At 46.3% G+C, this 67,077-nt stretch overlaps 1 protein-coding gene across 1 annotated transcript; it reads left to right on the top strand.

Annotated features, from left to right (window-relative positions):
* The first annotated feature begins 9,689 nt into the window (after positions 1 to 9,689).
* drg2 (developmentally regulated GTP binding protein 2) lies at positions 9,690 to 43,359 on the top strand. Its single transcript, XM_070901489.1, has 13 exons — positions 9,690 to 9,848; positions 11,767 to 11,927; positions 13,630 to 13,719; positions 17,474 to 17,534; positions 18,433 to 18,523; positions 19,192 to 19,264; positions 23,039 to 23,129; positions 25,391 to 25,488; positions 27,013 to 27,089; positions 31,316 to 31,404; positions 31,493 to 31,551; positions 42,970 to 43,023; positions 43,141 to 43,359. The coding sequence occupies exons 1-13, from the start codon at positions 9,785 to 9,787 to the stop codon at positions 43,225 to 43,227; spliced, it is 1,095 nt and encodes a 364-aa protein (XP_070757590.1). The 5' UTR covers positions 9,690 to 9,784; the 3' UTR covers positions 43,228 to 43,359.
* The last annotated feature ends 23,718 nt before the right edge of the window (positions 43,360 to 67,077 follow it).

The following is a 67,077-nucleotide window of genomic DNA, read 5'->3' as shown; positions in this document are numbered from 1 at the left end:
TAGTGCCATGGGATCTTTTACGTTCACCTGAGAGGGCAGATGGGGCCTCGGTTTAACATCTCATACGAAAGATGTCACCTCTGACAGTACAACACTGCCTCAGCACTGCACTGGCGTGTCAACTTAGATTTATGTGCTCAAGTCCCTGAAGTGGGACTTGAACCCACAACCGACTGACTCAGTATGCTGTTACGTACAGCTACAACACTGACATCTACCCGAAAAAGTAGAATATAGTCCTGGTATGTCCTGTCCACAAAAAGCAGGACAAATTCAACCTGACCAATTACCATCCCATCAGCCTACTCTCAATCATAAGCACAGCGATGGAAGGTTTCGTTAACAGTGCCATCAAGCGGCATTTACCAATAACGTGCTCACCGATGCTCAGTTTGAGTTCTAGCAGGACCACTCGGCTCCAGACCTCGTTACAGCTTTGGTCCCTACATGGACAAAGGAGCTGAATTCCAGAGGTAAGGTGAGAGTGACTGCCCTTGATATCAAGGCAGTATTTGACTGAGTGTGGCATGAAGGAGCCCTAGTAAAACTGAAGTCAATGGAAATCAGGGGGAAAACTCTCCACTGGCTGGAATCATACCGAGCACAAGGGGAGATGGTTGTGGTGGTCGGTGGTCAATCATCCCAGCCCCAGGGCATCGCTGCAGGAGTTCCTCGGCACTATCCTAGGCCCAACCAGCTTCAGATTCTTCATCTATGACCTTCCCCCATCCTTGGACTCACCATTGACCAGAAACTTAACTGAACCAGCTATATAAATACTGTGGCAACAAGAGCAGGTCAGAGCCTAGGTATTCCAGGTGGTGGTGAGCCGCCTTCTTGAACTGCTGCAGTGTGGTGAAGGTGCTCCCACAGTGCTGTTAGGGAGGGAGTTCCAGGATTGTGACCCAGAGACGATGAAGGAACGGCCGATATATTTCTCAGTCAAGATGGTGTGTAACTTGGAGGGGAACTTGCAGGTGATGGTGCTCAAATGCGCCTGCTGCCCTTGTCCTTCTAGGCGGTAGCAGTCACGGGTTTGGGAGGTGCTGCTGAAGAAGCCTTGGCAAGTTGCTGCAGTGCATCTTGTAGATGGTACACACTACAGCCACGGTGCGCCGATGGTGGAGGGAGTGAATGTTGAAGGTGGTGGATGGGGTGCCAAAGGGCTGCTTTGTCCTGGATGGTGTCGAGCTTCCCAAGTGTTGGAGCTGAAACTCATCCAGGCAAGTGGGGAGTATTCCATCACGCTCCTGACTTGTGCCTTGTAGATGGTGGAAAGGCTTTGGGGAGTCAAGAGATGGGACACTTGCCGCAGAATACCCAGTCTCTGAACCAGGGTTGGTCCCCTGGCTTGATGGTAGAGTGAGGGATATGCCGGGCCATGAGGTTACAGATTTTGGTGGAATACAATTCTGCTGGAGGGTGTCCTCAATGTGTAGATGGGACTTCGTCCGAAAGGCAGCACCTCCGACAGTGCAGTGCTCCCTCAGCACTGCACTGGAGTGTCAGCCGAGATTTATGTGCTCAGTTTCCTGGAGTGGGACTTGAACCCACAACTTTCTGACTCAGAGGCGAATGTCTTAGCCTCTGAGCAACAGCTGAGGGAGGGCAGTAGGTGGTAATCAGCAGGTTTCCTTGCCCATGCTTGACCTGAAGTCAGGAGACTTCATGGGGTCCGGAGTCAATGTTGAGGACTCCCACCGACTGTATACCACTGACCCGCCATTCCCTGGTGGGTCTGTCCTGCCGGTGGGCCAGGACATTCCCAGGGTTGATGCTGGAAACATAGAAATTTACAGCGCAGAAAGAGGCCATTTCGGCCCATCAAACAGCGAGTTCGATTGCTGGTTGGGTGTGTGTTGACGGATCGCCGATGATGATGTCCTCTTCAAGTTGCAATTTGGTCTGATCTAAATGCTTTCTGCACGTTTGGCCATTTAACCATATCATAGGCAGTCCCTCGGAATCGAGGAAGACTTGCTTCCACTCCCAAAGTGAGTTCTCTGATGGCTGAACAGTCCGATACGAGAACCACAGACCCTGTCACAGGTGGGACAGACATTTGTCGAGGGAAGGGGTGGGTGGGGCTGGTTTGCCGCGTGCTCCTTCTGCTGCCTGCGCCTGTCCTCTTCATGCTCACGGCATTGAGACTTGAAGAACTCAACGCCCTCCCGGATGCACTTTCTCCACCTTGGGCAGTCTTCGGCCAGGGTCTCCCAGGTGGCAGTGGTTATGTCACATTTTACTAGGGAGGCTTTGAGGGTATCCTTGTCACGCTTCCACTGCCCACCTTTGGCTCGTTTACCATGAAAGAGCTCCGCATAAAGCATTTGCTTACGGAGTCTCTTATCTGGCACGTGAACTATGTGGCCCCCTCAGCGAAGCTGATAGAGTGTGGTCAGTGTTTCAATACTGGGGATGTTGGTGCGCCTGTCCTCCCAGGAGATTTGCAGGATCTTGCGGAGACATAGTTGGTGATATATCTCCAGCGACGTGAGGTGCCTTCTATACATCGTCCATGCCTCAGATCTATACAGGAGGGCGGGAATTAATACAGCCCTGTAGTCCATGAGCTTGGTGGTAGATTTGAGGGCCTGGTCTTCAAACACTCTTTTCCTCAGACGGCCGAAGGCTGCATTGGCGCATTGGAGGCGATGTTGAATCTCCGCATCAATGTCTGCCTTTGTTGAGAGGCTCCCGACATATGGGAAATGGTCCACGTTGTCGAGGGCCTCGCCATGAATCTTGATGAGTTTAACAGTTTAATTATGAACATCCTATTCCCTTCCTTGGCCGAAACAGTGCCAGTAACCCACTTGGGACCATGACTGTAATTCAGGTCAAACACAGGGTCGTTAACATCAATGTCACGTGAAACAGCCTCGCGATCGTGGTACATGTTCTGTGGTGTTGCGGGTTTCCACATGATCATTGAGATCCGGGTGGACTAGGGAGAGCCTGGTTTTGAGTGCTCTCTTCATTAACAATTCTGCCGGGGGAACCCTGGTAAGCGAGTGGGGTCGCGCCTGGTAACTGAGCAGAATGCGAGACATGCGGGTCTGCAGGGAGCCGTCCGTCACGTGTTTCATGCTCTGTTTGATTGTTTGGACTGCCCGCTCTGTTAGACGCGGGCTTAAACGGAGCAGACCTGACATGCTTGATGCCATTGTGGCTCATAAACTCGTTGAATTACGAGCTGGTAAAACACGGTCCATTGTCGCTGACAAGGACGTCGGGCAAGCCATGGGTGGCGAACATGGCCCGGAGGTGGCTGTGGATGTGCTGGATGACATGATTACACATTCAATCCATTTGGAGTAAGTGTCCACTACTACTAAAAGCATCTTTCCTGGACCAGGGTTTGGAGGGCCATGACCACAGACTCAGTGGAGCCTCCCTTGGTGCATTGCTTAGTTGCGAGCAAATGTTGCACTGATGCACGCATGACTCCAAGTCCGAGTCAATGCCGGGTCACCAAACATGCGACCTGGCAATTACCTTCACCATGACAATGCTTGGGTAGGTACTGTGTAGGACACGTATAAACGTTTCCCTGCCTTTTTTTGGCAAAACCACGCGATTACCCCATAAGAGACAATCCGATATTTGCGTCGGTGAAACGGCTTAATTTCATCTTGAATTTCCTCGGGAACAGCCGACCAGTTTCCATTTAGGACGTAACTCTTTACGAATGATGGCACAGGATCCTGGCTGGTCCAGGTTCTGATCTGGCGAGCTGTGACGGGTGACCCCTCGCTCTCAAAAGCATCCATGACCAGTAGCAATTCTGCGGGCTGCGCCATTTCAACCCCATTGGTTGTTAATGGTAGCCGGCTGAGAGCATCGGCACAGTTTTCAGTGCCTGGTCTGTGGTGGATAACATAATCATCATCATAGGCAGTCCCTCGAAGCGAGGATGACTTGCTTCCACGCCAAAAAGGATGAGTTCACAGGTGTTTCAATGAAGGACCAAATATTCCAGATCCCGAACTACATCTTGGAGGGTGGAAGATGCCTGTGCGTGGATTTTTGTAACGTGTGGTGGCCGTTGCACATCAGCCACGACACGGGCTTGACAGAGCTAGGTCTTGGTCCAGTGGCAAGGATTACCCAAGACTATTGGAGACCACCTCTGTGTACCTATGTGTGCACGGACCGAACACGCACACATATCGCAGTGTGGGCTGGCTCGTGCTGCCCTTGCTTCTCCTGGGCCCCGGTCACTTCCTTCTACAAACTCTTGCCGCTCCTTCGCTCCTCCTGCTGTGCCTGCCCGCACTGCAATCAGCGACCGGACTTCGCAGCCGTCACCCTCCTGCAGTGGTATGCTGCCGCATGCTGCTCCCTCCAATGGCCCCGGCCTGCTGATGGTCTTGTAGGCCGGGACCGTGCCGATTTCCAGGCTGGGCCGCCGCAGGCTGCTCCCTCTATAGTCTATAGTCATAAGCGGATAATGTCAGTGCCCATCTTTGGATGCGGGATGAAGCATTGGTATTTATACCTTTGCTTTCTGAAAACAGCGAAATGAGCGGCTTGTGGTCTGTTTCAAGCTCCAACCGAAGTCCAAACAGGTATTGTTGCATTTTCTTAACCCCGCATACACATGCTAACGCCTCTTTCTCGACCATACTATAGGCTCTCTCAGCCTTAGACAGACTTCTAGGTGCGTATGCAACCGGCTGGAGGTTGCCCGATACATTGGCTTGCTGTAACACACAGCCGACCCCGTACGATGAGGCATCACAAGCTAGCACTAAACGTTTACATGGGTCATAGTGTACAAGTAACTTATTTGAACATAGCAGATTCCTGGCCTTCTCAAAGGCTGTGTCTTGAGATTTGCCTCAAATCCAGTCGTCACCCTTACGTAGCAACATGTGCAAAGGCTCTAGCAACGTGCTCAACCCGGGTAGAAAGTTACCGAAATAGTTGAGGAGTCCCAGGAACGAACGCAGCTCCATCACATTCTGTGGTCTGGGTGCATTCTTAATGGCCTCTGTCTTTGAGTCCGTCTGCTGCGATCCTCCTCCCCAAAAACTTGACTTCTGGCGCCAGGAAAACACACTTGGAGCATTTCAGCCTGAATCCCACTCTGTCTAGGTGACTTAGGACCTCTTCCAGGTTGTGTAGATGTTCGATGGTGTCACGACCGGTGATCAGGATGTCGTCTTGAAACACAACGGTGCGCGGAACAGATTTCAGCAAACTCTCCATGTTTCTCTGGAAAATGGCTGCAGCCGATCGAATCCCGAAAGGGCACCTGTGGAATATAAACAGTCCTTTGTGTGTGTTGATGCACATCAGTCTTTTTGAAGATTCAGCCAGCTCCTGTGTCATGTAGGTGGAGGTTAGATCCAACTTGGTGAACGACTCCCCCCCACTAACATTGTGAACAGGTCATCCGCCTTGGGCAGCGGATACTGGTCCTGTAGTGAGACTCGGTTAATCGTTACCTTGTAGCCTCCGCAGATTCTGACCGTGCCATCGCTTTTCAACACCGGAACAATTGAACTGACCCACTCGTTGAACTCGACTGCCGATATGATTACTTCGCATTGGAGTCTGTCCAGTTCGATCTCGACTTTCTCCTTCATCATGTACGGAACTGTCCGAGCCTTGTGATGGACGGGCCGTGCATCGGAGCCTAGATGGATCTGTACCTTGGCGCCTGTGAAGTTGCCGATGCCTGGTTCGAATAGCGAGGGAAACTTGCTCAGCACTTGGGCACATGGGGCTTCATCCACTGAAGACAGTGCTTTAATGTCGTTCCAATTCCACCCAATCTTTTCTAGCCAGGTTCTGCCGAACAGCATTAGGCCATTGCCTGGAACAATCTACAATGATAGGTCATGCACAGCTCCATCATACGATACCTTCACTGCCACACTTCCAATGACTGGTATGAGCTCTTTGGTGTGGGTACGCAGCTTTGCATTAATCGGGCTCAGTTTGGGCCTTTGTGCTTTATTGCCCCACAGTTTCTTGAAAGCCTTCTGGCTCATTGTTGATTGACTCGCACCCGTGTCCAACTCCATGGATACTGAAACTCCATTTAATTTGACTTTCAGCATTATAGGAGGGTTCTTGGTGGTGAATGTACCCCATACACTTCTTCCTCGGGTTGAGTTGCCTGTGCTGCGTGATCCACACCGGATCGATCATCCTCTGCCATGTGGTGAGTCACAGCACCTTTGCACATTCGCTGGAGGTGCCCGATCGTTTTGCAGCCTTTGCACACGTAGTGCTTGAATCGATATTGATGGGCCCGATGATTACCCCCGCAGCGCCAACACGGTGCTAATAGATTCACATTCACCCCCGATGGCGGACTCTGAGTCATCACGGGTCTTGCAGCCGCAGGCGCATAGGCCCTGCCATATGCAGTTCGGCCTGCTCGCGATGTCGTTTTATGCACAGTACTTGCCGGTGAGCTTCGATGTTGAGAAGATATCTGTTTGGTGTTATCGCCCGTGGCCATGCATGCCTGGGCGATCGCGATGGCCCTGCTCAGGTCTAGGGTTTCGGTAGTCAGCAGCTTTCGAAGAATGACCTCGTGGCTGATGCCCAGCACGAAAAAGCCCGCAGCATTTGTCCCAATGCAGCTCCAAAATTGCAAGGTCCCGTGAGGCGTCTCAGGTCGGCGACATAATCCGCCAGGTCCTGCCCCCGGAGCGATGGTGCGTGTAAAAACGATATCTGGCCATGAGGATACTCTCCTTCGGCTTGAGGTGATCCCGAACCAGCGTGCACAACTCTGTATATTCCTTCTCCATTGGTTTTGTCAGTGCGAGCAGATTCTTGATGAGGCCCACAGACGGTGAGGAGAACAGCCCTGGGCTTGGCCGCGTTAGTGTCTCCTTCCAGCTCATTGGCCATGAAGTACTGGTCGAGATGCTCGACGAAGGCTTCCCAATCATTACCCTCTACGAATCTCCAATATTCCAACGGCAGCCATGGTTGCGTGAAGATTCGTATTCTGTTACTTGTCGCCAGTTGTTGTGTATAGAAGAACTCCATGAGGCAGAGTACTGTGAGCTAGTGTAATAGTCTTCTTTATTACAACTCCAGAGTGTCTAAACAACATGGCAGCCAACCTTTTATACTGGCTCTGCACGTGTGTGAAGGTGATTATTAGGACTTCACCAGTCGCACCCTCCAGTGGCAAGTATTACATAGTTACATACATAATACACCCCTTATTCTGAAACATTCTACACTCCACCCCAACCGGAGCCATATGATCTCCTGGGAGAGGCAAAAACCAGATAAAAACCCAGGCCAATTTAGGGAGAAAAAAATCTGGGAAAATTCCTCTCCGACCCATCCAGGCGATCGACACTAGTCCAGGAGATCACCCTGGCTGTATTCTATTCCCTGCAGTACTTACCATTATATCTGCACCGTCCAACAAAAGGTCATCTAGTCTAATCCCAATTACCAGCTCTAGGTCCGTAACCCTGCAGGTTACTGCACTTTAAGTGCCCATCCAACCATCTCTTAAAAGTAGTGAGGTTTCTGCATCCACCACTCTTCCAGGCAGCGAGTTCCAGATCCCCACAACCCTCTGCGTAAAGAAGCCCCCCCTCAAATCCCCTCTAAACCTTCCACCAACTACCTTAGAACTATGCCCCCTCGTAATAGACCCCTCCACCAATGGAAATAGACCCTTACTATCCACTATGTCCAGGCCCCTCAATATTTTGTACACCTCAATGAGGTCTCCTCTCAACCTCCTCTGTTCCAATGAGAACAAACCCAGCCTATCCAGTCTGTCCTCATAGCTAAGATTCTCCATTCCAGGCAGCATCCTAGTAAATCTCCTCTGCACCCTCTCCAGTGCAATCACATCCTTCCTATAATACGGCGACCAGAACTGCACGCAATACTGTGGCCTAACTAATGTATTATACAATTTAAGCATAACCTTCCTGCTCTTATATTCTATGCCCCGGCCAATAAAGGCAAGCATTCCGTATGCCTTCTTAACCACCTTATCCACCTGGCCTGCTACTTTCAGGGATCTGTGGCCAAGCACTCCAAGGTCTCTTTGTTCATCTACATTATTAAGTGGCCTACTGTTTAATGTGTACACCCTTTCCTTATTAGCCCTCCCAAAGTGCATCACCTCACACTTCTCTGAATTAAATTCCATTTGCCACTGCTCTGCCCATCTGACCAGTAGATTGATATCCTCCTGCAGCCCATGACTTTCCTCTTCATTATCACCACACAGCTAATTTTAGTGTCATCTGCAAACTTCTTAATCATACTCCCTGTATTCAAATCTAAATCGTTGATACATACCACAAAAAGCAAGGGTCCCAGTACTGAGCCCTGCGGAACCCCACTGGAAACATCCTTCCAGTCACAAACACACCCATCAACCATTACCCTTTGCTTCCAGCCTCTGAGCCAATTTTGGATCCAACTTGCCACTTTGCCCTGGATCCCATGGGCTTTTACCTTCGTGACCAGTCTGCCATGTGGGACCTTATCGAAAGCCTTGCTAAAATCCATATACACTACATCATACGTATGTGATGGAGGAGTCTGGGACATTGGTGGAAAGGTATGATTCTGTGAGCATGACGATGTCAGGTTGTGGTTTGACTAGTCTGTGGGACAGCTCTCCCAATGTTGGCACAAGTGCCCGCTGTTGGTGAGGAGGGTTTGCCAGACCCTCTGGGCGGGCTGTGACGTTTCAACCGTTTTATTCTTATTGTTAGTTTCAGCGGACCAGCACTACCCCTCCCCCAGCCCCGCACCGGCCCCTCCCCCTGCCCCCAGCCCCGCCCTGGCCCTTCCCTTGCCCCGTCCTGACCCCTCCCCCAGCCCCACCCTGCCCCCAGCCCCGCACCGGCCCCTCCCCCAGCCCCACCCTGGCCCTTCCCCTGCCCCGTCCTGGCCCCTCCCCCAGCCCCACCCTGGCCCTTCCCCTGCCCCGTCCTGGCCCCTCCCCCAGCCCCGCCCTGGCCCTGCCCTTCCCCCAGCCCCGCCCTGGCCCTCCCCCAGCCCCGCCCTGGCCCCTCCCCAAGCCCCGCCCTGGTCCTGCCCTTCCCCCAGCCCCGCCGCCCCTCCCCCAGCCCCGCCCTGGCCCTTCCCCAGCCCCGTCCTGGCCCCTCCCCCAGCCCCGTCCTGGCCCCTCCCCCAGCCCCGTCCTGGCCCCTCCCGCAGCCCCGTCCTTGCCCCTCCCCCAGCCCCGCCCTGGCCCTGCCCTTCCCCCAGCCCCGCCCTGGCCCTGCCCTTCCCCCAGCCCCGCCGCCCCTCCCCCAGCCCCGCCCTGGCCCTACCCCTCCCCCAGCCCCGCAACGGCCCCTCCCCCAGCCCCACCCTGGCCCTTCCCCTGCCCTGTCCTGGCCCCTCCCCCAGCCTGGCCCTGCCCTTCCCCCAGCCCCGCTCTGGCCCTGCCCCACGCCCCGGCCCCTCCCCCAGCACCGCCCCGGCCCCTCCCCCAGCCCTGCCCCTCCCCCAGCCCCGCCCTGGCCCCTCTCCCGCCCTGGCCCCTCTCCCAGCCCCACTCTGGCCCCGGCCCCTCCCCCAGCCCCACCCTGCCCCCTCCCCCAGCCCTGGTCCCTCCCCCAGCCCCGCCCTCGGCCCCTCCCCCAGCCCCGGCCCATCTGGCCACGCCCCCTCAGTCGGAGCTCCGGAACCAAAGTCCTCATCTCGGGCCTGGGAACCTTCCCAGGTTGCACCGCCGGCTCAGGTTGTGTTTCCGTTTCCGGTCGGCCAGGCGCGAAGTTTCCAGAAGCTCCGAGAAGATTCCGCCACAGAAGCCGCGGCCGCCATGGGGATCCTGGAGAAAATCTCGGAAATCGAGAAAGAAATCTCGCGGACCCAGAAAAACAAAGGTCGGAATCCGGGAATTAAACACAGGCCGCGGTAAACACCCGACACATTGTATAGACCCGCCCTATAGACTGAGTACAGTGAGCCCACCCTATAGACTGAGTACAGTGAGCCCACCCTATAGATTGTGTACAGTGAGCCCACCCTATAGCCTGTGTACAGTGAGCCCACCCTATAGCCTGTGTGCAGTGAGCCCACCCTATAGACTGTGTGCAGTCAGCCCACCCCCTATAGCCTGTGTACAGTGAGCCCACCCTATAGCCCGTGTACAGTGAGCCCACCCTATAGATTGTGTACAGTGAGCCCACCCTATAGATTGTGTAGTGAGCCCACCCTATAGCCTGTGTACAGTGAGCCCACCCTATAGACTGTACAGTGAGCCCACACCCTATAGACTGTGTACAGTGAGCCCGGCGTATAGATTGTGTACAGTGAGCCCGCCCTATAGATTGTGTACAGTGAGCCTGCCCTATAGTTTGTGTACAGTGAGCCCACGCCCTATAGATTGTGTACAGTGAGCCCACCCTATAGATTGTGTACAGTGAGCCCACCCTATAGATTGTGTACAGTGAGTCCACACCCTATAGCCTGTGTACAGTGAGCCCACCCTAGACTGTGTACAGTGAGCCCACACCCTATAGCCTGTGTACAATGAGCCCACCCTATAGCCTGTGTACAGTGAGCCCACCCTATAGACTGTGTGCAGTGAGCCCACCCTATAGACTGTGTGCAGTGAGCCCACCTCCTATAGACTGTACAGTGAGCCCACCCTATAGATTGTGTACAGTGAGCCCACCTCCTATAGACTGTACAGTGAGCCCACCCTATAGACTGTGTGCAGTGAGCCCACCTCCTATAGACTGTACAGTGAGCCCACCCTATAGATTGTGTACAGTGAGCCCACCCTATAGATTGTGTACAGTGAGCCCACCCTATAGACTGTGTACAGTGAGCCCGCCCTATAGACTGTGTACAGTGAGCCCGCCCTATAGACTGTGTACAGTGAGCCCACACCCTATAGACTATGTACAGTGAGCCTGCCCTATAGCCTGTGTACAGTGAGCCCACACCCTATAGATTGTGTACAGTGAGCCCACACCCTATAGATTGTGTACAGTGAGCCCACACCCTATAGATTGTGTACAGTGAGCCCACCCTATAGACTGTACAGTGAGTCCACCCTATAGATTGTGTATATTGAGCCCACATCCTATAGATTGTGTACAGTGAGCCTGCCCTATAGCCTGTGTGCAGTGAGCCCACACCCTATAGATTGTATACAGTGAGCCCACACCCTATAGATTGTGTACAGTGAGCCCGCACCTATAGACTGTGTACAGTGAGCCCACCCTATAGACTGTACAGTGAGCCCACCCTATAGATTATATACAGTGACCCATGGCCTATAGAGTGTTTACAATAACCCACACTCTATTCGCTGTATAGTACACAGCACATACACGGTTTATACACAGTATATAAAATGCTCTACATATAATACTTTCCACACATCATGTAAACTATATATAATGCACTCCATATGCTATATCCACCTTTTACATAAGAACAGGCTGTACACTTTATATTACACTATGTAGATACTGTATATCTAACAGAATTATATGTCCAAGCCATGGCGTGTGTGTGACATGGAGGTAAATGGTATAGTCTTTGGGTTTCTTCATTCTAAACTTGGGTTGCATCTGGAGAGAGCCTTTTGAGCAGTCGAATGTTGGGGTGAAGTACAGTAGTTACAGGTCTGTCGCTGGTACTGACAGTTGCCATTTGAGAGGGAGAGTTAAGAGTATTATACACAACACATATTATCTTGGCTTTAAGTATTTTTATTCTCTTGTGTATTGGTACCAAATCTGCTAAATACAACTGATGACTGACCATAATGTGATTGGTGTTTTACAGCCACTGAATACCATCTGGGCTTGTTAAAGGCCAAGCTAGCTAAGTACAGAGCACAGCTGTTAGAACCCCCAAAGTCGGCAGGATCCAAAGGGGAAGGCTTTGATGTGATGAAATCAGGAGATGCTAGGGTAGCATTGATAGGATTCCCTTCTGTGGGTAAGGTAAGAACAAGTTAAGCTGCCACGTTCTTATTAGTTCTCATTCTTCACATAATAATATTGTCCTCTTGGATAAACATGAGCTGTTCAGGGTTAGTGGGACAAACTAGAATAAATGGCGAAAATGCACAGCTGTTCAGCCAACACCTGAAATACAGAGAGAGCGGTCGTATTACTTTTGGAAAGCAATTCATGAATGATCACACCCAAGACATGAACCTGCCGCACTTGCTGACTATGTTGCTATGCATTTCCTATTTTGGGAGCAGATTTTTTTATCCAGTGTGAGTAAACTTTAACATAGGAACAGGAGGGGACCATTGAGCCCCTCGAGCCTGTTCTGCCATTCAGTGAGATCATGGCTGATCTGTGACCGAACTCCAAACACCCACCTTTGGTCCATATCCCTTAACACGTTCAGTTAACAAAATGCTATCAATCTCAGATTTACAATTAACAATTGAGCTAACATCAATTGCCGTTTGCGAAAGAGAGTTCCAAACTTCTACCACCCATTGGGCCCAAGTTTGCTCCCAGGGTTAGAATGGCGCATTTCCGTGTGGTGTGCTGACTTTTTAGATCAGAAACGCGCCTATTATTTACCTTGGTATTCTCGCCTCCGTCCGGTCGATCCAGGCCCTTGGCGTAGCGCAGAAGAACGCGTGGAGGGCGGAGCCAGGTTCCTGAGCTGAAAACAGTACCTGGACCTCGGCACATGCGCGCTAGAGTGTGCACACAAGTGCAGCAGCTCCTCGCCCTCGAGGCTGTGTGGGAGGGACCCCCGAGGCTGCGAGGGAGGGGCCCGAAGCACCCCACCCCTAGCCCTGGCCGAATGGGCTACCAGAGCGAAGATCGGACTCGGGCCTCCCTCACGTTTAGCGCCCGCCGGAAGTCTTGAGCGCGGCCCGTTCACTCTCCCTCTCCCCGCCCCCTCCCCTTCTTCCCCCTTGCCCCTCCCCTTCTTCCCCCTTGCCCCTCCCCTTCTTCCCCCTTGCCCCTCCTCTTCCTCTCTCGACCCCTCCCTCTCGCCACCCGTCCCCCTCGCCACCCCTCCCCCTCGCTGCCAGTGACTATGAAATTGAAAAACAGAGCAAGAAAGGAGGGCGGAGAGTCACCCATTATAATATATAAGATTCTGTGATAACTTGGTGGCAGCATGTGTTTTAGCCTTTGACGATGTAAACTTTGAACCCCATTGAACTTGCTTATCCTTAGTCACAATGAAATGTGTTATATATACCTGATAACTTGGCACATTTGGGAGCAGTATTGCCTCTAGGTCAGATGTTTGCCTTATCATTCGGATAAAATGTTACATTGAAACGCGACTGTTTCCAATGGTTCAGGTGGACATTAAAGATCCCGTGATATTTAAAGAATTTTCAAAATAATTCCTATATATGAAGTGCTTTGAAACATTTAAGAGATTAATAAGGTGCTATATAAACACGGATCGCCTGATATATGGAAGGATCTTGGGTCATCTTTGCTCGAAAGCAGCACCCAACTCCAGACTCGGGAAACGGGAGTGTGAGGAGAAAAATCAAACATTTATTTATGAAAAAAATAAGCTTCCTAATAACCTAGAAAACTAACTTAAACTGTTGCTAATTAGCCAATATTAAATTGAAGCTTTGTACCTTTCTCTTATGATGAGCTCACACTTTAAATTTTTCTTAAGTTGTGCCAAATACTTGTCTTTCAGTCTACGTTCTTGAGTTTGATGACTTCCACTGCAAGTGAAGCAGCTTCGTATGAATTCACAACCCTTACCTGTATCCCAGGTGTTATAGAGGTCAGCAATTCTCTAATCTGGTTATTTATCCTGATCTTAGTAAGATTAAACTATACTGGATCTTTGTATGTGCACCGGGTGGATGGTAGTTGGTGTTGTGCTTTGATCCTGACATCTCCTCAGCAGAAGAATGCACACTATTCATCGTGATTGAATTCTAACTAGATGTGGTTGTGTTTTTTAAGCTTCAAACCTCGGTTATTTGTGGAACTCATCGGCTTGTGATTAAATTCATATTCATTCCTGAAGCAACTAGACTGGAGTCATTGTCGTTTACAGCATTATGGAGTACCTCGGAACATTCCCTTTCAGCTCCCTTGCAGTTATTTCCAATTTATATTACTGTTTTTATTAGATCTCCTTTCCTCCATTACAAAACATTAACATTGAAGTAATTTGCTCCAAGTTATGGGGTAGCAAGAGGTTTCTTTCATGTTTCACCAATCTTCTCCAAGGTACAGAGGGTGCAGACCTAAAATGCATTCAGGAGAACTTTTTTAGCCAATACGTAGCAAGCCCTACAAGGGAGCGGGCGGTTCTGGACTGAAGCTAGGCAAGTGGAAGGGGCATCAGTGGGAGAGCATTTTGGTGCTAGTGATTATAATTCAGTTAGATTTAGGGTAGTTATGGAAAAGGATAAAGTTAGAACAGGAATAAAAGTTCTCAATTGGGGGAAAAGCCAATTTTCCTAAGCTGAGATGTGATTTAGCCAAAGTGGACTGGAAACAGCTACTGGAAGGTAAATCAGTGTCAGAGCAGTGAGAGGCATTCAAGGGGGAGATCGGAGGGTTCAGAGCAAGTACGTTCCCTTAAAGAAAAAGGGTGGGACTAACAAACCTAGAGCCCTTGGATGTCAAGGGGCATACAGGGTAGGGTAAAGAAAAAAAGGGAGGCTGATGATACTGAGGGCTCAATACTGCAGAAACCCGAGAGGAGTACAGAAAGGGCAGGGGTGCAATTAAAAAAGAAATTAAGAAAGCAAAGAGAGAGCATGAACATTTTTTGGCAAGTAAACTCAAGAAAAACCCAATGATGTTTTATAAATACATTAAGAGCAAGAAGATAATTAGAGAAAGAATAGGGCCGATTAGAGACCACAAAGGTAATCTGTGTGTGGAGGCAGAAGACGTGGATATGGTTCTTAATTAATACTTTGCGTCTGTTTTCACAAAAGAAAGGGGCGATGCAGATACTGCTATCGGGGAGGAGGACTGTGGAATATTAGATGAAATAAACATAGTGAGAGGAAGTATTAAGGGGTTTAGCAGCTTTGAAAGTGAATAAATCCTCAGGCCCGGATGAAATGTATCCTAGGCTGTTAAGAGAAGCAAAAGAGGAAATAGCAGAGGCTCTGACCATCATTTTCCAATCCTCTCTGGCTACAAGTGTGGTGCTGGAGGACTGCTAACATTATATCTTTGTTTAAAAAGGGAGAAAGGGATTGACCGAGTAATTACAGGCCAGTCAGCCTAACCTCAGCGGTGGGAAAATTATTGTAAAAAATCCTGAGGGACAGGATAAATCTTCATTTAGAAAGACACGGATTAATCAAGGACAGTCAGCGTGGATTTGTTAAGGGAAGGTCGTGTCTGACTAATTTGATTGAATTTTTTGAGGAGGTAACCAGGAGGGTCGATGAGGGCAGTGCGTATGATGTATATATGGATTTTAACAAGGCTTTTGATAAGGTCCCACATGGCAGACTGGTCATGAAAGTAAAAGCCCATGGGATCCAGGGCAAAGTGGTAAGTTGGATCCAAAATTGGCTCAGAGGCAGGAAGCAAAGGGTAATGGTTGATGGTGTGTTTGTGACTGGAAGGATGTTTCCAGTGGGGTTCCGCAGGGCTCAGTACTGGGTCCCTTGCTTTTTGTGGTATATATCAATGATTTAGACTGGAATGTTAAGGATATAATTAAGAAGTTATGAGATGATACTAAAATCGGCTGTGTGGTTGATAATGAAGAAGAAAACTGGGCTGCAGGAAGATATCAATCAACTAGTCAGGTGGGCAGAACAGTGGCAAATGGAATTCAATCCAGAGAAGTGTGAGGTAATGCATTTGGAGAGGGCTAACAACGCAAGGAAAATACACATTAAATGGTAGGACACTGACAGGTATAGAGGAACAAAGAGACCTGGGAGTGCAGGTCCACAGATCCCTGAAGGTAGCAGGCCAGGTAGATAAGGTGGTTAAGAAGGCATACAGAATATTTGACTTTATTAGCCGAGGCATAGAATATAAGAGCAGGGAGGTTATGCTTGAACTGTATAAAACACTAGTTAGGCCACAGCGAGAGTACTGTGTAAAGCTCTGGTCACCACATTATAGGAAAGATGTGATTGCATTAGAGAGGGTACAGAGGGGATTTACGAGGATGTTGCCTGGACTGGAAAATTTTGGCTATGAGGAAAGATTGAATAGGCTGGGTTTGCTTTCTGTGGAACAGAGGAGGCTGAGGGGAGACTTTAGTGAGATGTATAAAATTATGAGGGGCCTAGATATAGTGGCTAGAAAGGATCTCAAAAAACCCAGAACACACAATGGTCTATTTTTACACAAAATGGGGTACTTTAATAATTCTTGTATTATACGCAAGCAAAGGCACTCAACTGCAGGAGACCCATTTATAAGAGTATGAAGACATTTGCAAAGGTTGTTTGGCAGTAATTATGACTTGCCATGCTGTTAAAAGGGTATTTAGACTGGAATAGCAAACCCTAACTTTTTCTGGCCAGTTTAGTTTGTATATATCAGCTGCTAAGTACAGCACATTTGCCCCATTCAGTGTGCTTCAATGGTGAGTTTCTTGCGAGATACTGTTATGGCAAAGCCTCTAGAGGAACAGGGATTTTCCCATTTAACTGCGCATGTGCGGTCACTGGAAGTTGCTGTTTGATATCCACATAAATAATGGTGAGTGCTGTTCCCTTCACCATTATTTTTACAGTAAAACCTGGCCGAATGTTTTAATGGGCACTTTGCAAACCATTGCAGTTCTTCACATTTCCTACTGGTGGTGCTGCTGAGGCATTAGTAATCACCGCCCTCCACAGCACAGCCCCAACACGCAGGAATTAAAACAATATTATAAAACTATTGATTTTGTTTGTGTGCCCATAATTTCTGTATTAAGTTCTTAAAGAATTATATCTATTCAATGGAAAATGGATTAACGGGTTAGAATAAAAGCCTCATGTTCAGTGTAAATGTTTTTTAAAATTTTGTTTAGTTATTTTTTTTCTTTTCTCAGTGCGATTTTCACACGACATGATCAGCCAAGAGGATTTAAGAAAAAGTTGTCATAGTACTTGTTGGGTTGGGGGAAGTAGGGGGATTCGTGAGGACGAATGCTTTTGAGTTCCAATGTGCTGTGCCACAGGGGGTAGGATACCAGTACACAGTTAAGCTTTTCCTACACAACTTCCTGATTTCAGCAATATTGGTCAGAGAGGTGCAGATGAAAGTTGTGACCTACCTTATTGGTGGTAGAGGAGATATGGAAAGAGTGTTATCACGTACTGCTACACAGGCAGCCATAGAGCAGGGTGGGTAGGGAGTCTGGAGACACACCTCCTGTGTTGTATATTGTTGGCTGCCACTTCTGTTAGTCTGTAATTTAAGAAATCCTAATAGAGACATTAAATACACCCAAAAAATTAATCATCTCTGGATCCATGAGCCATAAAATGAAACTATTTGCTAAAAAAATAAGGATTAAAATGAATTATAATGTCATTTTTTTTATGATGCAGCATAAAGGAGCTAACATTCAGCTTTTGGATCTGCCTGGTATCATTGAAGGAGCAGCGCAAGGTTTGTATATGTCTTTATTGAGTTGCAATAAGTTTTGTAATAATTAGGCTGCCTATGAGAAAAACTGTTGCAAGTCCTAATCTCAGTTTTGCACTCTGTCTTCCTCGGTATTGGAGGAGGGGCCATGGGGAAGGTGGGAGGGCAGAGTCCCTTTGCACATGATGGTCATGGGCCTTGTAGCAAGCTGATTCAATGTCAGCAGTATCCAGCAAAATGTCTGGTTGGACCTTCTTGTACTCACCTCTGAAAGTATGGATAATGTGGGTGTAGGAGATTATACATTCCCTACATTAGGACAGTAACTATACTTCAAAATAACCTGGTTGTCTATGAATTAATTTGGGGCATTCTGAGATCAGGATAGGCACGATACAAATGCAAGTTAGATTGTGTTCTCTTATGAAAGGTCCCTCTTTTTTTCCCTTTCTCCTCTTCACTTCCTCTTGAAAATAAACTTGGGAGTCTAGAACTAGGGGTCACAGTCTCAGAATAAGAGGTCGGCCATTTAGGACTGAGATGAGGAGAAATTTCTTCACTCAGAGGGTGGTGAATCTTAGGAATTCTCTACCCCGAAGGGCTGTGGAGGCTCAGTCATTGAGTATATTCAAGACAAAGATCAATAGATTTTTGGATATTAAGGGAATCAAGGGATATGGAGATCGGGCGGGAAAGTGGAGTTGAGGTAGAAGATCAGCCATGATCTCATTGAATGGCGGAGCAGGCTCGAGGGAGCGAATGGCCTACTCCTGTACCTATGTTCTGACAATGACTTGTTCAACTTTCAGGAAATACAATAAGTAAATTATGAATCAACTTCTTCCCAGCACAAGTTTGTAGTTGAACTTTATCTGGAGTGACAGATTGCTAAAATATATATATATTTTTAAACCCATTGCAGGTAAAGGTCGTGGACGACAGGTGATTGCAGTTGCTCGGACAGCAGATGTTGTAATAATGATGCTTGATGCGACGAAGGGTGACGTGCAGAGGTGTGTGTGTGTGTGTGTGTGTGTGTGTGTGTGCAGGCAGCAAGGATGTCCATGATCAGTGGTTTAAAAAAAAAAACACAATCATTACTGGAAATATAGCATGTTGGTGGAATATGAAAAGAGTTCAGATATTGACTCCTGTTGGAGCACCCTACTGCTCCTTAATTCAGCACAGATTGGGACCTTTTGTCTGTCTGGTTTAGTACAACATCATATGGTCCCTTTACCCACTAACTATTATATATATCCTGAAGTAGAACAGCTGTATTATTACTCTGGCTGTTTGAATAACACAGCCTGCAGTTGTATTTTAACATTAGCTGACTCCAGCTCAGTTGCCAATAACAACTTTGTAACTTGCAAAACTTGAGTTGAAGCTGATCTGCAGTTGGACAAAAGAATACAGCTGCAGGAAACTTTCCCTGTCTCGCTGCATTACAACAGTGACTCGACTTCAAAAAGTACTTCTTTGGGCATCCGCAGTTTGTGGAAGGTGCTATATAAATGCAATCTCTCTCTCAGCCGATATAGCGAGGAAGGATCCCATGCTTACTACTGTTTGGAATAGGATTGGTTAATTTCTATATTGATGCATGCAAAGAGTTGTACTTGCTTTAAACTCTGTTCAAATATTAAAGAACAAACTTAAACTGGATTTTTCACTCTAGGAATTTACTGGAAAAGGAATTGGAGTCTGTAGGAATCCGATTAAACAAGCCTAAACCCAATATTTACTTCAAGGTGAGGATTGTAGTTTCTGGGGGGGTTGTCTGGAGTTGAACTGCCAGTGATGAACTCGGACGAACAGTTTGAGTGCTGAACTTTAAATGCTGTAATTTTTTCCTGTCTTCTATTTGTGTTTATGGGAGTTGCTATTGTCTTTCTCAATTGACGTGTGATTTTAGAAACTGGATTTCTATCTTGCTGTCTTTATTCTGCCTTTTGTGACGTGCTTTGAGTTGTTTTAGCATGTTAGATGTGCAATATAAATACAAGTTGTTCTATTCCAACAATGAAGGACAGTTGCAAGTGGAGTGAATGAGTGAAGAGCCTGAAGTGGAGGTGTGAGTGAGTGACGGGCCAGAGACAACCGATAATTCAGTACATCGGAGTGTAATTGGGGATAAATGGAAACCAGATTATGTAACCAAGGGGTTGAGAAACTTGTTATGTGTATGTTGCTTGCATTTATATTGTGTCGCTGTCCCTGACATTTAACACAGTTGGAAAAGGAAGAGATGCTTCTTTACCTGCCCACCACTGCTGAAACCCATATCCATGTTGTCACTACTAGACATGATTTCTCCAACACCCTTCTTGTTGTCCCATAGCAAGACCTGTTTGAGCATTGTTCTCCGTCCTACGTTTGCTCCCTGTTTCACAATGCATTGATTTTAAGACCCTCCATGTCCTCACCCTAACCTTCAGTGGAGAGTGGAGAGCACCAGTTCCCACTGTCACAGGACGGGAGAGTGGAGAGCACCAGTTCCCACTGTCACAGGACAGAGAGTGGAGAGCACCAGTTCCCACTGTCACAGGACGGGAGAGTGGAGAGCACCAGTTCCCACTGTCACAGGACAGGAGAGTGGAGAGCACCAGTTCCCACTGTCACAGGACAGAGAGTGGAGAGCACCAGTTCCCACTGTCACAGGACAGAGAGTGGAGAGCACCAGTTCCCACTGTCACAGGACAGAGAGTGGAGAGCACCAGTTCCCACTGTCACAGGACGGGAGAGTGGAGAGCACCAGTTCCCACTGTCACAGGACAGAGAGTGGAGAGCACCAGTTCCCACTGTCACAGGACAGAGAGTGGAGAGCACCAGTTCCCACTGTCACAGGACAGAGAGTGGAGAGCACCAGTTCCCACTGTCGCAGGATGGGAGAGTGGAGAGCACCAGTTCCCACTGTCGCAGGACGGGAGAGTGGAGAGCACCAGTTCCCACTGTCGCAGGACGGGAGAGTGGAGAGCACCAGTTCCCACTGTCGCAGGACGGGAGAGTGGAGAGCACCAGTTCCCACTGTCACAGGACAGAGAGTGGAGAGCACCAGTTCCCACTGTCACAGGACAGAGAGTGGAGAGCACCAGTTCCCACTGTCACAGGACAGAGAGTGGAGAGCACCAGTTCCCACTGTCACAGGACAGAGAGTGGAGAGCACCAGTTCCCACTGTCACAGGACGGGAGAATGGATAGCACCAGTTCCCACTGTCGCAGGAGAAAGAGTGGAGAGCACCAGTTCCCACTGTCACAGGACGGGAGAGTGGAGAGCACCAGTTCCCACTGTCACAGGACGGGAGAGTGGAGAGCACCATTTCCCACTGTCACAGGACGGGAGAGTGGAGAGCACCAGTTCCCACTGTCACAGGACGGGAGAGTGGAGAGCACCAGTTCCCACTGTCACAGGACGGGAGAGTGGAGAGCACCAGTTCCCACTGTCACAGGACAGAGTGGAGAGCACCAGTTCCCACTATCACAGGACAGAGAGTAGAGAGCACCAGTTCCCACTGTCACAGGACGGGAGAGTGGAGAGCACCAGTTCCCACTGTCACAGGACAAAGAGTGGAGGGCACCAGTTCCCACTGTCACAGGACAGAGAGTGAAGAGCACCAGTTCCCACTGTCACAGGACAGAGAGTGGAGAGCACCAGTTCCCACTGTCACAGGACAGAGAGTGGCGAGCACCAGTTCCCACTGTCACAGGACAGAGAGTGGAGAGCACCAGTTCACACTGTCACAGGACGGGAGAGTGGAGAGCACCAGTTCCCACTGTCACAGGAGCATCCAGTCGTGCCCCGGTAACTGCCCCCAAAGTAAGTGGAGTGTGGGAAATTGCACTCCGCTGCCATTGAGGGGGGGTAAGGCCAATTCTGCGGTGGGAGCATGACTTTCACGCTGGGGGGCTAAAATTCCCTGCCCCAGAAGGTTACCGCCCCCAAGATGGGGGCCTGTGTGGGGAGGCTGAGGGGAGACGGGGGCGGGGGCTGGAGGGGAGAGTGGTGGAGGTGGGGGGGGGGCGGAGAAGCAGGGGGCAGGAGGGGCCACATTGCAGCGGAGGTCTGGGGGGGGCGAAGTGTGTTTGAGGGGCAGGCCTGAGGGCTCTGTGACTCGGTGCGGGGAGTGTTCGGAGTGGGGTGGACGGGTTGACTGTGCAGATGGCGGTTGGTGGATGTGGTGTGGTTTGTGTCGCGGGGGCGTGGCTCCGGGGTGGCCGGGGCTGGGGGCTCGATATCCGGGTGTTCGGCATTTGGGAAGGATTCTGACGGGAGGGGGCGGGTTGGGTGTGTCCGGAGCCCGGGGGGAGGGGGGCACGCTCTTGGGATGAGGGGTGGGCTGTTTGAGGCTGGGATTGGGAGAGACTTCTTCACTCGGGGAGTTGTTGGCCTGTGGGCTTCCCTGCCACGAGAGTTGTTGATGCCAGTTCATTGGATGTGTTCGGGAGGGAGTTGGATGTGCTCCTTGCGGCTGGGGGGGGTCGGGGGGTGTGGTGGAGGGGGGGAGGTGCTGGGGTGAATGATCAGCCATGATCTTGTTGAATGGCGGTGCAGGCTCGAAAGGCTGAATGGCCTACTCCTGCACCTATTTTCTATGTTTCAGCCCACTGTCCCCTTCCATAGCCTCTGAATCTCTGACTCGAGCCTTGTGTGAATGCTGCCCTTTCTCCACTGCCATTTCACACTTGCTTTCTGCAACTTTGACCCTAAATCACTCCACGTGTCTACCTCCTTCTCTGCCTTTACAAGCCTTCTCAAACCACATCACTTCAAGCAAGGTTTTGGTCATCTCTCCTAACCTTCCACTAATGTTTGGCATCAGTGCTGCAAGGTTTGTTCTTGCATGCCAACTAGTACATTTCATGTGTGTGACCGTGCTCTCACAAGTGGATCAATGACCAGGAACATCAGAATTTGAAGGGTTCTCCTGAAATCTGCAGTTGGTCAGAGGAATTGTGATTCCAGTGTCTCCTGCTGTTTGAAGCTGGAGACTGGACACTTGTATTAAAACTCGTGAGCCCCCAAACATACAACGGTCAGACTTCCCCCGTAACATAAATAAAAGAAGACCCCCGTACACACACAATTCACCTTTTTCCCCCCAGCCTTCTCCCTCCCCAAATCTTAAATACTGTGAACTTTCAGCATGAGCTCTTTAATCTTCCAAGCTGGAGGACTGTGGTCAGAACAACTGCTCCCTGATTGGTCTCTATCCACTAATCGGGAGCAACCTCACTGCGTTATCCAGGCCCAGGAGTTTAAAGGCCTTCATCTGGCTGCAGCTTCTTCTCCCATTAGTACATAAAGCCAATATCAACTCTGGTTAGTTTCATTAGACGAAGGGAGCCTGCTAGCTGGATTGTCCCATGGATGTGTTGGACACTCGTTCTATCATACACGTTCTTAACCATATTGGTTAAATGCATTATGTACCAGAACAAACATGGAGCGCCATTAATACAGTTTTATGCATTTTCCGGTAATGTTTCTAAACTCTTATATTTTGCTTTTTTTTATTTCTTTTCAGCCAAAGAAAGGTGGTGGGATCTCTTTCAACTCGACAGTTACACTGACTCAATGTTCTGAAAAACTAGTACAGCTCATCTTGCATGAATACAGTATCCTTTGCCAAGCTGGGAAAAATGCAGAGTATTAGGCCTTCCTGTGTAAGCAACAACACCGAGCATATTTAATGTGAAAAATGTCTGAAAGCGCTTTACAGGCGCAATGGGGAAAAATGGATGCCAAGTCAACAAAGCAATTATTAGATGTGTAGCTAAAAGCTTGGTGAAAGAAGTGGGTTTTTAGAAGGATCTTAAAGAAGGTGAGGGAGGCAGAGAACTTTAGGGTGAATTTCACAATGAGGGAAATAGTCGGCCAAAGGCACGGTTGCTCGTGGTGGAGCAGAGAGAGGAGGGCAGGGGCAGGATGGGTTTATAGCACTGGGGAAGATTACAGAGATACGTGGGGCGAGGCGAGGCTATGGATGGCCTACTGCTGCTCCTATTTCTTATGAATTAAAGACTGATGAAAATTTTAAATAGTTGCCGCCAACATTCTTGCTCAGAAAGAAAGAAAGATTTGCATTTATATAGCCTTTTAGAACCTCGTGGACGTTCCAAAGCACTTTATAGCCAATGAAGTACCGTTTGAAGTATAGTCACTGGTGTAAAGTAGAAAACGTGGCCACTAATTTATGCACAGTAAAATCCCACAATCAACATTAAAATAAATGAGCAGATAATTTGTTATAGTAATGTTGCTTGAGAACTCCCCTGCTGTACTTAGTGCCATGCGATCTCCTACACCCACCTGAGAGGGCAGACTGTTTGACGTCTCATCCAAAAGACGGTCCCTCAGACAGTTCAGCACTCACTCAGTCCCGCACTGGAGTGTCAGCTGAGACTATATGCTCAAATCTTGGGAGTGGGGCTTGAAGCCGTGGCCTTCTGACTCGGATGAGAGTCCTATTACTGAGCCAAGGTTGAGACCGAGGCTGACATTTGTAGAACTCTTGTATTGTTTTTAAAAAAAAAAGTCCATTCAATCACTAACACTTTCAGATTTTTTTGTGACTCGTTCATCTCCTCCCTGAGAATGAAGGACAAATGAATTGGGTTGGCCCAATGATTGATTCACTAGCTCAGACTACACCATCGCAGTTTGTATACCACTCTCAGACCAAGTGCCTTGGCTGGAAATTACCTTAACTCTGCCTATGGTGGTTGATAGGGTGAGAAGGTTTTAAACTCTTAGATTCTTGGTTCAATGTGGAGAAGCACAGAACAAATGTTGGTGTGGGGATGGAACTGTTCCCATTTCAGGCACCCATTATCGAGCACGCCAAGGTTAGGTATAGCAGCGTTAAATTCAACATAAAGCTTCCTTTGCTCATCCCCAAAATGTGTCTCAACTACAAACTCCGAAGAACTCACCTACTGAACCAGTGTGCAATTTCTTTATCATTCTCCACTCCAGCCTTCCTATGGCCTCTCTGAATAAGATTGCCAATTCTAGTCTATTTCTGCTCAAAACAAATTATCTAGTGAATAACATTTTCTTTACATTAATCCTTGATTTTGAAAATCATCCCAATTATGGATGTGTAAAATTTGGGCTTCGCACCAATTTTGGAAGTCAAATCCTGATTTCATCTTGCTCCCTGAATAATGTAATTGTTTACGAAATGGCTGTGTGCACAGAATCTGCTTTTGATAACAACATTGATTCGTGGGGTGATTTTCAACACTCACCCTTATCAGGCAGGCGGAGCGATCGATTTCTCGACCAATCCCTGAATTATCTTTGAGTTTGGGGCTCATTTGCATTGGGTTAACAAGCTGCTGCGTGCACAGAGCACTGACTGACAGCTCACCAGGCTGTGTGCCGGGAGCAGGGAGTGTGCCCGGAGCGCCGAACACCCAGAGCGCTGGGAGGCAGGACATCTGGTGGCTCCATAACAGAGCCACACTAGAGGAGATGGGGAGGAAGTCCAGGAGGTGATCCACAGAACGTCTGGCAGCAGGTCACACCATTCCTGTTCCTCCCGACTCCACAAACGAGATATTGTTCGTGGCTATTTTGTGAGCAGCCTCCATCGATCCCAATTTGCATATTTAAGTCGCCTCCTGCCTGTTTTGTGCGGGACCAGTGGTTGCCATTTACAGGCTCGCCTGAAGATTACATCGGGAGTGTCTTGGGGTGGCCAAGTAGTGGGCGACTTTATCTTTAAAAAAGACATTAAAAATAATGATTTTAAACTGCTGCCCACCTTGGCTTCAAGCATTCATGGGATGTGCAGCAATTGAAAATTGCTTCCAATGAAGCAGTAATTTGAAGAATTACGGTTATTTTTGATCTTTAATATTTTCCATCCCAGAAATCTTCAATGCAGAAGTTCTCTTCAGGGCAGATGCAACTCCTGATGAATTTATAGACGTGCTAGTTGGAAATCGTGTGCACATGCCTTGTCTTTATGTAAGTTAGACTTCAGCTATCTCTAGATGGACAAGTTTTGGTGTAGATATGTTCAGCAACTAATGTGTACAAGGAAGATAATGTGAAAATAAAGATTTTTACTGAAGAATGATAGTACTCCAATTCCTCCGATGTAGAACAGGCTGCAAAAGATGGGTCTGATTGTACACAGGTTGTGAGCAGAGGCCAGGCACTTTCCTGAATCGATAATGATGGGTCCTTCACACTGCAGTTACAAGGCCCGAAGTGGCCCGTCAAAGAGCATATCCCCAAAGCAACTGGGAGCCTGTATGGCAAAACCCAGGTCTCTGGAGAGCAAATACCTTCATTCATGTTGTGGCTTAGACCATGTACGTTTGGCCTTTTCTTTGAGAACAATCTGCCTGACTTATTTCAATACAAGAATCATTCATGTTGCTCTTTGAATCCTCTGCAATATCGAGGTCCTTTTCAAAGCAAGTTGTCCTAAAATTGACCAGAAACAACATTTAAAAAGTAAAATGGACCAGCAAACTATGACCCAGATTGTGACTTGAGCACATATTAGTAAATTTTTCACGGTAAATTCCATTTCTTATATTAAAGGCATCATCGAATACATTTTTGTAATGTTTCACTGTTCTGCTTCACATTATTGAACCATTGAGTTTGTGCGGTAGATGTCATTAGTCATATATTCTCATTGTGACAGTGGAGCCCTAATGACCCCAAGTTCCTGCTCACTGCCCAGGGATTTCTGCTAAAAGATGCCTACGTACAAGTGTCGGCTGAGGACAGGATTGGGCTGAGCTGTGATGTTCTGTATGGTGACTATCCGCCACACACATTGTCTTGGCTCACACGTGAGCAAGGTGCCTCAGCATTGGTATCCCAGCAGGATGCTGCCTTCAGCAAAGGAACACCAAACTTACTCTGAAAACATGAGAGTTCTGTAGATCACAGGAGATTTTGTTAAGATGCACTGTTTATTCATGTCTACTTTAGTAATTAAAATATTGTTTATCCAGATTTTATTCAGACTTCCTAAATTCTTAAACAGGATCTCTGTGCAGTTATGGAGAAAGTAATCCTTGCCCTGCTGAATAGGCAAGACATTTACACAAGGAATAATAGAGAACATAGTCTCAGGATAAGGGGTCAGTCATTAAGACTAATATGAGGAGGAATTTCTTCACTCAGAGGGTTGTAAATCTTGTGAATTCTCTACCCCATAGGATGCTCAGTCGTTGAGTATATTCAAGGCTGAGATCGCTAGATTTTTGGAGTCTAGGGGAATCAAGGGATATGGAGATGGAGCGGGAAGGTGAAGTTGAGGTCGAAGATCAGCTATGATCGTATTGACTGGCAGAGCAGGCTCAAGGGGCCTATTTCTTATGTTCTTATGATCCTTGCTGTGCTGAATAAACACGGACTTCACAGTTTTAAGATAACCAGTGCAGTGATTTGTCTGTGCATGCTTAATGTGTTTCCATGTTTTCAATCATACAGTGTTTGGTATTTTATTGCTTTTTGCCCATAAAAAAGGTTTACAATAAAATTGATCAGATCTCCTTGGAGGAGGTGGACCGTTTGGCCAGGCAGCCACACAGTGTAGTCATTAGGTAAGCCTTTTATGCAATTTACACAAGTGCTGTAAAATGTTGACGTTCTTCATTTCAAATGTGTGCTGTACAGAAAAAAAACATGTTTACTAGACTTCTGAATGGAATGAAAGCAGTGAGTATGGGTGGGTCTCATACATCATCATCATCGGCAGTCCCTTGGAATCGAGGAAGACTTGCTTCCGCTCTAAAAGTGAGTTCTCAGGTGACTGAACAATCCAATACAGGAATTACAGTCTCTGTCACAGGTGGGACAGACAGTGGTTGAGGGAAAGGGTGGGTGGGACTGGTTTGCTGCATGCTCCTTCCGCTGCCTGTGCTTGATTTCCGCATGCTATTGGCGACGAGACTCGAGGTCTCAGCGCCCTCCCGGATGCTCTTCCTCCACTAAGGGCGGTCTTGGGCCAGGGATTTCCAGGTGTCGATGGGGATGTTGCACTTTATCAAGGAAGCTTTGAGTCCTTGAAACGTTTCCTCTGCCCACCTGGGGCTCGTTTGCCGTGTCGGAGCTCCGAGTAGAGCGCTTGCTTTGGGAGTCTGGGGTCGAGCATGCGGACATGTGGCCCGCCCAACGGAGTTGGTCGAGTGTGGTCAGTTCTTCGATGCTGGGGATGTTGGTCTGAACGAGAACACTGATGTTGGTGCGCCTATCCTGCCAATGGATTTGCAGGATCTTGCGGAGGCAGTGTTGGTGGTATTTCTCCAGCACTTTGAGATGTCTAGCTGTATATGGTCCACGTCTCTTGAGCCATACAGGAGGGCGGGTATCACTACAGCCCTGTAGACCATAAGCTTGGTGCTAGATTTGAGGGCCTAGTCTTCAAACACACGCTTCCTCAGGCAGCCGAAGGCTGCACTGGCACACTGAAGGCGGTGTTGGACCTCGTCGTCGATGTCTGCCCTTGCTGATAGTAGGCTCCTGAGGTATGGAAAGTGGTCCATGTTGTTTAAGGCCACGCCGTGGAGTGTCCTCCGTTTCAGCTGCCCCCAAAAGTTGGTCAGCATCCTCCGCCTGCTCCATGATGACATGCAAGCCGGGATCCTGACCAACGAATCCACAACAGACTCAATCCACGTCCGGACCGGGGTCAAGCAGGGCTGCGTCATTGCACCAAAGATCTTCTCGATCCTCCTTGCTGCAATGCTCCACCTCGCACTCAGCTGGAGTGGAACTAGACTATAGAACCAATGGGAACCTGTTCAACCTTCGTCGCCTCCAGGCCAGATCCAAGACTGTGTCATTGAACTACAGTATATGGCTACGCTTGCTTCCGCGCATATTCAGAGGCTGGACTCCAAGCCATCATCAACACCTTCACCGAGGTGTACGAAAGCATGGATCTTACACTAAACATCTGTAAGACAAAGGTCCTCCACCAACCTGACCCCGCCACACAACACTTCACCCCCCCCCCCCCCCCATCATCAAAATCCAGGTCTCACTGGACTGCTGTAAGAACTGATGAAATGTTTCTCCCTCATCGTTCTGCTTGTCTCTTTTCCTTCCCCCCCCCCCCCCCCCCACCTTTAGGTTATTACAAAAATTGACAGGGTAGATGCAGGGAGGATGTTTCCCCCGGGCTGGGGAGCCTAGAACCAGGGGTCATAGTCTCAGAATACGGGGTCGGCCATTTAGGACTGAGATGAGGAGAAACTTCTTCACTCAGAGGGTGATTCGGAATTCTCTACCTCAGAGGGCTGTGGAGGCTCAGTCGTTAACTTTATTCAAGACAGATCGATAGATTTTTGGATATTATTGGAATCAAGGGATATGGGGACATTGCAGGAAAATGGAGTTGAGATAGAAGATCAGCTGTGATATTGAATGGTGGCGCAGGCTCCAGGGGCCGAATGGCCTACTCCTACTTCTTATCTCATGAAATTATTAACTCCTTGTAGTTCTGCAGACGCTGGTCATCCATTGTTGCCTTAATCAACTGACCATTCTGTGTGAGTTTGGATAGTGAGGTCAGCAGGCTGTTTGATTGTGAAGGATCATCATAGCCAACTCTGATCCTGTCTGCACTGGGCATTTATAGATGTGCTTCAGCAGAAATCACAGGATATCAACCAACAGCAGGAGGTCTGGCAGATTATTATCTGAATGGTGACAGATTAGTAAAAGGGGAGGTGCAACGAGACCTGGGTGTCATGGTACATCAGTCATTGAAAGTTGGTATGCAGGTACAGCAGGCAGTGAAGAAGGCAAATGGCATTTTGGCCTTCATAGCGAGGGGTTTTGAGTATAGGAGCAAGGAGGTCTTACTACAGTTGTACAGGGCCTTGGTGAGGCCACACTTTGAATATTGTGTACAGTTTTGGTCTCCTAATCTGAGGAAGGACATTTTTGCTATTGAGGGAGTGCAGGGAAGGTTCACCAGGCTGATTCCCGGGATGACAGGACTGACATATGAAGAAAGACTGGATCGACTAGGCTTAGATTCAGTGGAATTTAGAAGAATGAGAGGGGATCTCATAGAAACATATAAAATTCTGACGGGATTGAACAGTTTAGACGCAGGAAGAATGTTCCTGATGTTGGGGAAGTCCAGAAGCAGGGGAGACAGTCTAAGGATGAGGGGTAAGCGATTTAGGACCGAGATGAGGAGAAACCTCTTCACTCAGAGAATTGTTAACCTGTGGAATTCTCTACCGCAGAAAGTTGTTGAGGCCAGTTTGTTAGATATATTCAAAAGGGAGTTAGATATGGCCCTGACGGCTAAAGGGATCAAGGGGTATGGAGAGTAAGCAGGAATGGGGTACTGAAGTGAATGATCAGCACGATCATATTGAATGGTGGCGCAGGCTCGAAGGGCCGAATGGCCTACTCCTGCACCTATTTTCTATGTTTCTATGTTTAACTGCTTTTAAACAAAAAGCAAAATACTGCGGATGTTGGAAATTTGAAATAAAAACAGAAATGCTGGAAACACTCAACAGGTCAGGGAGCATCTGTGCGAGAGGAAGGAAGGGTTAATGTTTCGGGTCAGTGACCTCTCCTCAGAACCCTGGGAGTGGGATGGAGAATTAAGGTGGCAAGTGACCGGAAGCTCAGGGTCACGCGTGTGTTCAGTAAAATGAGCACTCAGTCAAGAACAAGTAAATCGCTGTCCACCTGGAAGGAATGTTTCAGGCCCTGGGAAGAGGTGAAGGAGCAGGTGTTGGGGTGATGGAATAGACCAGGGTGTCACACAGAACAGAACTGTCCCTTCGGAATGCTGAAAGAGGAGAGGAAGATGTGTTTGGTGGTTGCATTGTGTGGAAATGGCAAGCGGATGATCCGTCGAATACGAGGGCTGCAGGTGAGGTCAAGTGGGATCCTCATAATTAAAACGACCAATAGAACATTGGCCTTTATCGCGAGGGGGGCTGGAATACAAAGGGATGGAAGTCATGCTTCAGTTGGACAGAGCTCAGGATACTGCATTTACTTCTGGGCCCTGCCAGGAAGGATTATATTGGCCTTGGAGGGAGTGCAGGCAGATTCACCAGAATGATGCCAGTGCTAAAACAGGTTGCATAGACTGGGCCTGTATTCCCTCAAGTATAGAAGATTAAGGGGTGATGCGGTCGAGGTGTTTAAGATGATTAAAGGAGTTGATAGAGTAGATAGAGAGAAACTATTTCCTCTGGTGGGGGGAGTCCGGAATAAGGGACATAACCTTAAAATTCGAGCCAGGCCAGTCAGGGGTGATGTGAGGAATCAATTCTTCACACACAGGGCAGTGGGAATCTGGAACTCGCTCCCCAAAAAAGCTGCTGAGGCTGGGGTCAATTGAAAATGTAAAAACTGAGCTTGCTAGATTTCTGTTAGGCAAGGGTATTAAGGGTTAGAGAACCAAGGCGGGTAAATGAAGTTAAGATACAGATCAGCCAGAATGGTGGAAAAAGCTCAAGAGTCTGAATGGTCTATCCTATTCCTATGTTCCTTAATCATTTTTGGCCTTTGTGAAATAGTTATGAGTGAGATATTTCACTTGCCATGTGGCTTCCCAGTTGTATAACAATTTAACTTTCTTTTGCTGTATTCTCTTGGTCCACCATTCCCAATTCCATGTGATGCTAACAAATATTGGCGGTTTACCGTTGGTCTCAGTATCTTGGTCTCTTGTGTGCATGAGAATCAGGAGATCCAAGCAGCGATCCCTCTCAGATTGTAGCTCATTTTCAATTCTTGTGATTGCCAGGATATTAGTTATTTATATGTAATGTGTCCATCCCTCTAGCTGTGAGATGAAGCTGAATTTGGATTATCTGCTTGACCTGCTGTGGGAATACCTCGCGTTAATCTGTATCTACACAAAAAAGAGAGGAGGTAGGAAAAGATATAGCGCTAATACCTCGCGTTTTAAATTTGCGTGCACACATTTCTAACCATGTACTGCGAATTTTGTCTTGAACAGAGAGACCAGATTTTTTGGGTGCTATAATTATGAGAAGATTCGCCTCGGTTGAACATGTGGTAAGAAATTGCATCTTTTCTGCCTTTGCACCAATCCCTGTTTTTCTAAAACTGCGAATGATTTAGTTTGTGTAAACGCAGCTCAGTTATTGTGTAAAATTGTGACTTTAAAGTCAAGCTGATTCATATTTTCTGACGAGTTTTCCCAAAGGATCATTTTTCATATATGATCCTAGGCAGTGAGTATCCACAAACTATTCAACCTTGAGGCGCATCATATCTGATTTCCATCGTATCCATACCTGAATTCCACACATCCTGTTCCAACAGGATGATCAAGAGCAGGAACCCGAACAGATTTTCTCCTCCTTAGTTTGGGTTGCCATGGTCTACTGTCAATGTGCTTAAGATCAGCTAACTCAGCATCGACCAAGGATTGAGCTCGAGAACTTCATGATCTAAATGAATGAGTTTCTCACTGTACTCACTTAAGCTCCTCAACTCTTTATTTTTAGTTTCCAAATATAGCTCTACTTTGGGTTCTGTGTATATAGGAATGTGCAGGACCGGAAAAGACCATTTTTGGTCCATCTGACTGACTGGCCCCCGAGTTCAAAAAAAATAGTTCACTCTTATAAACCTGAATTGACTTTCTTCTCAAATGCCTGTCCAACTCCATCTTAAAATTACTGATTTCATCAACCTTGCTCTCTTTTCTGAGTGCAACATTCTGATCATTCACCACCATCTTTGTGAAATGGGTGTACAGGTGCAGCGTCCGGAATCTGGAATTCCGTAATCCGGAATGTTCCAGAATCTGGACTCCGGAATGATCGGTGGCAGGGTCGTCCGGAATCCGTAAAATGCTCTGGAATCCAGACCCGACGACCCTGCCGATCTCGGGGCCCCGCTGCTGCCCGACCTCGGGCCTCGCCTCGCCGCCGCTGCCCTTACCTCGAGCCCTCCTCGCCGGCCCACGTGAACACCACCTCGGCGGGACCCTGCCCGACGCAAACACCTCGGCGGGACCCTGCCCGACGCAAACACCTCCTCGGCGGGACCCTGCCCGACGCAAACACCTCGGCGGGACCCTGCCCGACGCAAACACCTCGGCGGGACCCTGCCCGACGCAAACACCTCGGCGGGACCCCGCCCGACGCAAACACCTCCTCAGCGGGACCCTGCCCGACGCAAACACCTCCTCAGCAAGGGCACGCCCGATGATGGACTCCTTGACTGGCCCCACCCCCACGACGACCTCCCCAGAGGGGCCCAGACGGCTCAAACAGCTCCTCAGCAGGTACCCCCACCCCGACATTCCGAAATACACGAACCTGGGCTCGGATGTTTCCGGATTCGTGACATCAAAAAGACATTCCAAAGTCTGGAAAAACGCAGGATCCGGAACGGCCTCGGTCCAGAGCGTTCCGGATTCAGGATGCTGCATCTGCAGCTGATCTATTCATGCACGTTCCCCCTTCTGAATTTCACCTTGCTTCTTAAGAACATAAGAAATAGGAGCAGGAGTAGACCATACGGCCCCTCGAGCATGCTCCGCCATTTAATACGATCATGGCTGAACCGATCATGGACTCGGGTCCACTTCCCTGCCCATAACCCCTTATTCCCTTATCGGTTAAGAAACTGTCTATCTCGGTCTTAAATTTATTCAATGACCCAGCTTCCACAGCTCTCTGAGGCAGCTCACAGATTTACAACCCTCAGAGAAGAAATTCCTCCTCATCTCAGTTTTAAATGGGCGGCCCCTTATTCTAAGATTATGCCCCCTAGTTCTAGTCTCCCCTATCAGTGGAAACATCCTCTCTGCATCCACCTTGTCAAGCCCCCTAATAATCTTATACGTTTCGATAAGATCACCCCTCATTCTTCTGAATTCCAATGAGTAGAGGCCCAACCTATTCACCCTTTACTCATAAGTCAATCCCCTTCATCTCTGGAATCAACCTAGTGAACCTTCTCTGAACTGCCTCCAAAGCAAGTATATATTTTCTTAAATATGGAAACCAAAACTGCACGCAGTATACCAGGTGCGGCCTCACCAATACCTTGTATAACTGTAGCAAGACTTCCCTGCTTTTATACTCCATCCCCTTAGCAATAAAGGCCAAGATTCCATTGGCCTTCCTGATCACCTGCTGCACCTGCATATTATCCTTTTGTGTTTCATGCACAAGTACCCCCAGGTCCCGCTGTACTGCAGCACTTTGCAATCTTTCTCCATTTAAATAATAACTTGCTCTTCGATTTTTTTTGCCAAAGTGCATGACCTCACACTTTCCAATATTATACTCCATCTGCCAAATTTTTACCCACTTACTTAGCCTGTCTATATCCTTTTGCAGATTTTTTTGTGTCCTCACACATTGCTTTTCCTCGTTAGCAAACTTGGCTACGTTACACTCAGTCCTTTCATCCAAGTCGTTAATATAGATTGTAAATAGTTGGGGTCCCAGCACTGACCCCTGCGGCACCCCACTAGTTACTGGTTGCCAACCCGAGAATGGACCATTTATCCCGACTCTCTGTTTTCTGTTAGTTAGCCAATCCTCTATCCATGCTAATATATTGCCCCCAACCCCGTGAACTTTTATCTTCAGTAACCTTTTGTGTGGCACCTTGTCAAATGTCTTTTAGAAGTCCAAATACACCACATCCACTGGTTCCCCTTTATCCACCCTGTTCGTTACATCCTCAAAGAATTCCAGCAAATTTGTCAAACATGACTTCCCCTTCATAAATCCATGCTGACTCTGCCTGACTGAATTATGCTTTTCCAAATGAGAACCTTTTCTCAGGGTTGAAAGTGTCAATACTTTTACGGATCTTGAATATATCAATAAAATCCACTCTGTCTTCTCGTATAAAAGGAATCAGCTTCTGTAGACTTGTTATAGCTCAAGTGTCTAATGCCACCTTTTACAATGCCATGTTGTCCGCTCTATAATCTGGTGGCTAGAGCTGCATACAGTGCTCTAGGTGAGGACTAACCCGTGCCCTGTAAAGGCTTAGTATCTTGCAATTTTTCTTTTATATATGCTTTCCAACCGAAGATCCTAGTTGTCTTATTTACCACTGCCACACATTGCTGATGGTTTTAACAATCTGTCCAGTAATGCCAAATAATTTTCCTCAGTTGTATCCTGTAGACTTAACACCATTTAGTTGATATGTATATTTTGCTTCCCTTATCTCACCTTGCACTCATAAATTTAATTTGCCATTTCTTCTCTTAACTTCCCAATTTCTCCACATTACTCTGCACCTAATCTGCCTTCTCTGGATTGTTGGCATTCACCATCCCACTCACAAGTTCATGTCATCGACAATTTGACCGCTTTGCCTTATCTCCATTTCTAAAATATTGGTGTACGTGAGTAGTAAAGACCCTAGAAATGATCGCTGGGACACCTCACTAGTCACTTGCTGCCACTCTGTCTCCTAGCTCCTTTGATCCACTTCAATAACTCTCCATTTATTCTGTGCGTTTCTGCCTTGTGGACTCGCCTCTTATGTGACACTGTATCAAAAGCCTTGTTGAACTTTAAGTATCTTTTATCTACAAGCTCTGTTATCTCCTCAAAAGTTCATCAAGCATGATCTTTCTCTCCCCTCTCTCGCACCCCTCCTCTCCCGCCAATATAATGCAAACAGATGTCAAGGTATAATTTGCAGGAGTCCTATTGATCTTTTTGAAAGATGGATATTATGCCCCCATCTCTTCATTCATTTGGTATAACTTTCAATTCTAATGGTTCATTAAAAATGCCTACCAGAATGTTAAGCAAGTGGTTTTCTTTAATTACCTGTTCCCGAGAGCTGCACGAGGACAAGTGACCGCCAGTATGAGAAAGGGGGACACTGCGAGTTCTTCTGATTGATTTTCTCACCACTGCCAATATAAAGCTGAAATTTATCCAATGTCATAGCATATATCATATATACCATTCCGTCTCCATTTAAAGTTATGCATTCTGTTATTTTTATACAATATTTTGATATTTATAGTTAAATAGCAAAATATACAACAATTTGGGCAGCAAAGATTATATAGTTAGAAAAAGGTGTAGTGCCAGAGGACTGGCGGATAGCTAATGCAATACTTATATTTAAGAAGGGGGATAGGACATGTCCAGGGAATTATAAACCAATCAGCTTAACATCGGCGGTAGGTAAACTAATGCATTTCCCATTAAAGGAGAAAATTAGAGAACATCTAGAAACCAAAAATAAAGGGAGCTATTCACAGTGGCAGAAGGTGGGTAGTGGCGTTCCACAAGGATCAGTGCTGGGACCACTACTGTTCACAATTTATATGAACCATTTATACTTTAGAATCAAAAACTCAATTTCTAAATTTGCAGATGACACCAAATTGTCAATACTGAGGAGGACTGCAACAAATTACAGGAGGACATTAATAAACTTGCAGAATGGGCATATAATTGGCAAATGTTCAACACAGATAAATGTGAGGTATTACATTTTGGTAGGGAGAATAGGGAGGTCATTTATAACTGGGAGGTTGCGAGTCCAGGTGGGGTAGAGGAACAAATCACTAAACGTTGCGACACAGGTTAGCAAGACTACAATAAAGCAAACCAAGCACTAGGGTTTATTTCTAGAGGGATAGAATTGAAAAGTAGAGAAGTTATGCTAAACTTGTATCATACCTTGGTTAGACCACCCTTCGAGTACTGTATACAGTTCTGGTCGCCATATTGTAAAAAGAATATAGATGCACAGTAGAAGGTGCAGAGAAGATTTACAAGGATGATACCAGAAATGCGAGGGTATACATATCAAGAAAGGATGAACAGGCTGGGTCTCTTTTATCTTGAAAAAAGAAGGCTGAGGGGTGACCTAATAGAGGTCTTTAAAATTATGAAAGGTTTTGGTAGAGTGGATACAGAGAGAATGTTTCCACTTGTGGGGAAGAGCATAACTAGAGGCCATCAATATAAGATAGTCACCAAGAAATCCAATCGGGAATTCAGAAGAAACTCTTTACCCAAAGAGTGGTGAGAATGTGGAATTCGCTGCTACAGGGAGTGGTTGAAGTGAATGGTATCTATGCATTTAAGGGGAGGCTGGATAAGCATATGGGGGAGAAGGGAATAGAGGGTTATACTGATAGATTTAGTTGAGGAAAGACTGGAGGAGGCTCGAGTGGAGCATAAACACAAACATGGACTGGTTGGCCCGAATGGCCTGTGCCGTATATCCTATGTAACAAACATCCTCTTTTTTCCCCCTTAATGCTTGCATTACAATCTTTGTTGACAACAAAGATTTCCTTATATGCTTGTTATTTTTCTTACCAAGTGATAATACTTGGCTTTTTAATCTTTGGACCGTGCATTTACTAGGTAATCACTTCTCTTCGAGGATTTGTCCTTCTAACAATCTATTCTACTCCAGTTCCATTAGCTGCTTTCTCATTGTCTTTGATGTACTCTCCTTATCCGTGCTGAGTCTGATGCCAAACTCAATTATGTCGTGGTCACTGTGACTAAGATGTTTTTAACCTTTTATAGAATCATACAACACAGAAGGGGGCCATTCTGCCGATTTTGCTGTAGCGGCTCTTTGAAACCTTAACTTGTTTATTCATCTCTGGGCTATTAGACTAAATCACATCCAGAATCGCATGCCTCCTGTATGCTCAGTGTAATATTTGGAATGTGAGACATGCATTAGATTAAAATTGTAGAGGTCACAACTGTAATAATCTATGACCATGTCCAGAAAGTAAATCTCTTGGTCCTGGTCCCAATGTAGTCCTTCCAGTTAATGACACCTCTGTTAATGCTGCTATATAAATACAAGTGATTGATCTGTAAGGAGTTAGCTGATCTCCATTAAGGCAGTGATCAGGCACTGCAATGGCCACAAGTGCCTTTAGTCTAGGATGGGAGGGAAATTATCCAGGATTCTTGATTCTGGTCACTAAATGCATATGTGTGCATGTTGGGGGCGGGACAGGATCAGAATTGGCTGTGATGCATCCCATGTTTAAATAGCCTGCCAACATTCAATTTTCAGACTAATGCAAAATGGCCACTCAAATGAGGCAAAAGTACTCGAGTTTTGAGTTAAAATGTAGGTATCTCTTCATAATCTTGGGGTTAGATGCTAAAATTATCTGTGTCACTCTTCTCTAAACCCGCCTCAGTGCATCAGCATACTTTTGAAGGTACCTAGAAATATTCCAGTTGTGACCTCTACAATTTGAATCTAATGTATGTCTCACATTCCAAATGTTATACTTTGTTAGACATACAGAACAATCTTTCAAAAAGAAGAAAGCCAATCATTAACGTGGGCCCTGTAATTTACAAACAGCTGACAGTTGCCCTCAAAATGGCATCAGCAGTTTAAAACCAGCTACAAATAGCTGGAAGTGTCATCTTAACGACACGTTCCTACAGACAGTACTTGAACCGAGGACCAGGCCAGATTAGCAGCTATAACAAAAGCAAAATACTGCGGATGCTGGAATCTGAAATAAAAACAGAAAATGCTGGAAATCTCAGCGGGTCAGGCAGCATCTGTGGAAAGAAAAACAGTATTAACATTTCCAGTCAACGGCCCTTTGTCAGAACTGGCGGCTGTTCGAAAAGAACATTCTTAAATTGCACTGAAAGGGGGAGGGAAGGAAGAACAAAAGAGAAGGTCTGTGATAGGGTGGAAGGCAGGAGAGATTAGAGAGACAAAAGGGATGATGGGTCAAATTGAAATTGAAATGGTAATGTCAGAAGTTAGAAAAAGGTTAGTCCAGATTGGCGAAATAGTGACCAGCTGCTAGTGGAGATAAAGAGAAAAAAAACAACATAAAATCGGGGGGGGAGCCAAAAATGGGCAGGGGTTATCTGAAATTGCTGAACTCTATGTTGAGTCCAGAAGGCTGTAAAGTGTCTAAACGAAAGATGAGGTGCTGTTCCTCGCGCTTGCGTTGAGCTCCATTGAAACAGTGTAGGAGGCTGAGGATGGAGAGGTCAGAGTAGGAATAGAGCAGGGAATTAAAGTGACAGGCGACCGGAAGCTCGGGGTCACGCTTACAGACTGAACGGAGGTGTTCCGCAAAGCGGTCACCCAATCTACATTTGGTCTCCCCAATGTAGAGGAGACTGCACCGTGAGCAGCGAATGCAGTATACTACATTGAAAGAAGTAAAGTAAATCGTTGTCTCACCTGGGAGGAGTATTTGGGGCCCTGGACAGTGGGAAGGGAGGGGGTAAAAGGGCAGGTGTTGCATCTCCTGCACTTGCACGGGAAGGTGCCATGGGAAGGGGAGGGGGTGCTGGGGGTGACTACAGAATGGACCAGGGTGTCGTGGACAGAGCAGTCCCTTCGGAATGCTGAGAGGGGAGGGGAAGATGTGATTAGTGGTGGGATCACGTTGGACATGGTGGAAATGGTGGAGGATGATCATCCATTGAATGTGGAGGCTGGTGGGGTGGAAGGTGAGGACAAAGGGAACCCTGTCATAGTTCTGGGAGGGAGGGGAAAGGGTGAGAGCAGAGGTATGGGAAATAGAATGGACACGTTCAAGGGCTATGTTAACCACGATAGAGGGGAATCCTCGGTTGAGGAAAAAGGAAGACATGTCAGAGGCACTAGTGTGAAAGGTGGCGTCGTCAGAGCAGATGCGACGGAAAAACTGGGAGAATGGAATGCAGTCCTAACAGGATGCGGGGTGGGAGGAAGTGTATTCCAGTTAACTGTGGAAATCACTGGGCTTATAGTGGCTACTGGTTGAAAGCCTATCCCCCAAAATGGAGAAGTCGGGGAAGGGAAGAGTCGGAGATGGACTATGTGAAGGTGAGGGAAGGGTGGAAATTGGAAGCAAAGTGAATGAAATGTTCTAGTTCAGGGAAAGAACAGGAAACGGCACTGATACTGCCATCAATGTACCGGAAAAAGAGGTGAGGGAGGGGACCCGAGTAGGACTGAAACAAAGAATGTTCCACATATCCCACAAAAATGCAGGTACAGCTAGGACCCATGCATATTCCCATAGAATACCTTTAATTTGGAGGAAGTGAGTTTAGTTAAAAGGAGAAGTTGTTCAATGTGAGAACAAGTTCAGCCGGGTGGAGGAGGGAGGTGGGGGATGGGGACTGGTTGGGCCTCTGCTCGGGGAAGAAGCGGAGCGCCCTCAGGCCATCCTGGTGGGGGATGGAAGTGTAGAGAGATTGGACGTCCATGGTGAAAAGGAAACGGTTTGGACCGAAACTGAAACTACTAAAGTTACGGAGGGCGACGAAGGAATCGCGGATGTAGCTGGGCAGAGTGGACAAGGGGAGAAAAAGAGAGTCGAGATAGGAAGAAGTAAGTTCTATGGGGCAAGAACAGGCTGAAACGATGGGTCTACCGGGGCAGTCCTGTTTGTGGATCTTGGGAAGGAGGTAGAAGCGGGCTGTGCGAGGTTGGGGAACTATGAGGTTGGTGGTTGTGGAAGGAAGATCTCCAAAGGAGATGAGGTCAGTGACAGTCTGGGAAATGATGGCTTGATGTTCAGTAGTGGGGTCATGGTCTAGGAGGAGGTGTCAGAGAGTTGGTGATCAACCTCTGCAAGGTAGAGTTCCGCTCACCAAACAACAGCATGTTTAATGACAATGTTGGGGTTGGATCTGAGTGAGTGGAGTGCTGCAAGTTCAGAGGGAGGGAGGTTGGAGTGAGTGAGGAGAGCAGAGAAATTGAGACGGCCGATGTCCCGTTGGCAGTTTGCAATGAAGAGGTCTAGAGAGGGCAAGAGGCCAGAGGGAGGGGTCGAGGTAAACGAGAATTCTGAAAACGGGAGAAAGGATCAGCTGTGCAGGGCAAAGAAATGGGCACGGAGGCGAAAGCAGCAGATAAAGATTCTTTGAGGCGGGGCATAAGGGGATGAAGCCTTTGCTGAGCACTGATCGTTCGGGGTCAGAGAGGTAGGTCAGAGGGGATAGTGAAAACATGGCAGGAGGTGAGACTGGAAGAAGGGATGGGATCAGAGGGAAGTGATGGGAAAGAAGGTTCCGGAGGGGCGTTGGTGTCCAAGAGTTGTTGAAGTTTACGATCCTTGACACCTGAAAGGAAGGAAAAAAGTTTTTGGTTAAAGCGGCGGATGAGGCGAAGGATGAAATGGAACTGTGGACCAGGACAGCTTAGAGACAGAGTGAGTTGGTGCTGCTGAAGAGAGAGGGCAAGAGCTTACATGTGGCGGCGCATAGCGTTGTGTGGATCCCAGGATGCGGTGAGAACAGTGGTTGGAGAAACCCTGAATATCTCGGCGATATCTGTAATCCTGGGTGGATCCAAAACATGAAGGGTGGAATTTCAGTTGGAATCCACGTGGATTAAGTCTGAGGTGGAAACAGTTACTGAGGAAAGAGATGTGGCTGTGAAAGTGAGTCTTGGCAGATACTTGATCAAACACGAGAAGGGAAACAGAAAGCAAAGAAGATGAACATGGTAAAAGAGACAAATGGAAATCCCATCTGAGTGAAGAGCAGAACTTCTTCAAGGTGGACATTCCTCGAAAAGGAGCGGCAGTGAATTAAACACTAATACAAAATACTGCGGCTGCTAGAATCTGGAATAAAAACAGAAAATACTGGCAATCTCAGCGGGTCAGGCAGCATCTGGAGAGAAACAGAGAAGGAATTTCTTCTCCCAGAGGGTTGTGAATCTGTGTAATTCTCTGCCCAAGGAAGCAGTTGAGGCTAGCTCATTGAATGTATTCAAATCACAGATAGATAGATTTTTAACCAATAAGGGAATTAAGGGTTATGGGGAGCGGGTGGGTAAGTGGAGCTGAGTCCACGGCCAGATCAGCCATGATCTTGTTGAATGGCGGAGCAGGCTCGAGGAGCTAGATGGCCTACTCCTGTTCCTAATTCTTATGTTCTTATGTAACGTTTTGGGTCGATGACCCTTTGTCAGAACTAGCGAATGTTCAAAAAGAACATTCTTAAATTGCACTGAAAGGGGGAGGGAAGAAAGAACAAAAGAGAAGGTCGGTGATAGGGTGGAAGGCAGGAGAGATTAGAGAGACCAAAAGCGATGATGGGTTGAATTGAACTGGTAATGGCAGGAGTTAGAAAAAGGTTAGTTCAGATTGGGTGTGAATGACGGTTAGCAGCTGCCCGTGCACCATGTTAGTGATCTATATAAAGTTAGAATAACGTAGTGAATGCCCTTGAAATGCATCTAGTACATGATTCTTTACAGCTTCATGTTAACTGAATAATTTCAGTGAATGATCAATAATTGCACCTGAATCCTCTCCCCATCCCCTCCATTTTTGCCAGTGGACATTCCCTTTGTTGTTTACATGCTCTATATCACCTGTTGTAGTCTGGATGGACTTATATTTATTTACTGATCTGCATGAATGAAGTATTACAAGTACCAGCCTCCTTCAAATCTTTATGGATAGAGGGAACCAGTCACCTCACCTTCACCACCTCCAGAACGTTTACATTTATTATCCATACCTTCTAATACTGCAACAGTGAGCTGGCTTTGGGCCAGTGTCTGAGCATAGCAAGAAGATGGGTTAACTGGGACTAGTGATATCAATCGCCATGATCTCCTGCAGCTTGATAGATTTTTTAAATGAGTTTTGATGGTGGAAAGACCTGTTTATATTTAAAAATGGAATAACTTGAAAATGTTATAGCACCTTTCATGTCCTCAGGATGTCCAAAGTGCTTCATCGCAATGAATTACTTTTGAAGTGTAATCAAGCTTGTTATGTTACACAGCAGCAGGCAATGTGCACATAGCAAGATCCTACAAATGGCGATAAGATAAATGACATGTCAGTCTGTCTCTTGGTGGTGTTGGGTAAATGTTGTCCAGGACACGAGAGATCATCCCTCCTCTTCCAATAGTGGCATAGGATCTTTTACATCCACTTCAACAGGCAGACATCAGGTTAACATCTCATCAGAAAGATGGTATCTCTGACAAAACAGCACTCCCTCAGTACTGTGCTGAAGTGTCAGCCTAGATGATGTCCCCAAGCCCTGAAGTAGGCTTGAAATCACAGCCTTCAGAGGTAAGAGTGCAACCACTGAGCTGAACTGGCAGGTTAGAAGCCTCGTTACCATTTAGTGGAAGGAGGCTGAGTTAATGCACAGTTATGTCACACAATTGCTGCAGTATTCTTGTGACTTACTGACATTTTTTGGTGACAGTTACACCATCCTATTGCATATTTACGAAACAAGGAAGAAGGCTTTGGCAGCTAAGATTTATTGGTAACAGTCCCATTTTAGCTTTTCATTTTAGGCGAAGTGATTATGCACGATAAAGCAGAGTCTGGCTTGCCATGTTGACCATTATATTTTTGACATTGCTGCTTGATTTTTGAATTAGCGAGATTAGAGAGGAATCCGCAACAAATATAACCTGTGTTGCGTACATAGCAGCATGCAGGATTTTAAATGTATTGTCCTTGTCTTCCTGCTACAGTGCCATCGAATCCATAGAACCTTAGCAAGCCAGTTCAAGTATGCTCTTGTCTGGGTAAGTATGTTGGCATTCTACATTGAATTGAACATTTGGAATATTTGAAATATTTTTATACCGGAAATAACTTGTCTGCTAATGAGGAATGTCATTTTGATTTGATTTTAATTCTAGGGAACGAGTACAAAATATAGTCCTCAACGAGTGGGGCTGACGCACATAATGGAGCATGAGGACGTCATCCAAATCGTCAAGAAATAAATAATGGTCCATGTTACACAAGTACCTGCAGTATATCAGGAGTCCTTCCCTTCCCTCGCACGACAGGCAATCTGAAAATTGACTATTTGGGAATTGTAATGAAAGGATTGTGTTAAACTGCTGGATGGAAAACGGTTTGCTGTGGCAGTTCTTTAATAACGAATTTATGGTGACTCTGGTGTCCTGTAGTAAGGTGTATGTTAAAATGGGAGCATGCACCTCACTATATAGGTTAATACTATACTTTGTGGCTGCTGCTCAAACTGGCACAACTTTATCTGTAACACTTATTATTTTATTACCAAGATGTTTCCCTACTGCAATGGACTCTACACCAATAATTCCCTTATGAGCCTGTTGAAAATGTAAAGTATTTTACTGGCTCTCAAAACACAGCCTTATTTCCTCATATAGAACTGCAGTGCGTGATTGGCAGTGGTTACTGTCATTCAAATTTATATATGTTCGAATGGAGATGAGATCTAGTTGAATGGGCAAGGCAGTAATTGAGTGCTTTAACTAGTGTAACGTTCTCCTTGCTTCTCCCAAATATTGCAGAGCCGACATGTTCCTATACTAATGCACATAAAAAAAGCATTTGTCCAATGGGTCCCTTTTTGTTACATTCTGATGTTTTTTTCCTCCCAATAGTTTACAGAAAGAAAGAAATCCCAATTTTCTTCTTTCCTCAAAGTTGTTGACACTAGTACCAACAGCACCTTGGTACTTTAGTCATTCTTTACCTGCAAGACAAGGTAGTGTGTGTTGGCAGTATATTCATCCCTGGAGGATTTCATCGCCAAGTCTAAACTTATCCTTGCACAAGACTTGCACTGCACTTTCCAATAAGAGTGACAGGGTAACAATCAGGAATGGGAAACCTGGCCAATATATCCCCCCCCACCTCCCACCCAATGTCTATATGGCTTGTATCCACTAAACCATCAAAGGAGCTTTACGGGTACCTTGTACAGAGATTCCAGGAATCAGCAGTTGATTGTTGTGGTGAAGCATTGGTGCTATAGAGTAGTCCTGAGTAATAACACCTAGGGTCCCTCGTTATAGTTCCTGTTTTTGGGGGGGACTTAGGCCAACACTTTAGACCAAGGTACTGCTGCCCAAATGTAAAACCTGGTTTGATCCCAGCAAGCAAATCGTGTTTATTTGAAAATTTGTAAGCCTTTGATTTTGGATATCAATGTAATATCTACAATTGGGCCATTAATTCCTCGCTATTCACTGTGACTATTTGAATGGAGAGATATAACTTCAATTCTGAAAGGCTTAATTTGTGTAGTACTGTCCTACTTTATACTGAGAATGATTTTGACTTGATGTGCTGCTACCTTGCATTACTCAGAAAGTGCTTTATTTATTGATATTATGCCATTGATTTTCACAAAACTCATGACTGGTATCGGACGATGTACAACAGGTGATTTCCATCCCTTCAATGGATTTTAACAGTGGCTTTTGAGACAGTGCAAAGCATGTGCCTTTGTCCTGTTGATCCCCCCCCCACTGGATCCAATAGGGACCTGTGGCACATGGGTAAAGAAAATGCAAGGAAACATTTTAAGATCGCAGGTTCCTGCTTGAGCACCACTCATTTGGTGCTCTAACATCAGTGTAAAAGCTCCATAAGCCTGACAACTGGTAAAAGAAAATAAATGGAGAGCAGTGCTCAGCAGCTGTGGGCATTTCCTTATCATGGCTTGCCTGCTGCATGGCATCAATATAAATGGCCAGCAACATTAGACACTTACTGGGTCAGCTGATACAAGTGAGTATTTATTGTCTTACCTCTGGGAGGTCAGGTTCTGCAGTGAAAACTGGCTTGTAGAAAGAAAAGTTACATATTTATAGTGCATTTTACGACACATCCCAAAGCGTTTTGCAGTCAATGAAGTACCTTTGATATTTAGTCATTGTTGCAATGCAGAGAGATGTGGCGGCCAATTGCGCACGTCAGTTGGACAAATGAGTTGATAATCTTTTTTTAATGATGTTGGCCAGGACCATCAGCAGAACTCCCCAGCTCTTCGAATAGTGTCATGGGATCTTTTATGAGCACCTGAGAGCTGACGGCACCTCTGACAGTGCAGCATCCCCTCAGTACTGAATGTCAGCCCAGTTTATGTGCTCAAGTCTTGGAGTGGGGCTTAGACCACTACCTCTGAATCAGAAGCAGGAGTGCTATCACGGAGCCGAGGTTGACACTTCGAATGCCCTCAGCAGTTAGTGCAGTTTGAAATCTCTATTTTATGGTCAGCATTGAGGTTAACTGTAGAACTTTGCCATATTTGTATTAATTTAATATTCTGGAGCTTCCTGTTGGATTTGGAAAAAAGTTCTGATTAGGACTTCATCATCATGCTGTGTAAACAGGAGAATTGTTCAATATTTCATACTCCGTGCTCTGTTTTCCCTCCCCACAATTTGAGTATCCATGTACAGACCAAGTCTGTCTAGAACATTTTTTATTCTGCCAAGTTTATTGAATATAGGGCTGTATCCCAGGCAAGAGCCAGGAGTTGCTGGGGCCTGGCCTCTGCCCTGGTGACTTCAATAGAGCTGAATATCGGGCAGAGTATATAGCAGATACCGTCTGTTGTCCACGACCACGATGAATTTCTACCTGGTTTATCTTCTCTCCACATATTGGAGATAACATATAGTGTAGAGTAATGCTTGCAGAAATATACAACATCTTCTATAGATGTTGCACTGGGCTCTTGCCTGAAAACTGAGGTCACAGTTGATCGGTTAGAGTTTAGCATTCTATTATACCCTTGATTGTAGACAGTGATTGCAGTGGTTTGAGTTTGAGAGAATTGGATGGTAGTGAGTATTACTATTTTGTCTCTGGGACCTGATGACATGATATTGTCTCGTCTTCAAACCTCCCCCCCTCCCCACATCTATTACTTCACAAAATTAAGTTTGTGTGAATCTAAATCCAGAGTTCATAGTGGTCATGGGTCTATAGTGCAAAGTCTGAAGCCATCACAATGATTTATTTAGGAAGCGGAATATTTCACACTGGCAAGCAAGCACAATGCTCTGCTCAGTTTGTACACTGTGTTGGAGCTAAGTAGAGAGAATTTTACCTGGCATCTGACCCATGCCTGGAAGACCTTCATTTTGTTGCTGGGTTGCAAAAATGCAGCAGTTTCATGCTACAACTCTGGCATCTTTGCCTTGAACACAACAAGCTTTCAGTAAGTATAACTTTTGTTCATGATTCTATATTGATAATTCAGAGGTTCATCTGAAGGTGTCAAGTTTTTGTCTCATAATACTCCTGTGCCTTGGGACGTTTCACTACATTAAAGGCACTGTATAAATACAAGTGGTTGGTTAGCCACACAGTGATGAGTTAAATTGATTGGGCCGGTGATGGGGATGGCCTCTGCCCCGGTGATGGGGATGGCCTCTGCCCCGGTGATGGGGATGGCCTCTGACCCGGTGACGGGGCCTATGAGGAAGTAATGGGCACGCATTTGATTCTGGAGCACGTAGTTGATTGTGATACAAACTTTGTGTACTTGTTTTGGAGACGATCTAGATATTATCTCCTTGAATAGAAAGTTGTTGAGCCCAGTTCGTTGGACATATTCAAAAGGGAGTTAGATGTGGCCCTTACGGCTAAAGGGATCAGACGATATGGAGAGAAGGCAGGGGTAGGGCACTGAGGTTGCATGATCAGCCATGATCACATTGAATGGTGGTGCAGGCTCGAATGGCCTGCTCCTGCACTTTATTTTCTATGTTTCTATGAACAGGAGGGCAGGTATCACTACAGGCTGTAGTGATACCCACCCTCCTATATGGTACAGACGTGGACCATATACAGTAGACACCTCAAATCGCTGGAGAAATACCACCAACGATGTCTTCGCAAGATCCTGCAAATTCCCTGGGAGGACAGACGCACCAATGTTAGCTTCCTCGATCAGGCCAACATCCACAGCATCGAAGCACTGACAACACTCAACCAGCTCTGTTGGGCGGGCCACATTGTTCGCATGCCTGGCACAAGACTCCCAAAGCAAGCGTTCTACTCTGAACTCTTACACGGCAAGCGAGCCCCAGGTGGGCAGAGGAAACATTTCAACAACACCCTCAAAGCCTCCTTGATAAAACCCCCACCGACACCTGTGAGTCCCTGGCCAAAGACCGCCCTAAGTGGAGCAAGTGCATCCGGGAGGGCGCTGAGCACATCGAGTCTCGTCGCCGAGAGCATGCAGAAATCAAGTGCAGGCAGCGGAAGGATTGTGTGGCAAACCAGTTCCACCCGCCCTTTCCCTCAACGATTGTCCTACCTGTGACAGAAACTGTAATTCCTATATTGAACTGTTCATTCACCTAAGAACTCACTTTGAGTGGAAGCAAGTATTCCTCGATTTTGAGGGACTATCTATGATGATAATATCTCCTTGTAACAGTATACATATATACTGTAAATGTGTCAGTTACTGCACCACTATCACCAAGCATCACATTTGTTTCTTACTGTTTTTAAGCTTTCCTGTCACGTGTTACAAATTTTAAATGGAAACTCAATGGCAAAAAAGGAAAATTTAAGATCATTTAGCAGCAGATAAGAACTCCAGTGGCAGGACTGGATGGTCAGTTCTCACCAAGAAAAGTAATTGGAGGACTTCACTATATAGAGAGAGCAATCTTTTTAAGTACTCTGCACTAGGTTGTAAAGCGCACTGTTGCAGTTTGGGAGATGGTTGTAAATGTCACCTTCATTAACCCTTCTCATCAAAATTAAAATGAATGGTTTATTTATGGATTGGACTGTTCCAAGGGAGGGTGAGAGGACAGTTTATTGTGTTAAACTACAAGAGAAACTCAAATGGGCCATCAATGTCATTCATTGAAGATACAGAAACATAGAAAATAGGAGCAGGAGTATGCCATTCGGCCCTTCGAGTCTGCGCCACCAATTCAATATGATCATGGCTGATCCTCTATCTCAACACCATATTCCTGCTTTTTCCCCATACCCCGTGATGCCTTTTGTTTCTAGAAATCTATCTATCTCCCTCTTAAATATATTCAGTGACTTGGCCTCCACAGCCTTCTGTGGTAGAGAATTCCACAGATTCACCACCCTCTGAGTGAAAACATTTCTCCTCATCTCGGTCCTAAATTTCCTACCCCGTATCCTGAGACTGATCCCTTGTTCTAGACTTCCCAGCCAGGGGAAACATCCTCCACGCATTCAGTCAATCCAACCCAGTCAGAATCTTATAGGTTTCTAGGAGATCCCCTCTCATTCTTCTAAACTCTAGTGAATACAGGCCCACTCGACCCAATCTCTCCTCATACAACAGTCCTGCCATCCCGGGAATCGCTGCACTCCCTCTATGGCAAGCACAGGAAACTCTCGTTTATCCAGATCACTCGGGGATTCGGCAATTCCGGGTAAACGAATTCTCCGATAGGGTGAGTTTACATTTTAAAGCTAATATTTGAAGGTGATAGAACCGCTCACGATGATTTAGTTCATGTTATATGAACGTGAACGTAATAAAATAAATGAAAATGATTCATAACGTTTCAAAATTAAAAATTATTTTATTGTTAGAACTGAGATTGATTTTTAAAATAGCGATCTTATATCTGCTTGTTTAAATGAATTCATTTTCTTAATTAAAATGTGGATGATATGAGTTTGCAGAACCCTGTGAGGAGTAAAATGAGAATTTTCCTCAAAAAAACCAATAACATATTTCATTGCTTCTTCAGCACGTGTCCAAGTCTCTTTTTTGTTTTTCTTCTCTGAATCGCTTATCTCTTCGTCACATTTGTTTTTATTGGTGACTATGCCGATAAGTTCCTAGTCAGTGTAAGTTTGTGTTACATCTGTTTCGATGTCAACATCTATCCACTTAGCAATGTCATCTTCTGCTAGCAATTTAAGTGCGTTTGTTTCGTGTGCACTGCTGACAATCTCCACGATTTCTTTTACAGTCTGTTTTTTATTAGCATGTACATAAAAACCTTAGAATTCTTCGTTATCAGAAGCACTGTCTTCGAATATGACATTGGGCCTCAATTTTCAGCAACGCCTCTTCAATGTAGCGATTTTTACTTCTCTCCATGCCAGCGAGCATGCATAGATGGCATCTTTAATAGTGTAGGCTCTCTGGAAATCAATGATTGATCGCTATTAATCAATTTGCGCATGAAGTTATTCCTATAGTGACACTTGAAGTATTGTATGACACCCTGATCTATAGGTTGAATGAGCGACATCACATTGGGGGGCAAATAGCATGCAAAGATGTTGCCACGACTAGACACTGATTTTGATTCATGCGGGTGTTCTCTGAAATTGTCCAGAAGCAGCACACACTTTCCATTAGGTTTGCCTATTTTCTTCATGTTTTCTCGAGCTTGGGGGACAAATTCTGTTGAAACCTATTCCATGAATATGTCCTTGTCCATCCACGCACTTTTCTGAGCCTTATAGCTAACTGGTAAATGAGCAATTCCTTTTAAAGCACGTGGTTTCCTTGATTTGCCAATCACTAAAAGTGGAAGTCTATGTTCTCCAGAGGCATTGGCATAATTCAAGATTGTTAACCTCTCCTTATTCATTTTAAAGCCTACAGCTTCCGTCTCCCCTGCTGCAGCCAACGTAGCAGTTGGCAAACACCTCCATAGTAAGCCAGTCTCATCGGCGTTGTATATTTGATCTACAGTCAATTTCATTTCCTGCATCATTTCTTGAATGTTCTTGAATGATTCTGTGCGGTTTCATACTTTGGTTCTGTCTTCACAAAGGAAGGCACAAATAACCTTCCGGAAATACTAGGGGACCGAGGGTCTAGCGAAAAGGAGGAACTGAAGGAAATCCTTATTAGTCAGGAAACTGTTAGGGAAATTGATGGGATTGAAGACCGATAAATCTCCAGGGCTTGATAGTCTGCATCCCAGAGTACGTAAGGAAGTGGCCCTAGAAATAGCGGATGCATTCGTGATCATTTTCCAACATTCTATTGACTGGATCAGTTCCTATGGACTGGAGGGTAGCTAATGTAACACCACTTTTTAAAAAAAAAAAGGAGGGAGAGAGAAAACAGAATTATAGTCCGGTTAGCCTGACGTCGGTGGTGGGGAAAATGTTGGAATCAATTATTAAAGATGAAATAGCGCATTTGGAAAGCAGTGACAGGATCGGTCCAAGTCAGCATGGATTTATGAAAGGGAAATCATGCTTGACAAATCTTCTAGAATTTTTTGAGGATGTAACTAGTAGAGTGGACAAGGGAGAGCCAGTGGATGTGGTGTATTTGGACTTTCAAAAGGCTTTTGACAAGGTCCCACACAAGAGATTGGTGTGCAAAATTAAGACACGTGGTATTGGGGTAATGTACTGCCGTGGATAGAGAACTGGAAGCAGAGAGTCGGAATAAACTGGTCCTTTTCAGAATGGGAGGCAGTGACCAGCGGGGTTCAGTGTTGGGACCCCAGCTATTTACAATATACATTAATGATTTGGATGAAGGAATTGAGTGTAATATCTCCAAGTTTGCAGATGACACTAAGCTGGGTGGCGGTGTGAGCTATGAGGAGGATGCTAAGAGGCTGCAGGGTGACTTGGACAGGTTAGGTGAGTGGGCAAACGCATGGCAGATGCAGTATAATGTGGATAAATGTGAGGTTATCCACTTTGGTGGCAAAAACAGGGAAGGCAGAATATTATCTGGTGACCGATTAGGAAAAGGGGAGGTGCAGCGAGACCTGTGTGTCATGGTTCATCAGTCATTGAAAGTTGGCATGCAGGTACAGCAGGCTGTGAAGAAGGCAAATGGCATGTTGGCCTTCATAGCTAGAAGATATCTAGGGAGGTCTTACTGCAGTTGTACAGAGCCTTGGTGAGGCCACACCTGGAATATTGTGTTCAGTTTTGGTCTTCTAATCTGAGGAAGGACGTTCTTGCTATTGAGGGAGTGCAGCAAAGGTTCACCAGATTGATTCCAGAGATGGCAGGACTGACATATGAGGAGAGACTGGGTTTCTATCCACTGGAGTTTAGAAGAATGAGAGGAGATCTCATAGAAACATATAAAATTCTGACAGGATTGAACAGGTTAGAGGCAGAAAGAATGTTCCTGTTGCTGGGGAGTTCCAGAACCAGGAGTCACAGTCTTAAGAATAAGGGGTAAGCCATTTACGACCGAGATGAGGAGAAACTTCTTCACTCAGAGATTGGTTAATCTGTGGAATTCTCTACTGCAGAAAGTTGTTGAGCCCAGTTCATTAGATATATTCAAAAGGGAGTTAGATATGGCCCTTATGGCCAAAGGAATCAAGGGGTATGGAGAGAAAGCAGGAAAGGGGTACCGAGGTTGAATGATCAGCCACGATCTTATTGAATGGTGGTGCAGGCTCGAAGGGCACCTAATTTCTATGTTTCTATTATCTGCTGATTTTTTTTCGCCCGACACATCCAGGTGGCGAATGCCGTGGCGATGCTTAAAAGGTGTGAGCCAGCCTTCTGAAAAAATGCACTCTTCAGCTAGATTCATTCTCATCTTGGAGTCCTTGGCCTTTGCTGTAATCATTGGCCCTGAAATTGCCACACCTTCCAACCGTTTCAAAGAAAACCATTCATAAAGCACCTGGTCTAGTTTGTCAAGCTTCGGCTTTCGCACATTCTTGCGGGACATTGCCTTGACGGAAGATTCAGAAGCATCGGTGAAACTTTCTAAATCTTTTTCTTCTTGATATCGTAAATTGTTGATTATCCAACTTCATATTCGTCCATCAAAGTACGCACACTTCTGCCAGCTTCAGACTTTATAATTTCTGCTGAATGCTCAATACTTTTGTTTCCTTTTAGTGCTGTCACAAGACATTTTAAATTGTACACATGACTGCTTGAACTGCTTTCAATGTGTGACAGTTGGAAAGTGAGCAAGAAGTCCACGCCTGCATCAATTTATGTGTAATTGAGCAACCTGTGCACGTTTACGATAGTTGAAGTGAGCGAGATATTCAAGTGTGTGACACTTATTTTAAATTCCGTTACGGTGGGTTTTCCGTTACATTCGTATCCGGATAAACGAGAGGTTCCTGTATATCCTTTCTTGGGTAAGGAGACCAAAGCTGTACACACTACTCCAGGTGCGGTCACACCAAGGCCCTGTATAACTGATAAGATATCCTTGCTCCTGCACTCAAAACCTCTTGCAATTTAGGCCAACATACCATTTGCCTTCCTAACTGCTTGCTGCACCTGCATATTTGTTTTCAATGACTGGTGTATAAGGACACGCAGGCCCCTCTGTACAACGACACTTCCCAAGCCATCACCATTTAAATAATACTTTGTCCTTATGTTTTTCCTACCAAAGTGGATAACTTCGCATTTATCCACGTTATACTGCATCTGCCATGCGTTTGCCCACTCACTCAACCTATCTAAATCGCCTTGTATATGTTATTTACTTGAAATGCACACTGATTTGTTTAATGTTTAGCTTTGTGGGGATTGGAGACTGAGGTCAGCCATGCAGATCTTTAAATATGGGATGGATACGTACAAAATTGATATTTTTCTAATGGGTAAGGGGGGCAAATTATAGAGATCTGTGCACAAATAGATTAAAACTAAACAAACTTAAAAGGGAGGCATATGATAAAACTGGCTCTGAATATTAAAGAAATTATAAACAATGTAGACAGTTTAGTGGGGAGGTGAATGTGGGAGATTAGAAGGTCCAAAAGGAAAAATAAATAAAAGCAAATAGTACGGTAATTTTATAGGTATATAAAAAGTAAATAATAGTTATGGTAGGGCTGCACAGGGATGAATGGGTGTGGGAATGAAGATACAGCAGAGATATTTAAATATTTTGTGTCAGCTTTTACTAATGATGGTGGTTTGTCAGAGTAGAGGGTGTGGAAAATTGTAGAAAAGAAATCAGTTATGAAAAGGAATTAACAGAACGCAAGTTGGATAAGGCACAATCCCTGATGGCATGGACCCTAGGCAATTGAAAGAAGTCAAAAAAGGAGATAAGTTAATTAATTTTTCAACCCTCCTTAGAAAAGCAAACTGGTGCAACAAGCTAGAGGTAGCCAATGTAACCCACTGTTGAAGAATGGAGAGAAGGATCAATCAGACAATTCTATACCAGTTAGCCTAATGTCAATTGTGCACAAACTCTTAGAATCCAGAACTAGAGATAACAGTAGTGAGCATGTGAAAATGCATGGAATAGTCAAGGACAGCCAGCATTGATTTGTTAAAGGCAAGTCAAGTTCACATTGAATACATGAAGAGAATAGATGATATGGATATTGATTCGATGTTTTCTCCAGTTAAATATTGGGAGAACTGAAGCCATTTTCTTTGGCTCTTGCCACAAACTCAATAATCTTGCTGCCTCTCTGGCTGCTGTTTCAGGCTGAACCAGACCGATCACAACTTCAGCATCCTATTTGACTCCAAGCTGAGCTTCCAACCCCATATCCTCTCCATTACAAAGACCACTTCCTTGCACTTCGTAACAGTCCTTGCCTCCGCCTGTATACCTCAGCCCATTTGATGCTAAAACCCTGATCCTTGCTTTAGTTACCTCCATCTTTGATTATTCTAATGCTCCTCTTGTCGGCTTGCCATCCTGTATTTCAGCTCATACAAAACTCTGCTGTCTATCCAATCCCCCTCACTCATTCCATACATAGAAAGTAGGTGCAGGAGTAGGCCATTCGGCCCTTCGAGCCTGCACCACCATTCAATAGGATCATGGCTGATCATGCAACTAAAGTACCCCATTCCTGCTTTCTATACCCCTTGATCCCTTTAGCCGGAAGGGCCACATCTAACTCCCTTTTGAATACATCTAACGAACTGACCTCAACAACTTTCAGTGGTAGGGAATTCCACGGGTTCACAATTCTCTGAGCGAAGAAGTTTCTCCTCATCTCTGTCGTAAATGGCTTACCCCTTATCCTTAGACTGTGACCCCTGGTTCTGGACTTCCACAACATCGGGGACATTCTTCCTGCCTCTAACCTGTTCAATCTTGTCAGAATTTTATATGTTTCTATGAGATCCCCTCTCATTCTTCTAAATTCCAGTGAATATAAGCCTAGTCGATCCAGTCTCGTATGTCAGTCCTGCCATCCTGGGAATCAGTCAGGTGAACCTTAGCTGCACTCCCTCAATAGCAAGAATGTCCTTCCTCAGATTAGGAGACCAAAACTGCACACTATACTCGAGGTGTGGTCTCACCAAGGCCCTGTACAACTGCAGTAAGACCTCCCTGCTCCTATACTCAAATCCCCTCGCTATGAAGGCCAGCATGCCATTTGCTTTCTTTACTGCCTGTACTAGCATGCCTACTTTCAATGACTGATGCACCATGACACCCAGGTCTCGTTGCTCCTCCCCTTTTACTAATTTGTCACCATTCAGATAATAATCTGCCATCCTGTTTTTGCCAACAAAGTGGATAACCTCACTCTTATCCACATTATACTGCATCTGCCATGCATTTGCCCATTCACCTAACCTGTCCAAGTCCCCCTGCAGCCTCTTAGCATCCTCCTCGCAGCTCGCACTGCCACCCAGCTTAATGTCATCTGCAAACTTGGAGATAATACATTCAATTTGTTTGTCTAAATCATCAATGTGTATTATAATAGCTGAGGTCCCAAAAGGACCCGTTTATTCCCACTGTTTGCTTCCTGTCTGCCAACCAGTTCTCTATCCACGTCAGTACATTAGCCCCAATACCATGTGCCTTAATTTTGCACACTAATCTCTTGTGTGGGACCTTGTCAAAAGCCTTTTGAAAGTCCAAATGCATCACATCCACTGGTTCTCCCTTATCCAATGTAATAGTTACATCCTCAAAAAACTCTAGATTTGTCAAGCATGATTTCCCTTTCATAAATCCATGCTGACTTGGACCGATCCTGTCACTGCTTTCCAAATGTGCTGCTATTACATCTTTAATAATTGATTCCAACATTGTCCCCACCACCGATGTCAGGCTAACCGGTCTATAATTCACAGTTTTCTTTCCCTCCTTTTTTAAAAAGTGGGGTTACATTAGCTACCCTCTAATCCATAGGAACTGAACCAGCGTACATCAAATGTTGGAAAATGACCACCAATGCATCTACTATTTCTCGGGCCACTTCCTTAAGTACTCTAGGATTCAGAGTATCAGGCCCCGGGGATTTATTGGCCTTCAGTCCCTTCAATTTCCCCAACACCATTTCCTGACTGATAAGAAATTCCCTGCGTTCCTCCTTCTCGCTAGACCCTCGGTCCCCTAGTATTTCCGGAAGGTTATTCATGTCTTAGTGAAGACAGAACCAAAGTATTTGTTCAATTGGTCTGCCATTTCCTTGTTCCCCATTATTAATTCAGCTGATTCTGACTGCAAGGGACCTACATTAGTCTTCACCAATCTTTTTCTCTTCACATATCTATAGAAGCTTTTGCAGACAGTTTTTATGTTCCCTACAAACTTACTGTCACACTCTATTTTCCCTCTCCTAATTAAACCCATAGTCCTCTGCTGAATTCTAAATCTCTCCCAGTCCTCAGGTTTGCTCCTTTTTCTGGCCAATTTATATGCCTTTTCCTTGAATTTAACACTTTCCCTAATTTCCCTTGTTAACCATGGTTGAGCCACCTTCCTTTTTTATTCTTACGCCACACAGGGATGTACAATTGTTGTAGTTCATCCATGTGATATATAAATGTCTGCCATTGCCTATCCACCATCAACCCTTTAAGTATCATTCTCCAGTCTATCCTAGCCAATTCATGTCTCATACCGTCGAAGTTACCTTTAAGTTCAGGACCCTAGTCTCTGAATTAAATGTGTCACTCTCCATCTTAATGAAGAATTCTACCATATTATGGTCACTCTTCCCCAAGGGACCTCGCACAACCAGATTGCTAATTAATCCTCTCTCGTTACATAAGACCCAATCTGGGATGGCCTGCCCGCTAGTTGGTTCCTCGACATACTGGTCTAGAACACCATACACTCCAGGAAATCCTCCTCCACAGTATTGCTACCAGTTTGATTAGCCCAATCAATATGCAGGTTAAAGTCACCCATGATAACTGCTGTACCCTTATTGAAGCGTCCCTAATTTCCTGTTTGATGCCATCCCCAACCTCCCTACTACTGTTTGGTGGTCTGTATACAACTCCCACTAACGTTTTCTGCCCTTTGGTGTTTCGCAGCTCTACCCATATAGATTCCACATCATCCATGCTAATGTCCTTCCTTACTATTGCGTTGATTTCTTCTTTAACCATCTCGTTTTCCTTCCTGTCCTTCCTGAATATTGAATACCCCTGGATGTTGAGCCTTGATTACCTTGGAGCCATGTATCCATAATCCCAATGACATCATATCTTTTACTAGCTATCTGCGCAGTCAATTCATCCACCTTATTACGAATGCTCCTCCATTGAGACTCCGAGCCTTCAGGCTTGTTTTTTTCATGCTATTTGTCCTTTTGGAATTATGTTGTAATGTGGCCCTTTTGGATTTTTGCCCTTGATTTCTCTGCCCTCCACTCTTGCTTTTCTCCTTCCTACCTTTTGCTTCTGCCTCCTTTTTACTTACCTCTGCCTACCTGCATAGATTCCCATCCCCCTGCCTTTTTAGTTTAAACCCTCCCCAACAGCACGAGCAAATACTCCTCCGAGGACATCGGTTCCGGTCCTGCCCAGGTGCATAAGAACATAAGTTCTAGAACATAAGAATTAGGAACAGGAGTAGGCCATCTAGCCCTTCGAGCCTGCTCCGCCATTCAATAAGATCATGGCTGATCTGGCCATGGACTCAGCTCCACTTACCCGTCCGCTCCCCACAACCCTTAATTCCCTTATTGGTTAAAAATCTATCTATCTGTCATTTGAATACATTCAATGAGCTAGCCTCAACTGCTTCCTTGGGCAGAGAATTCCATAGATTCACAATCCTCTGGAAGAAGAAATTCGTTCTCAGCTCGGTTTTAAATTGGCTCCCCCGTATTTTGAGGCTGTGCCCCCTAGTTCTAGTCTCCCCGACCAGTGGAAACAACCTCTCTGCCTCCATCTTGTCTATCCCTTTTATTATTTTAAATGTTTCTATAAGATCACCCCTCATCCTTCTGAACTCCGAGTAAAGACCCTGTCTACTCAATCTATCATCATAAGGTAACCCCCTCATCTCTGGAATCAGCCTAGTGAATCGTCTCTGTACCCCCTCCAAAACTAGTATTTCCTTAAGTAAGGTGACCAAAACTGCACACAGTACTCCAGGTGCGGCCTCACCAATATCCTGAACAGTTGCAGCCACCTCCCCCAGAACCGGTTCCAATGTCCCAGGAATTTGAATCCCTCCCCCTTGCACCATTCCTCAAGCCACGTATTTATCTGAGCTATCGTGCAATTCCTACTCTGACTAGCACGTGGCACCGGTAGCAATCCTGAGATTACTACCTTTGAGGTCCTACTTTTTAATTTAACTCCTAGCTCCCTAAATTCAGCTTGTAGGACCTCATCCCATTTTTTACCTGTAGCGTTGGTACCTATATGTACCTTGACAGCTGGCGGTTCACACTCCCTCCAGAATGCGCTGCAGCCGCTCCGAAAGATCCTTGACCCTTGCACCAGGGAGGCAACATACCATCCTGGAGTCTCGTTTGTGGCCGCAGAAACACCTTTCTATTCCTGTTGCAATAGAATGCCCTATCACTATAGCTCTCCCACTCTTTTTCCTACCCTCCTTTACAGCAGAGCTACCCCTGGTGCCATGGACTTGGCTGCTGCTGCCTTCCCCTGATGAGCCATCTCCTCCAACAGTACCCAAGTTGGTGTATCTGTTTTGGAGGGAGATGACAGCAGGGGACCCCTGCACTGCGTTTCTACTCCTGCTCTGCCTGATGGTCACCCATTCCCTATCTTCCTGTGTAACTGTTAACTGCGGTGTGACCAACTCACTAAATGTGCTGTTCACAACATCCTCAGCATCGCGGATTTTCTATAGTGAATCCATGCGCAGCTCCAGTGCCGCAATGTGATCTGTCAGGAGCTGCAGCTGGGCACACTTCCTACACATGTAGTTGTCAGGGACACTGGAAGCATCCCTGACTTCCCACATCGCACAGGAGGAGCATGACAGGGGTCTGGGCTCTCCTGCCATGGCTTAACCTTTAAATTTACCTAATTGATAACAATGCCAAAGGTTTCTTACGGATCAGAAAATAAAAAGATTAAATACTCACCAATCCACCAGCCAATCAATTATCCTCTTGGCTGTGATGTCACACTTTGATTTCTTTGTCGACCTTCTGCCCCTGCACCAGCACCAGTTGGCCTCTCCGACTGCTGGGCCCCCTTTTATGGGCCTCGCTGCTCCCGACCTGCTCCTCTCCTACCACCTCCACTCCTCCGACTCTCCAGCTCAAGCTCTTTTTAAACTGCCCACTCTTCCGACTCTCCGGCTCCTGCACTTTTTAAACTTACCTTCATTCGTACCCAGTTCCCCAACCCCTCAAATTTACAATTCTCATCCTAATGTTTATACCCCTTCATGACCTTGCTCCTCCATTATCTCTCTCAACTCATTTGCAGAAAGCGAAATAGAGGGGACGAAAAATGGGATTAAGTGATTGAAAAAATAATATTTACTTTTTCTTTCTATCTCCAACAATGATTGAAATCTGAAAGAATAACGAATCATCCATACATGGAAAAGTTCATTTTCAGTGATATTTAAGCTTGCAACCTTGGTGTTGACCCTGAGGTGAGTTTCCGCCCGCAGATCTGCACCACCGCTAAGACCGCCTATTTCCACCTCCATAACATTGCCGACTTTACCCCCACCTCAGCTCATCTGCTGCTGAAACCCTCATCCATGCCTTTGTTACCTCTGGACTTGACTATTCCAATGCATTCCTGCCGGCCCCCCAATTTCTACCCTCCATAAACTTGAGGTGATCCAAAACTCAACTGCCTGTGTCCTAACTCACCCCTGTGCTCGCTGACCTACATTGGCTCCCAGTTAAGCAATGCCTCGATTTTAAAATTCTCATCCTTGTTTTCAAATCCTTCCATGACCACTCCCCTCCCTATCTTTAATCACCAGTCCTACAACCCTCCGAGATCTCTGGCCTCTTGAGCATCCCTGATTTTAATTGGTCCACCATTGGCAGCTGCATCTTCAGCTGGCAAGGCCCTAAGTCCTGGGTCTTCCTCCCTAAACTCATGGAATAAAAGTGGCAGTGGCACCAGGATCCCAAAATTGGCTAAGTGACAGGAGACAGGGAGTAGTGGTAAAGGGTTGTTTGTCGGACTGGAGGAAGGTGTACCCCAGGGGTCGGTATTGGGACCACTGCTTTTCTTGATGACAGCAAACCTGGAAATATAGTGAACAATGAGGAGGATTGTGATAGACATCAGGAGGACACAGATAGGCTGGGGGATTGGGCGGACACGCAGCAGATGAAATTGAATGCAGAAAAGTGTAAAGTGATACATTTTGGTAGGAAGAACGAGAGGCAATATAAATTAAAATGTACAATCTTAAAAAGGGGGTGCATGAACAGAGAGACCTGGGGTATATGTGCACAAATCGTTGAAGGTGGCAGGGCAGGGAGTTCGGGAGGCGAGCGGCCTGCAGGAGGCCCATCAGTGAGCAGCGGGAGTTTGGGAGATGAGCGGCCTACAAGAGGCCCGTCAGTGAGCAGCGGGAGTTCGTGGTCGGAGGCGGGAGTTTGGGAGGCAAGAGGCCCGTCAGTGAGCAGCGAGAGTTCAGGAGGTGAGTGGCCTACCAGAAGCCCGTCAGTGAGCAGCGCGAGTTCATGGACAGAGGCAGGAGTTCGTGAGGCGAGCGGCCTACAAGAGGCCCGTCAATGAAAAGCGGGAGTTCGTGGTCGGAGGCGGGAGGCGAGCAGCCTACAAGAGGCCCGTCTGTGAGCAGCGCGAGTTCATGGTCGGAGACGGGAGTTCGGGCGGCGAGAGGCCTACAAGAGGCCCAGCTGGTGCAGCTGCAGCAGGGAGGCAAAAAAAAAGTAGAACGAAATCGAAAGGTGATGTCATAGCCAAGGGGGTAAGTGATTGGCTGGTGATTGGTAAGTAGTTTTTCTTTTTCTTTTCTATATCAGTAAGTAACCTTTTAGCCTTGTTGCAAAATTAAGTTTATCTAAGGGTTAAGTCATGGCAGGACAGCTCGGACACGTGTTATGCTCCTCCTGTACTATGTGGGAAGTCAGGGACGCTTCCGGTGTCCCTGACTACTTCGTGTGCGGGAAGTGTATTTGGCTGCAGCTCCTGACGGACCGCATTGTGGCGCTGGAGCTGCATGTGCATTCACTCTGGAGCATGCATGATGCTGAGAATGACGTGAATAGCACGTTTAGTGAGTTGGTCTTACCGCAGGAAAAGGGTACACAGCCAGATAGGGGATGGGTGACCAACAGGAAGAGCAGTGCAAGGAAGGTAGTGCAGGGGTCCCCTGCGGTCATCCCCCTGCAAAACAGATACACTGTTTTGGGTACAGTTGAGGAGGATGACTCACCAGGGGAGGGCAGCAGCAGCCAAGTTCATGGCACCGTGGGTGGCTCTGCTGCACAAGAGGGCAGGAAAAAGAGTGGGAGAGCTATAGCGATAGGGGATTCAATTGTAAGGGGAATCGATAGACATTTCTGCGGCCGCAACCAAGACTCCAGGATGGTATGTTGCCTCCCTGGTGCAAGGGTCAAGGATGACTCGGAGTGGGTGCAGGGCATTCTGAAAAGGGAGGGTGAACAGCCAGTTGTCGTGGTGCATATAGGTACCAACAATATAGGTTTAAAAAAAGGAATGAGGTCCTACGACAAATTTAAAAAGTAGGACCTCCAAAGGTAATCTCAGGATTGCTACCAGTGCCACATGCTAGTCAGAGTAGGAATCGCAGGATAGCTCAGATGAATACGTGGCTTGAGGAGTGGTGCAGCAGGGAGGGATTCAAATTCCTGGGACATTGGAATCGGTTCTGGGGGAGGTGGGACCAGTACAAATCGATGGTCTGCACCTGGACAGGACAGGAACCAATGTCCTAGGGGGAGTGTTTGCTAGTGCTGTTGGGGAGGAGTTAAACTAATATGGCAGGGGGATGGGAACCTATGCAAGGAGACACAGGGAAGTAGAATGGGGACAGAAACAAAAGATAGAAAGAAGAAAAGTAAAAGTGGAGGGCAGAGAAACATAAGGCAAAAAGGGCCACATTACAGCAAAATTCTAAAGGGGCAAAGTGTATTAGAAAGACAAGCCTAAAGGCTCTGTGCCTCAATGCGAGGAGTATTCGGAATAAGGTGGATGAATTAACTGCACAGATAGCAGTTGACAAGTATGATGTAATTGGCATCACGGAGACATGGCTCCAGGGTGACCAAGGCTGGGAACTCAACATTCAGGGGCATTCAACATTTAGGAAGGATAGACAGAAAGGAAAAGGAGACAGGGTGGCATTGCTGGTTAAAGAGGAAATTAATGCAATAGTAAGAAAGGACATTAGCTTGGATGATGTGGAATCGGTAAGGGTGGAGCTACGGAATACCAAGGTACAGACCACCAAACAGTAGTAGTGAGGTTGGGAACAGCATCAAACAAGAAATAAGGGATGCATGCAATAAAGGTACAGCAGTTATCATGGGTGACTTTAATCTACATATTCATTGGGCTAACCAAACTGGTAGCAATGCGGTGGAGGAGGATTTCCTGGAGTGTATTAGGGAAGGTTTTCTAGACCAATATGTCGAGGAATCAACCAGGGAGCTGGCCATCCTGGACTGGGTGATGTGTAATAAGAAAAGACTAATTAGCAATCTTGTTGTGTGAGACCCCTTGGGGAAGAGTGACCATAACATAGTAGAATTCTTTATTAGGATGGAGAGTGACACAGTTAATTCAGAAACTAGGTTCCTGAACTTAAGGAAAGGTAACTTCGATGGTTTGAGGCATGAATTGGCTAGAGTAGACTGGCAAATGATACTTAAAGGGTTGACGGTGGCTAGGCAATGGCAAACATTTAAAGATCACATGGATGAATTTCAGCAATTGAACATCCCTGTCTGGAGTAAAATTAAAACGGGGAAGGTGGCTCAACTGTGGCTAACAAGGAAAATGTTAAATCCAAGGAAGAGGCATATAAATTGGCCAGAAAAAGCAGCAAACCTGAAGACTGGGAGAAATTTAGAATTCAGCAGAGGAGGACAAAGGGTTTAATTAAGAGGGGGAAAATAGAGTACGAGAAGAAGCTTGCCGGGAACACAAAAACTGACTGCAAAAGCTTCTATAGATATGTAAAGAGAAAAAGATTAGTGAAGACAAATGTAGGTCCCTTGCAGTCAGATTCAGGTGAATTTATAATGGGGAACAAAAAAAATGGCAGACCAATTGAACAAATACTTTGGTTCTGTCTTCATGAAGGAAGACACCAATAACCTTCTGAAAGTACTAGGGGACAGAGGACCGAGGATCTAGTGAGAAGGAGGAACTGAAGGATATCCTTATTAGTCAGGAAATTGTATTCGGGAAATTGATGGGATTGAAGGCCGATAAATCCCCGGGGTCTGATAGTCTGTGTCCCAGAGTACTTAAGGAAGTGGCCCTAGAAATAGTGGATGCATTGGTGATCATTTTCCAACAGTCTTATCGACTTGTGATCGGTTCCTATGGACTGGAGGATAGCTAATGTAACACCACTTTTTAAAAAAGGAGGGAGAGAGAAAGCGGGTAATTATAGAATGGTTAGCCTGACATCAGTGGTGGGGAAAATGTTGGAATCAGTTATTAAAGATGAAATAACCGCATTTGGAAAGCAGTGATAGGATCGGTCCAAGTCAGCATGGATTTATGAAGGGGAAATCATGCTTGACAAATCTTCTGGAATTTTTTGAGGATGTAACTAGTAGAGTGGACAATGGAGAACCAGTGGATGTGATGTATTTGGACTTTCAAAAGGCTTTTGACAAGGTCCCACACGAGATTGGTGTGCAAAATCAAAGCACATGGTATTGGGGGTAATATACTGACGTGGATCGAGAACTGGTTGGCAGACAGGAAGCAGAGAATCGGGATAAACAGGTCCTTTTCAGATTGGCAGGCAGTGACCAGTGGAGTGCCGCAGGGCTTAGTGCTGGGATCCCAACTCTTTACAATATACATCAATGATTTGGATCAAAGAATTGAGTGTAATATCTCCAAATTTGCAGATGACACTAAACTGGGTGGCGGTGTGAGCTGTAAGGGGGACGCTAAGAAGCTGCAGGGTGACTTGGACAGGTTAGGTGAGTGGGCAAATGCATGGCAGATGCAGTATAATGTGGATAAATGTGAGGTTATCCATTTTGGTGGCAAAAACACGAAGACAGAATATTATCTGAATGGTGGCAGATTAGGAAAAGGTGAGGTGCAACGAGACCTAGGTGTCAAGGTTCATCAGTCATTGAAAGTTGGCATACAGGCGGTAAAGAAGGCAAATGGTAAGTTGGTTTTCATAGCTAGGGGATTTGAGTATAGGAGCAGTTGTACGGGGCCTTGGTGAGGCCTCACCTGGAATATTGTGTTCAATTTTGGACTCCTAATCTGAGGAAGGAAGTTCTTGCTATTGAGAGAGTGCAGCGAAGGTTCACCGGACTGATTCCCGGGATGGCTGGACTGATATGAGGAGAGACTGGATCAACTGGGCCTTTATACATTGGGGTTTAGAAGGATGAGAGGGGATCTCATAGAAACATACAAGATTCTGACGGGACGGGACAGGTTAGATGCGGGTAGATTGTTCGCGATGTTGGGGAAGTCCAGAACCAGGGTACCCAGTCTTAGGATAAGGGGTAGGCCATTTAGGACTGAGATGAGGAGAAACTTCTTCACTTAGAGAGTTGGTAACCTGTGGAATTCCCTGCCGCAGAGAGTTGTTGATGCCAGTTCATTGGATATATTCAAGAGGGAGTTAGATATGGCCCTTACGGTTGAAGGGATCAAGGGGTATGGAGAGAAAGCAAGAAAGGGATACTGAGGGAATGATCAGCCAAGATATTATCGAATGGTGGTGCAGGCTCGAAGGGCCGAATGACCTACTCCTCCACCTATTTTCTATGTTTCCATGAAAGTGGTTAAAAAAGCATAATGGATACTGGGCTTCATAAATAGAGGCATAGAGTGCAAAAGCAAGACAGTTATGATGAACCTTTATAAAAACCCTGGTTCATCATCATCACGGGCAGTCCCTTGAAATCGAGGAAGAATTGTTTCCACTCAAAGTGAGTTTTCAGGTGACTGAACAGTCCAATACAGGAATTACAGTTTCTGTTGCAGGTGGGACAGATAGTCGTTGAAGGAAAGGGTGGGTGGGACTGGTTTGCCGCATGCTCCTTCCACTGCCTGCACTTGGTTTCTGCATGCTCTCGGCAACAAGACTCGAGGTGCTCAGTGCCCTCCCGGATGCTCTTCCTCCACTTAGAGCGGTCTTTGGCCAGGGAGTCCCAGGTGTCGGTGGGGATGTTGCATTTTATCAAGGAAGCTTTGAGGGTGTCCTTGAAAAGTTTACTCTGTCCACCTGGTGCTCGCTTGCCATGTAGGAGTTCCGAGTAGAACACTTGCTTTGGGAGCCTGGTGTCGGGCATTCGAACAATGTGGCCCGCCTAACGAAGCTGGTCGAGTGTGGTCAGTGCTTCGATGCTGGGGATGTTGGCCTGATCGAGTGTGGTCAGTGCTTCGATGCTGGGGATGTTGGCCTGATCGAGAACACTGACGTTGGTGTGTTTGTCCTCCCAGAGGATTTGCAGGATCTTGCAGAGGCATCGCTGATGATATTTCTCCAGAGATTTGAGGAGTCTACTGTATATGGTCCCCATCTCTGAGCCATACAGGATAGCGCGTATCACTACAGCCCTGTAGACCATAAGCTTGGTGTCAGATTTGAGGGCCTGGTCTTCGAACATTCTCTTCCAAAGGCTGCGCTGGTGCACTGGAGACGGTGTTGAACCTCGTCATCGATGTCTACCCTTGCTGATACTCGGCTCCCGAGATATGGAAAGTGGTCCACGGCAGGGCTGTGCCGTGGATCTTTGATGACTGGGGGGCAGTGCTGTGTGGCGGGGTCAGGTTGGTGGAGGACCTTTGTCTTATAGATGTTTAGTGTAAGGCCCATGCTTTCATACGCCTTGGTGAATATGTTGACGATGACTTGGAATTCAGTCTCTGTGCGCAGACACAAGCATCGTCCGCATACTGTAGTTCGACGACAGAGGATGGGACGATTTTGGATCTAGCCTGGAGGCAATGAAGGTTGAACAGGTTCCCACTGGTTCTGTAGTTTAGTTCTACTCCAGCGGGGAGCTTGTTGAGTGTGAGGTGGAGCATTGTAGCGAAGAAGATCGAGAAGAGGGTTGGTGCGATGATGCAGCTCTGCTTGACCCCAGTCCGGATGTTGATTGGATCTGTTAGTCTGGATCACGGCTTGCATGTCGTTGTGGAGCAGGCAGACGATGGCGACAAAGTTTTGAGGGCAGCCAAAATGGAGCAGGACGCTCCATAGTCCCTCATGGTTAACAGTGTGGTTAAAACACTGGTTATGCCTCAACTGGAATATTGTGACCAATTCTTGGTGCCGCATTTTAGGAAGGCTATGAAGACCTTAGATAAGGTGCAGAAAAGATTTGCGAGACTGATTCTAGGGATGAGGGACTTAAGTTATGTGGATAGACTAGAGAAGCTGGGGTTGTTCTCCTTAAGAGCAGAGAAGGTTGAGGAGATTTGATAGAGGTATTCAAAATCATGAGGGGTCTAGACATTGGCAGAAGGGTCGAGAACCAGAAGGCACAGATTTAAAGTGATTGGCTAAAGAACCAAAGGCGAAATGAGAGAAAACTGTTTTACGCAGAGAGTGTTTAGGATCTGGAATGCACTGCCTGAGGGTGGTGGAGGCAGACTCAATCGTGGCTTTCAAAAGGGAATTGGATAAGTACCTGAAGGAAAAAAATTGCAGGGCTATGGGGAAAGGGCGGGGGAGCGGGACTGGCTAAAGTGCTCTGGCAGAGAACCGGCAAGGGCCGAATGGCCTCATGTGCTGTAATCATTCTATGATTGTACGATCGGGATTTTTCTGATCTCGGCAGTTCCGTAGCAGGCGACGTCACTGGAGGCTCCAGGCCCCACTGCTGGCTCCATCCCACTGTCTGAAATTAATTTCTATTGATGGGGCTTGTTACATCGATCTAGAGTGTTTTACGGCCAATTAGAGGAAGCAGGTCTGGTGATGTAATTTGATGACACGTCATCAGCCCGTTTCCTTAAAGGGACCATGTCCAAATTTATTTTGACATTTGTAGTGTCAGTGTTCGACAGCATTGAGGTGCTGTAAACATTGACGATCACTGCACAAACATAGAAACATAGAAAATAGGTGCAGAAGCAGGCCCTTCGAGCCTGCACCACCACTCAATATGATCATGGCTGATCATACAACTTCAGTACTCCTGCCTTCTCTCTATACCCCCAATCCCTTTATCCGTAAGGGCCACATTTAACTCCCCTTTGAATATATCCAATGAACTGGACTCAACAACTTTCTGTGGTCGAGAATTCCACAGGTTCACAATTCTCCGGGTGAAAACATTTCTCCTCATCTCGGTCCTATATGGCATGCCCCTTATCCATAGACTGTGACCCCTGGTTCTGGACTTCCCCAACATCAGGAACATTCTTCCTGCATCTAACCTGTCCAATCCCGTCAGAATTTTATATGTTTCTATGAGATCCCCTCTCATTGTTCTAAATTCCAGTGAATATAAGCCGAGTCGATCCAGTCTTTC

The sequence above is a fragment of the Pristiophorus japonicus genome, chromosome 15 (assembly GCF_044704955.1).
Source record: "Pristiophorus japonicus isolate sPriJap1 chromosome 15, sPriJap1.hap1, whole genome shotgun sequence".
NCBI lineage: Eukaryota > Metazoa > Chordata > Chondrichthyes > Pristiophoridae > Pristiophorus > Pristiophorus japonicus.
The sequence above is the reverse complement of the archived record's forward strand: the minus strand, read 5'-3'. Positions and strand labels throughout refer to the sequence as shown.

What these genes read in the sequence shown, in the direction of transcription:
- drg2 (XM_070901489.1), top strand. Translation starts at nt 9,785, where the DNA reads ATGGGGATCCTGGAGAAAATCTCGGAAATCGAGAAAGAAATCTCGCGG. An exon ending in GCTCATCTTGCATGAATACA is followed by an intron (nt 23,130 to 25,390) that starts GTATCCTTTGCC and finishes TTTCCATCCCAG; the next exon opens with AAATCTTCAATGCAGAAGTT. An exon ending in CTACACAAAAAAGAGAGGAG is followed by an intron (nt 31,405 to 31,492) that starts GTAGGAAAAGAT and finishes TGTCTTGAACAG; the next exon opens with AGAGACCAGATTTTTTGGGT.